This window comes from Littorina saxatilis, linkage group LG2 (genome assembly GCF_037325665.1).
Source record: "Littorina saxatilis isolate snail1 linkage group LG2, US_GU_Lsax_2.0, whole genome shotgun sequence".
Taxonomy (NCBI): domain Eukaryota; kingdom Metazoa; phylum Mollusca; class Gastropoda; order Littorinimorpha; family Littorinidae; genus Littorina; species Littorina saxatilis.
Genome location: NC_090246.1, coordinates 91,286,247 through 91,351,986, shown reverse-complemented (window position 1 = coordinate 91,351,986; position 65,740 = coordinate 91,286,247). Strand labels below are relative to the sequence as shown.

General features: G+C 42.4%; 3 protein-coding genes across 3 annotated transcripts in view; 1 reads left to right on the top strand and 2 right to left on the bottom strand.

The window, feature by feature from the left end:
- Positions 1-5,310: 5,310 nt before the first annotated feature.
- On the bottom strand, positions 5,311-14,506 carry LOC138960444 (sodium-coupled monocarboxylate transporter 1-like). The gene is made up of 10 exons (XM_070332355.1): positions 14,358-14,506; positions 13,481-13,643; positions 12,796-13,018; positions 11,822-11,887; positions 11,266-11,317; positions 10,901-10,968; positions 8,588-8,742; positions 7,823-7,963; positions 6,672-6,795; positions 5,311-5,319 (listed from the first exon to the last, which is right to left on the bottom strand). Exons 2-10 carry the CDS (start codon positions 13,627-13,629, stop codon positions 5,311-5,313), a joined length of 987 nt encoding a protein of 328 aa, XP_070188456.1. The 5' UTR covers positions 13,630-13,643; positions 14,358-14,506.
- A 2,044-nt stretch (positions 14,507-16,550) lies between these two features.
- Positions 16,551-36,453, bottom strand: LOC138956891 (complement C1q-like protein 4). The gene is made up of 3 exons (XM_070328112.1): positions 36,326-36,453; positions 25,224-25,406; positions 16,551-17,324 (listed from the first exon to the last, which is right to left on the bottom strand). Exons 2-3 carry the CDS (start codon positions 25,375-25,377, stop codon positions 16,885-16,887), a joined length of 594 nt encoding a protein of 197 aa, XP_070184213.1. The 5' UTR covers positions 25,378-25,406; positions 36,326-36,453; the 3' UTR covers positions 16,551-16,884.
- A 27,914-nt stretch (positions 36,454-64,367) lies between these two features.
- LOC138960443 (heparan sulfate glucosamine 3-O-sulfotransferase 6-like) overlaps positions 64,368-65,740 on the top strand; it is a 129,504-nt gene continuing 128,131 nt past the window's right edge. Inside the window, exon 1 of the mRNA XM_070332354.1 lies at positions 64,368-65,257. Coding sequence (XP_070188455.1) covers positions 64,368-65,257 — 890 coding nt within the window. The remainder of the gene's footprint in view (positions 65,258-65,740) is intronic.

Here is a 65,740-nt window from a genome sequence, read left to right as displayed (position 1 = left end):
TGTTGATTAGTCTTAAGTATTTGCTTATGTTTGCATCTTTGAACTTTGAATTTTTCCTACTATTTGTGATTTGGGGTTGTTGTTTTGTTTGTACTTGTATATGTGTTTGAAGATTCGTTTTGACTTCATTGACTGAATATTTGACTTTAATTAAAATTGTTGAATATTTTTGCGTGAGATTTACGCCAAAACGTGTTTGGATATGGTCTTGTATTGACTATTGGTTTTGGTGCCAGATTTTCTTGTGGTACTTGACAGTTTTCAAGTAGATTGCTTGAACTTGCATTATTTTTTGAAACTTTTTCAAATTTGTTGTTTCTCTAAACTTGGACATATTTTGGTGTGATTTTGAAAGTTCAAAACTTACACAATGGAGAGCGAAGATGATTATGATGCGTTGTTTGAAAAGTTTGTAAAGCAGGCAGAGACTTTGGGTCTGGCTGCAGAGAAACGTGAGAAATACGTGAAAGAAAGTTTTGATCGTTTGGAGAGAAAACGAGAAAAAGATGAAAGACTAAAAGCATTAGAACTGGAAGAGAGACAAAAAGAAAAAGAAAGGGAAGAAAGACAAAAAGCATTAGAACTGGAAGAAAGTCGAAGACAAAAAGAATTTGATCGACAAAAAGAAAGAGAGGATGCACAAATTGAAGAAAGTCGAAGACAAAAAGAATTGGAAAGGGAAGAGAGACAAACAGACAAAGATAGAGAACACCAGTTAAAGCAAAAAGAGCTAGAGATTAGGCAGGCTGAACTTAGTGCTGGGTCGCGTGCACCACAAAATGGTCGGGATTCTCACACTAATGTAGGTGCTCGCCCTGTTTACCCCAGGCTCCCTGCATTCAGGGAACAGCAAGATGATATAGACTCATACTTGTTCCGATTTGAAACTCATGCAAAATCTCTGGGATGGGAAGAGACAAGGTGGATCACGTACTTGTCTGCTCTTTTAGAGGGCAATGCATTAAACCTATACCATAGCCTTGCTGCTGCTGGTGAACTAACATACCAATGTTTGAAAGAAAACTTGCTGAAGAAATTTCAGTGCACGTCTGAAACATTTAGACAAAAGCTCCGAAATATCCGTCCAAGTGAAAAGGAACCGTTCCAAACTTTTGGGATTGAGTTACGACGATTGTTTGATCGTTGGGTTGCGCTATCTGACATAACCACAGATGTTGAAGGTCTAGTGAACTTGATCCTGGGAGAACAATTCCTTGAAAGCGTATCAGCTGACTTAGCAACTTTCATTCGAGAACGAGGTCTAGTTACTTTGGATGAAATGGTCAAAGCTGCCGAAAGCTATCGCTTAGCGAGACCTGGGAAAAACTTGTCACGAAAGTCGGGACCAACCATTTTTTCTGCAGGTTCGTGTAGTCACGAAGAGTACGCTGCAGCTGCTTTTTCACAAAGCAATAATCGTAGAAGTGGTCCGCAGTCGCGGAGGTTTGGTTCTACTTTTGCTGGTCGTGGACAAGGTAACTGGAGCTATGGCAGAGGTACGTCTGATGCTCAGGCACAGTCACAAGGTGATACATACTATCCTCGTGGAAGTAGACGCAATCGTACTGGTGGTCGTAGAGGTGGTTTGTCCCGGAGCGGAGATACTTGTCTGTTATGTCATGAGAAAGGACATTGGTCAGTTCAGTGTCCCTTACGGACACACCCTCAGAACCCTTGTCTGATTTGTGGGATTGACGGCCATGACAGGTGGTCTTGTCCGAAGTATCTGATTGAATCAGGTATATATGAGCGGGTCGAGTCAGGAAATGCTATTGTCGCAGACGTTGGTTATTCGGGAAATTCTGCTGTTGCGGAAGTCGTTTCACCAATTACTCAGGATGTTGGAAGTCTGAAGTTGGAACATGGTAGTGTTAACGGGAGTGAGTGTACAGTACTTCGAGACTCAGGTTCTACGATTTCTGGAGTGCGTAGAGGATTGGTGTCGAAAGACCAGTTGGTCAGTAGAAAGGTCACCTGTAAAACATTTGGTGGGGAGGTCCTTACTTATCCTCAGGCGAAAGTTAAAGTTGAAACACCTTATGTGTCGGGAGAGATGGTTTGCTGTGTACTGAATGATCCTGTGGCTGATTTGATCATAGGCAACATTCCGGGGATTTCAGGCGATGCAGACTGTTTTCCTGATGTTGAGGGGGTTGCGACTCGTGCTACTCGTGCGCAGGAAAAGAGAAGAAACCCTCCTGATAAACCTGTAATTCTGACTCCAGATCAGAAGGTTGCGTGTTTGAATCAGGACTTGGCAGTTGTTCGAGAAGAACTCAGTCAGTTGCGTGCTGAACTGAACAGATTAAAAGGTGGTTTTTCACTGGATACGAGTGGAAAGAGTAGGTCGATAGAGACTACTGATGCTGTAAGCCATGGTGGAAATCGCAGAAAGAAGTCAAGAAAATGGTTTGCTTGATTTTGACTACTTGCTTGTTTAGCATCATGAGTCGTAGTACTATGTTGGAAGAGTCGTGGACTCAAGATATGAAAATTGAAGATGCTAAAGAAAGACATTACATGTTTGGGCTAGAAAGCAACATGAATGGAACTTATGAGTTAATAGAAAAACTCAGTGAAATCTTCCAAGAGAAGGAAGAAGTGCTTTATCGGACATAAAGTAGTGTTGTTACACATTTGGAATCAGTGAATTAGAGAGTTTATGTCTTGCGTCAGTTACGACAATTTTGATATGCGATATAAAAAATTGCAGTTTAGTGAAGTAGTTACCCTCTTTTACCTGTTGGCCTAAAGAAAAAATAACCTCGGTCGGTCATTTTTTTTCTGGGAGGAGGGGGTAATGTGACAAACGGATTTGCACATAGATGTATATTGGAGTTATGTGACTCAGGTGTACAAAGTTTCATGGGCCACGAACTTTAAGTGGACACCGCACGGTGAGATATCACTGACGCAGTGCAGTATTGTCGGTGACCAATCAGAGAGGAGTATTGACTGAGGTGGCGTTGTAAAGATAATACAGCCTCAGAGCTTTGCAGACTATCGACAGGAGGAGAAGTGTCTCCTGATTGTAAAGTTTCTCACCGGGCGCTAGAGGTCGTTTGGGGACTCGTGTCGCGGTACTGAATCGGTAGATTCGACTGCTGTGTTTACAGGTATTTATTGAATTGATATTTTACTCGGAGATATTATTTTGCTCGGAAATATTGACTTGAGAAATGACCGGGAGAGTCATGTGTGAATTAGCTGAAAAACGTGCACGGATGTCAGCCATTGTTGAAAAAGGAATGTTTACATGTTTTTCGGAAATGAAGTCGCTTATGAGTTAGCGGGTGTATATACTGTAACCGCATAAGATAGTTGCCGGTAGTGATAAAGAATGTTATAAAAGTTTATTCAAGTATGGAGACTTATGGTAGTTTAAACTTGTGTATTTTAGCATCCCGGGCCGAGTGGGTCGCGGAAGTATCCCGGGCCGAGAGCGGTCGCGGAAGGGGAACGAGACGGGAGGTTCTACCCTCACGCTCCAGCCGTGAGCTGTGGGAATGCTGGAGGGGAAGACAGCGTGAAGCGCTGCGAAACGGGAACCCCGTCCCATTCCACCACACGAGACAGTTGTGTGGGTGGGGTGAAGCAGTGCGTGCCACTGTATATTGTGAGTACGACTGAGAGAATTTAACCAGCGTGATAGCTGTACAGAGATACGTTTCCTGAGTGAATAACCACGAGACGTCGAGCGTCGTGGGGTTTGTCATCTGTGTATAACAGAAGTGAATAGTAACAGAAGTATTGTTTGAGACAATGACTTCGTGTGTTTTGAGACAGACGGGCTTTCACGGAACAAAGCCTAAAGTGTTATACATGTGTGCACGTGAACTGTAGATTGCATGACATAATAACATGTATGTAATTTTGTGCAGTTAGATTTCTGTGTGTTACCAGAACTAGAACTTTCATGTTGAGCGAAAGTGATCTGTAGAATGGATGTAGAATAATATGTTTATGTTGTGATTGAACATTCGAATAGAGGTGCAGGGGCAAAGGGCTATACTGTGTTCTTGTCTTTGTGCCTGGTTGGAGTGTTGTGTGTGTGTGTGTGTGAAGGCTAGATAGTAAACAGAGAGTAGCACGCACAATTTCTGATAGGAGTAGATATACATACATACAGACATACACACCGAAATTCCAGCCGTAACACCAGGATCATCTGCCTTACAATAATAAAATGCCTCTCGCTCTCTCTCTCTCTCTCTCTCTCTCTCTCTCTCTCTCTCTCTCTCTCTCTCTCTCTCTCTCTCCATCACACCCACACACACACACAAACACACACACACACATGTACACACACACACACATGTACACACACACACACACCCACATACACACACGCACTCCGGGCGCACACGACACACACACACACACACACACACACACACACACACACACACTGGTTTTCACACACACACACACACACACACACACACACACACAAAAACATGTTTTGACACCGTTAAGTTGACTCTTTTCCCGTTAAAATGACTTTTTTGACGGAAAGAATGTTATCACACCATTGAAATGACATTCTTTCCGTCCTCTATAGGCGACGAAATAGGTCAAATTTTGTGCATTTTTTAGTGGAAAATGCTTCGATGCCGGAGCGGGTACTGGACCCAGTGCCGTTGTAGTGCAAGTGCACTACAATGGCACTGCACCCAGTGCCGTTGTTGTGACGTCAAAACAACGGGGTGCGTCAAAACAATGCGGCTCCATTTTCAGGCCAAAGTCAAAACGACGCGGTCTTAACAAACACAGACACACACAGACACACACACGCACATACACACACACACACACACACACACACACACACACACACACACACACACACACACACATAAACCATACTTGCCATTTTCATCGGAAGTGTGTCGTAACAATGAACTGCTAACATGTATACCAAACTCTAGGTTTCCTTGAGTGGCAAATGTGGAAGGATGGATGACGATACAATGTAGACGGATGCATATTTTTGATTAAAAGCCCCACAATGATGTGCTAGGCAAAAAAACAAAACAAAAAAAAAAACCATCTCTCTCACTTTCTCTCTCACTCTCTCTCTCTCTCCCCCCCCCCCTCTCTCTCTCTCACTCTCTCTTTCTCTCTCTCTCTCTCTCTCTCTGTCTCTGTCTCTCTCTCTCTCCATACATCTCTTTCTTTCTCTCTCCCTCTCTCTCCCTCTTTCTCTCTCTTTCTCTCTCTCTCTCCCTCTCTCTCCCTCTTTCTCTCTCTTTCTCTCTCTCTCTCTCTCTCTCTCTCTCTCTCTCTCTCTGCTAACATGTATATTAAACTCTAGGTTTCCTTGAGTGGCAAATGTGGAAGGATGGATGACGATACAATGTAGACGGATGCATATTTTTGATTAAAAGCCCCACAATGATGTGCTAGGCAAAAGAAACACCACAAAAAAACACTATCTCTCCCCCTTTCACGTTCTCTCTCTCTCTCTCACTCTCTCTCTCTCTCTCTCTCTCTCTCTCTCTCTCTCTCTCTCTCTCTCTCTCTCTCTCTCTCTCTCTCTCTCTCTCTCTCTCTCTTATCTAGAATTAAACACTTCCTGAACTGCCACACCAGAAAATTATTCTTCATTGCTCATATTCAATCTGTTATTGATTACGCATCCACTCTATGGGACTCAGCAAGTGAAAATTCCTTAAAACCACTTAGCAGATTACATAAAAGAGCACTAAAAGTAGTATTACTAAAGCACACTACCCTCACAGAGTTAGACTACATACATTTAGGGATCTTACCTCTAAAGTCAAGACTGCTTTTTAACAAAGGAATCTTTATGCATAAAATTATATCCGAAACTTTACCCCAAACCATTTGTTCAAAGTTCTCTTTGAAGAATTCACACCACCTTATGAAATTTAACACTCCTCTTCCTAGGATAGACTTATTTAAGTCTAGTCTAGTTTATTCAGGTGGCCGTCTCTGGAACGCTCTTCCGAATGCCTTACGGGAAGCTACCAGCACAGATTCTTTCAAAAACAAATATATATCCCATTTAATGAAAATAGTATATTCTTGATTGTTATGTCCTTTGAGACACAGTCACTCACTTTTGATTTATTGTTTTGTTTATGAAATTATGATGTTCTGCATAATATCCATTGTCTTGCAGAGTTGATGTACTATTGCATAGTATTCTTACTCCAATTGACTTGCAAATTTTGCTTTGCACCTTGTCATGAACATGTATAAACTACAATGTTTCATATAATGCACGTATGTACATAAACTTATACTGTTTTACTAATTATGTAAGTATAGTAGTAGTAGTAGTTTTTATAGTAGATTTAGTCCCTCTTTAGGGCGAGGGCCAGATGCAAAAAAGTATACCAATGCTTATTCTGTTACCCTCGTAAAATAAAGAATTGTCATTGTCATTGTCATTGTCTGTCTGTCTGTCTGTCTGTCTGTCTGTCTGTCTGTCTGTCTGTCTGTCTCTCTCTCTCTGTCTCTGTCTCTCTCTGTCTCTCTCCATACATCTCTCTCTGTCTCTTTCTTTCTCTCTCTCTCTATCCCTCTTTCTCTCTCTTTTTCTCTGTGTCTCTTTCTCCCTCCCCCCCTCTCTCTCTCTCTCTCTCTCTCTCTCTCTCTCTCTCTCTCTCTCTCTCTCTCTCTCTCTCTCTCTCTCTCTCTCTCACCTGGTCTGTCTTGGCGATGATCCCGATGGGATGACAGTCAGCATAAAAGGCGAACATAACCACTCCGATCATGAAGCTCAGACTGGCAATGATAACGATCCCGGGGAGATTCAACCACAAAGCCCTAAACAATACAACGATTAATGTCACATAAGCTTATGATAAACTTTTGAATGTACTCCAAACTATTTTGTTTCTTAGATAAACAAAACAGTACCAGCATAATTATACAGCTCAACACAGTACGTGTAACATGCCGCATTTTTAACAGAACATTTTTCGTTAAAAAAAATGCAAAGCATGAACAAAATATGAATGATGAAATGTTCAACCATCCACAATCTGATTACTGAATACAAACGATGCCATGCAGTATAAAGACTGCTTGTGTATGTCTTGACGAGTGTGTCTTGCATGGCAGGAAGCACCGCCTAGTACAAATAATTGTTCTTTTACATACTTGTTTTGATTATGCGACCACCAAGCCACCCCCACCTCCCCCCCCCCCTTCCTGTGTTATGTATTTGTCCAACGTGTGTACTTTTTTGTGACTTAGGTTTTCCCTTGTCTAAGTATCTACTCACTGCAGTGGTCATTCCTCTGGATATTGAGCTGGACATAATAATCTTCCTCTTTTTGAACTTGAAACAGTTTCTGGTGTGTGGTTTTTTTTTCAAGCCCAGGTGAGCCCCAGTTTTGGCAAAGAAGAGAAACAATTGAGGGCTTTTGTTTTAACTGATTTTGAACAGTTGAAAGGCTACAGTACAATTTGTTCCATTCATCAATCCTTGGATATTAAGCTGATCTTAAGAATTTTTTTCCTTTTTGAACTTGAAACAGTTTCTGGTGTGTGGGTGTGTTTTTTGTCAGGCCCAGATGAGCCCCAGTTTTGACAAAGAAGAAACAATTTTGAGAGCTTTTGTTTTAACTGATTTTGATCAGATGAAAAAGGCTTTGTTCCATTCATCAATCTTTGCCTTTACTTTTTCTGTTGAGAGCTGAGGAAAATCTCAGCATTTTTAAAAATTCTGTCTGATTTTTAACATAATTATGCACAAAGGAAGTGATCAGCAGTCATGTGACTTGTGACTGCTGAGAAGTAAAGGGATAAAATTCAATCATTTCTGATGATTACTACCATGCAGACATACAACTGTGCCTTCTTGACGGAGGAGCATGAGATGCAGCGCTGGACCTGCGCCTGATTGACCCCGTACAGGGACATCCAGAAGAACCCCATGCCCACCACCACTGACCAGAAGGAATGGCGGGTAGAAGGGTCAAAACTGAAACTGAAGAGCAATTAGTACGTATTAGCTGGTTGCTATTCCAAGATAATAATTATCTAGATATATACCACATCTCTGTGTTGACTATAACCTGCGAGGTCATATTTTCCCTGCCGACCTGCAGTTTCGTTTGACTTGAAAAAACCACTAGCCTAACTATAACTAACTAACAAACTAATTAACTAACTCACTCACTCACTCACTCTCTCCCACTCTCTCTCACTCACTCACTCACTCACTCACTCACTCCACTCATTCACTAAAATTGAAATATACATGATAAAATCCCGACCCAATGGTTTTATTATTGTATAGCGTGTTACCAACAACGAAGCCTTTTAATGAATAAGGGGGTGGGGGGGGGGGGGGGGTGGGGGGTCTCCAACTATATCTATCTAACTACGACTGTACATCAATCATTTAAGGAAGTTGGTGCACAACAGCTCTGGGAACAAAGTTTAATCCTGTAGTTAGCACTAAAGTCATGCAACATCAATGAGCTCAACAGGTGACGACCGGTAAAGCAGACGACCGGAACGCTTGTAGCTATGCATAGTTTTCTGGTGATCGTATTTGGTTACAAAATGTAAAACTTCGACGTTTTTAAAAAACAAAAGATCATCCTACTCATCAAATTTGATCCTGTCCCGTTCATCCGCTATTTTCCACGCATGTGCAAAGCCCCCTGTGACAATGGACCCCTGAATGAGGACGGCCAGAAGACCGGCAATAATGATGACTGACTGGAATGTGTCCGTCCACACTACAGCTTTCATTCCACCCTGTAACAAACGTAACGAGAAGACAGGACAGCTTAAATGAGAACGGCCAAAAGAACGAAAATAATGATGGCTGACTGAAATGTGTCTGTCAACACCACATATTTCATTCCACCCTGTGACACAGGTAACGGGGCGGGGATATAGCTCAGTTGGTAGCGCGCTGGATTTGTATTCAGTTGGCCGCTGTCAGCGTGAGTTCGATCCCAGGTTCGGCGGAAATTTATTTCACAGAGTCAACTTTGTGTGCAGACTCTCTTCGGTGTCCGAACCTCCCCCCGTGTACACTACATTGGGTGTGCACGTTAAAGATCCCACGATTGACAAAAGGGTCTTTCCTGGCAAAATTGCTAAGGCACAGTTAATAATTGTCTACCTATACCCGTGTGACTTGGAATAATAGGCCGTGAAAGGTAAATATGCGCCGAAATGGCTGCAATCTACTGGCCGTATAAAATTTCATCTCACACGGCATCACTGCAGAGCGCCTAGAACTGTACCCACGGAATATGCGCGATATAAGACTCATTGATTGATTGATTAACGAGAACACAGGTCAGCTTGATTGAGAACACAGGTAACGAGAAGACAGTTGAATGAGAAGACAGTTGAATGAGAAGACAGTTGATTGAGAAATAGAAGACAGCTTGATAAAAAAAAACCAGTTAACGACGGACAACAATAATGACGGCTGACTGAAATGTGTCTGTCCACACCACGGCTTTCATTCCGCCCTGCAGCACAGGTAACGAGAAGACAGCTTGCTGAATTGTTCTGAGAACGTCGAGAGAATAGCTATTATATGTAATTTTCTAGAAAACTGTAAACACCACTATAAGCATTATGCTTGTTGTTGTTTACTCAATATGCGTTTTTTTGTAAATAATGCACAAACGTTGAATAAAAACAGTTTAAACCAGAATAGCTATTTTACAAACAGAGCAATGCACTATTTCATGGAGAGAAAAATACATCTGAAAAAGGAAGAGTAGGCTGTTTCGACATTACTTGCTACCAATAGTTACGCGAAGGCAGATGCAGTGATTGCATGGGCATAGGTCATCTTCACTATTTTCATTGCCGTAGATGCAGCTAAAGGAAATGTCCAAAGCAAAGACAACGAAAGTATTCTGAATAGTTTGTGCTAATGTCCTTTTTGTCCAAGCCCAAAAAATTACACATTGTAAAATGTCAAATCCTTACTGCTTATTAGCACAGAAACGGCCCCTCCCCTTGTTGAGAGTTGGCAGAGGTATATAATGCCATAACCTTTTAGTCGTTGTTGTAGCGACATGCTTCAGAGAGATCTCAACTTCTCTAGGTGGCAGCTTTGTGAGGGCAATGCCCATCTCCTCTCCCTCGCTGCCTTAATCTTCCCCGGTGTAACACGAGAAAATAACCGTCCCACGAGATTTTTACTCCGGAGTAAAAATTTCGTTCGAAAAATTTACTCCCTTTACGAAAAAACTACTCCCCCATAACACGAGAAAATAACTTCCAACGAAAGGTGTGTTCCGAGTCAACATTTCGGTCGAAAATGTTACTCCCATAACGAATAAATAACAAATACATTATTCCACCCTAACACGAGCAATTTACTGCCCACGTCAGGTGTACGCAACTTTTACTCCCCTGTCCCCTGTTAGTCTTGGTGGTGGAAGGGGTGGAGGGAGGGTAGCGCGAAATTTTTTAGCGCGAGATCACATATTGGCATTATCCCTTCGCACGCATCCCATTTTCGCGTACGAAATTTTTACATGAAGTACAAAAATTGGGGAGTCAAAATTTCGTGGAGGCAGTATTTTTTTCGTACCTTTCGGAGTTCTTTTCTCGTACGAAAGGTGTACTCGGAGTAAGAATTTCGTACGAAATGTTTACTCCGGAGTAAATTTTTCGTGGAGTAAAAATTTCGTGTTACACCGGCCGTGGAATGAGGCAGGTGCTAATTTCCAGCCGAGTGCATATACAGCAGGAAGTAAACTCTGACCGCTTAGTTTGAGAAAGATCGCGTTTCGACATGCATTTTTTTGTTTGTTTGTTTGCTTAATATTATTACTACTTGGCCTGTGAGAAACGTTTTGCTGGCAAAGACATTCTCTTTCACGCCATAAAACACCAGCTATTTGGCAGCATAAAAAAAATGAAGACGGTTTCAACTCACCAGCGTGGTGTAGAAGGTGACCACTAGACCAATGCCAACAACTGACCCCCATAGGCTCACGCTGGTCACTGCACACACACAAAAAAGGAAATTTGAAGGCGGGCACGCTCCTTCGTGAAAAACAGAACGGATCACCGCCTCACGACTGGCGAGGCTTTTACATAAAACTCTATTTTCACACATATCAAAAATCAACATCTTGATTGCTTGATGTGGAGAGCTGGATTTTGTATGAATTAATTTCTTGAAAAGCCATCAGACAGAAAGACAGAGACACACAGAGACAGACAGAGACAGACAGACAGACAGACAGACAGACAGACAGACAAAAACCAAGTGAGAGCTTATTATTGCTATTACTGTACCTGAACTCAAAGCTAGTGACGGTGCGTACAAGATGAAAGAAAAATACACCAGCTGCAACATAATGATAAGTCTTTTCACACTTGAGCACTTACACTTTAAGGAACAAGAAGCACACACACACAGACACAGATTGACAGGCACACACACACAGAGGGACACACACACACACACACACACACAGACATATTGACAGGCAGACACACATGCATACACAGAGAGGAGGCACGCAGATACAGACTGACAGGCAGACACACACACAGAGGGACACACACACACACACACACACACACACACACACACACACACACACACATCACTACCACCAACACCAACACCACCACCGGGCCATGGCAATCGCCTTCCTTATCCCACCAATCCGCTTCTAACATAAGAATAACTGTACGTAGTACAAGAGGGATAATAAGTAACAGCAGCAAAATCTCAGATAAACACTATCTCCAATCTCTCGTCCCTACTGTCTCGAGATACAAGACAAAATAAAAATTGAAGCTAAACGAAACCAGTTACATAATAACCATAAATGGCATACGTTACCGTTTGCAGAATGATTATGATGCTCCCAAGAATCCTCACGGGGGTATTGAATCGCATCTGTAAGTACTGTAGAAAAGAAAAGCAAAACCCCGATCCAATTCAAAACTAATCCTTGAACTTAAAATCGAGATTTGAATGGGAAATGCATATACACTTATCCATCCACGCTGTTAATCTGAAATTTTCTTTTAAAATCCTCATATTTAACTTCTCAACATATCTGAAACAATTTTCCAACAATACCATCAATATTGACATCAAATATCCGATCATGTTCTTCGATCTTCTTTTCCAAATATCGTTTTAAAGAAAGACATACTCTCTTATGAACATACTATCTTATTATATAAATACTCCAATACTGACCTAATTCTTGGATCTTCTCTAATGCTCATTTACGGTTTTTAAAAAGAGTTATTATCAGCTATGTTTAACTCTAGTAGTGACCTCATGTTCTTAAATCTTCTCTAATGCCCATTGTCGGTTTAAAGAAAGACACAGCGAGTTATATTTTAACTCCAATACTGACCTCACGTTCTTGGATATTCTTGTATGCCCATTATTGGTTTAACACAAGACATACTGAGTTACATTTTAACAAAAATACTGACTTCATATTATTAGATGTTCTTAAATGCCCATTATCTGTTTAAAGAAACACATACTTAGTTATGTTTTAACACGAGTACTGACCTCACGTTCTTGGATTTTCTTAAATGCCCATTATCGTTTTACAGAAAGACATAATGAGTTACAGATGTTGTTAGATGTTCTTAAATGACCATTATCGGTTTAGAGAAAGACTTACTGAGTTATATTCTAACTCAAATACTGACCTCGCGTTCTTGGATCTTCTTTAATACTCAGTTATGTTTTAGCACCAGTACTGACCGCGTTTTTGGATCTTCTTTAATGCCCATTATCAGTTTGAAGAAACACATACTCAGATATGTTTTTATAACTCTAGTACTGACCTCAAACACAGTTGTAACTCTGAGACGAAAGAAAAAAGGGGCAAAAACATGGGCAGAGGCGGCCACAGCTATCAGCATACTCAGCGCCAGCCACCAGAACATCGTGTTGAAGTTGTACACCTCCACGGGGTTTCCGAGCAAGGTCAAGGCCGACATGAAGGTCACGGCCAAGGACATTGCAACGGGGATCACGTGCATAGATTTACCCGCCAGCATGAAGGCGCTGAAAGGAAGAAGGCATGGAAGTCCGTGTAGATATGTACACTCAAGGTCGATAGAAGGCATTGTAGACTTCAAGGTCAGAAGATGATGATAGTGATGACGGATTTGAACAGGAGGACGTGCATGAAGGGGGGAGGGTAGGGTGGGGGTTTGGATGTGTGGATGATGAGGCCGACGAGTATAGATGGAGGAGGAGGAAGAGGGGGTGGCTATATACAAAAAAAACAATAGCGACAATGATGACAACACTAAGAACATTGGAAATAGAATGAAGAAGATGGGAAAGAGGAGAAAACGATGGACATGGTTATCTTAACCGCCCGCCCCCTTGCTGTTTTATAGTACTCGTCTCCACCAACACCACCAACACCACAACCACCACAACAACAATAGCAAAGACGATACTACTACTACTACTACTACCGTACAAGGACTAACGCGCACTACTTTTTACTCAACCTACTTCGTGGTGACCTGCTTTCTGTCCTTGTAGGCGAAGTACATGCCGATGACGGCGCTGAGAAGCAGCACGAGAGAGAACATCACATAGTCCACCACACCGAACGTCCGGATCTTTCCCGTGTTGATGCTATAGTCTTCCGATCCGCCCATTTCGCCGACCTCTGCTGACATATATATAGGATATTAGACACCATTAACAGGGCTCCCCACAGACGCTCCACCTAGTTGATACTATAGTCTCCTGATCTTCATCTTTTGACAATACAAAAATATATCACATACTATTGTCGGCATCCGTCGGTCCCGTGGGGCCATGGATCTACGCCTGAGATGATTTTTCTCCAGGGCGCAGGCCAGGGCTGAGGTGATGTATGGAAGACAGGCTGTAGCCCACGCAGCGGATCCCCCCTCTCCACGTCACTGATGAATTCCAAGGGAAGGACAAGAGCCAATACAGCTTGGCACTAGTGCCGTCGCAGGAGTTGCCTGAAAGAGGTTGGCAAGCAACAACAGACCGCCTTAGGGACTCCAGCTCCAGCTCCGGATTATTCCTCAGGGTTTACTCCAGAAGCCGTTCCTGGTATGGCCGCAAGGCAGCGGAGGTTTGAAATCAGGGGTTTCCTTCCCTTCGCATATTATATTGCTGCTATATTGTCTATATTCCGCAGCTGCACAAATTCGAAAGCAAATTATGTAAAAGATATAAGACCGCTGGCATCTATCAATTCAATTGTTCAGTCGCTATTAGTCTCCGCTGCAGGATAACAAATATTTGACAACAGATTTCCTGCTCCTCCAGGAACAAATATAAGATCCCAAATTCAGGCACGTAATTGTCATGTCAGCTAGCCTATATTGTAAATCTTCTAGGATCCTACCTGGAGATCTTGAGACGGCAGTGAACAGTTCTTTCGAGCAAACACTCACACACTGAGTCACACCACGCGCGAGAGAAAAATGACACCAACTTGTCACCGTTCTTGTGAAAAATTCATAGTAGGCTCCTTATTGTAGCTAACGGGCCAAACCCGACTTTTGTTTCCGCATCACTTATAGAGTATGAAAAGTGTAATATATCTTAGTTTCATCCTATTGATATGTTAATCAAGTTCAGAAGAGCTATGGAAGCCATGTCTAAAACATAAAATACAGAATGTCAGTTTTTACTCCCCTTATCTTTATGACGTCAAGTGATTTGATATATGATCTATTATGTTCAAGCATACTTTTCCTCCTGTGGCCATGAAAAGAGAAGGAAAACTGCGTCACTGGCCTTTGTCGTTAATTATGAATTTGACGTCACTTTCGATTCAGGAACTCTGACCCAAATCGAGCGCTTGTTTACATTCTGTCAAGTTTTAGCGAGGGCGGGGGATGAGGTGTGTGTGAGTGTATGTATATAGGGGAAGGGCTCCTAATATGGACCGGCTCCTAATATGGACCACCTTCTGCCGGTTCTGACAAACTAACGGCGCTAGAGCGCTCAAAAAAGTTTTATTCGCTGTATTCACCCTCTCTGGATAACTTGCACATGTCAAAAGTTGCAGAAACAGAAATTTAAAAACCGTCAGGCTTTTTCTCTTTTTTTCACTTTTGGCAGCGTTCACTCTAAATTTACCGCCTAAAACGGACTCGTTTCTGTCCACAGCCAAAGCTTTTATCACACAAAAATGGCTATATATGACAGCTAAAACCGTATTTGTTACATTTTAGCAGTGTTGACCCCGAGTTTCTACTGCAAACAAAAAATAATAGCAAAATCTCAAAGTATGTGCGAGTCCCCTAATATGGACCACCTTCAACAAATCGAAGAAAATAAAAGCTAAAGGCTATTTTCATTAATTCATTAAGAAGCTTGCTGGAAATAACCTATAACTAGCCCTCCAGATTAAAAAATAAATGCAACAAAAAGTCTTCTTTTCGTGGAAGTTGATAATTTCACAAATTTTCACTCTGTTTTTGATAAGCTTCTTTAGTTTCCTGGTGTGCTTCAAACAATGCTCTCATCAAACCGAAACAGATAAATCTAGAGCATAATTATTTTAATTAGGCTGACTTGTACACTAAGTTGTATCGTGTTATTTTGTAATATAGGGGGCTTTTTACAGTGATTCGCCCAGGCTCCTAATATGGACCCTTTGTGATTTTTTCTGTATTTAATTTTTGCTGAATGTGTATCAAAGCTATTTCACTCTAATTAGGCATAACGGTTAACCCAAGAAAGAAAGACTACCAAACACAAAATGAAACTTCTTTGCAAGAAAACAAGCCTTCGGCTAGTTATCAGCATGAAACAAAAAGTGGTCCATATTAGGAGCCCTTCTCCTAGGTGTGTGTGTGTGTGTGTGTGTGTGTGTGTGTGTGTGTGTGTGTGTGTGTGTGTGTGCGTGTGTGTGTGTGAGGGTGTGTTTGTGTGTATGTGTGTGTGTGTGTGTGAGTATGTGTGTGTGTGTGTGTGTGTGTATGTGTGTGTGTGTGTGTGTGTGTGTGCTTGCGTACGTGCAAGCTTTTGTGTGTGTGTAGGGGAAGGTTGTCTAAAACGGACCACTTTTTGTTTCTTGCTGAACTAGCTTGTTTTCTTGAGAAGAAATTTCATTTTGTGTTTGGTAGGCACTCTCTCTTAGGTAAACCGTTAGGCCTAATTAGAGTGAATTAGCTTTGATAGACATTGAGCAGCAGGTTAACAGAAACTGTATTTGTCACAAAGAATGGTTTAAGTGATTATACCCAAAGGAAAACGGCCCTCAGATTGCTTCCAAAGTTATATCATTAGATTCTGTATAATTTAGGTCTGCGTAATTTGTTATGATACAAATCAAACAAAGAGAGAGAGAAAAAGAGTGAGAGAGAGAGAGAGAGAGTGTGTGTGTGTGTGTGTGTGTGTGTGTGTGTGTGTGTGTGTGTGTGTGTGTGTGTGTGTGTGTGTGTGTGTGCTCGGGTGTGAGTCTCTCTCTCTCTCTCTCTCTCTCTCTCTCTCTCTCTCTCTCTCTCTCTCTCTCTCTCTCTCTCTCTCTCTCTCTCTCATATCACGTACGCGAACATGCAGAAATAGAGAGTAAAAAGACAGTCAGTCAGCTTTGAACAGGAAGCCGGTTTGAGATAAAAGCTGACACCATTTGTAAATTTACGTTTAAGCTGTTTTAAGAGATGTCTTTACACAAAATTCTTCTCAAAATCGGAGTTATAGGTCATTTTTACACACTTGGTATTTAGGCTAAGGTATGTGAAGCAGGCAGTCTATGAACTTCCATACACGCGCAATCGAGAGAGAAAAAAATGTAGGCTATTCTTAACTTTGTCGTTACCATGAAGAACGGCGCAATCGTCAGCATTCTACACAAAAACAGGTCAGCTCACAAACCCTATTTCCCGACAGGGAGGCAACTTTATTTTGTTATCAGCGTGTTAGTCAGCTTTGATAAGAAAGCCAGAGAAAGTGGTGTACGGGGTTTGGAGATGACCAAAATAGACATGAGCTTTGTCATCGGGATTTTTCAGGTAGGCTTCCTGCCCGGCGTCCAGGTGCACAATCGCGTGCATTGATCCGTGGTCCAAGTACCCTGTCCTCAAGTCTGACAGAGTAATGGCCACCATGACGTCTTCCACGTAGATGGCGCCTCGGATTAAATCGTTGGCATTCCCCTTTCCATTTCCTTGGAAGCGCATGATGGAAGCCTGGAAGTCGTAGAGTCCTGACACGGGAGCGGTGAACATCCCGGTCAGCGTGTTGTAGGCGTTACCGATGTTGGTGGCGGCGTGGTTCAGGATGATGGGACTCTGGGCTGCCACGTTGAGCGGGTTCCGAGTGCTCCAGGCGTGAAAGGCCACCGTTATGTTGTTGGATGCTGCCGATAATAAAGCGAGTCAAGGTAAAAACGCTATCATCATCATCGTTATCATCGTCGTCGTCATCATCATCATCATCATCATCGTCGTCATCATCATCATCATTATCATTATCTAAATATTTTCACAAGAGAAGTCTGATGCCGGCGAGTCGAAGATGACAGCCGCATTGGGTTAGTTTGATCTGTGTGTGTGTGTGTGTGTGTGTGTGTGTGTGTGTGTTTGTTTGTGTGTGTGTGTGTGTGTGTGTGTGTGTGTGTGTGTGTGTGTGTGTGTGAGTGAGTGTGTATGTTTCAAATATAAACATATACCTTAACATGCGATTGAGCATACACATATACATACAAATAAACAGTAATACAGACACCTATATTATTAAAGGGTCTGTCTGTCTGTCTGCCCATCCGTCCATCCGCCTGTCCGTCACACTTTTGACCGCTTATAACTCTGGTGTTTTTATAGGCCTGAAATTTGGTATGACATATCTATGGTATATATGTGGGAAAAATTATTCAGCCAATCGCTAAGCAAACACCGGAGTCAATTCAAAACTTAAATAAATGAAAACAAGTCGCGTAAGGCAAAATTACACCATTCAGTCAATCTGTCAAACTCATAGAATGAAACTGAACGCACAGCATTTTTTCACCAAGACCTAAATCTCCGCGGCAAAGAAATCGCTCACTTTTCCCGTGCAACACGAAGTGAAATTGACAAGCCATTAATAGCGCAATAGTGTATTGCGGTAAGCAGGAAAGCGCGCTTTTATATATTCTTTTTAACTTTCTGAGCTTGTTTTGAATACAACATATTATATCTATATGTTTTTGGAATCAGAAAATAATAAAGAATGAGATGAAATCATTTATGGATCGATTTTTTAAATTTTAATCGTAGTACTATGTTAGGAAACGCTACCGTTGCTGAGCTTTGGTTCAGTTTTGTGTGTTGCATGTAGTTGACTTATTTGTACTTGGTGGGAAGGTACCGATATTATATTTTATAAACACAATATTTATGCTTGGACGAGAATGCAGGTGAACTTTCTAGTCCTGTCAAAACAAGTTGTTTACCATGCTGTTTTAGTGTGAGTTCGTGGCGTTCGATCGGATTAAGGGCGTCGGCACCTTTTGATGTACGTCACAGAGAACGTCACCATTCTAGTCCATGGGCGGTTCGCATATAATGTAGTTGTATCATGTTCGGTCTGGAATATTCTCGAGATTGAGTATTTACTATATATGCCAGCGCGATTTGAATGTTAAAAAAGCTTCTATTTGAGTTCTGCTACGTTGTGCAGTTGTATGTATTGAATGCTGAATAAATCCTCGAACTCAATTTGACGAGTTGTTTTCTGCTGCTGCGAAGACGGGCGACGTAGAATAAAAGAACACAACTATACGACGTTTGAGAACTTGTGGCAATCTCAAGTGTCGTGTAACAATTGGGGGCCAAGCCAAGGATCTACGTTTAACGCCAAGGGTTTTCCAGCAACAAGGACCAGTGTCAAGACAGTCACAGGAGGTAGCCATCAATCGGGTGTATCCTGAGGGATCAGTATTGAGACTACGGAACCGTGGATTCGGTGTGACTGGTGAAGAGTTTGGTAATCGCCGCAGCTCGGTACGGTGAGCGACGCCGGAGTGTATCGGGATTACAGAGGTTAGCTGCCGTTTGGACGAGACGGACTTCGTCGCGGAGCTAGTGCATTAATACTACGAAATACGACTGAGGTACGTCGTGTACGTATCGTGAGCAGAGTGCGCCGTCACGTTAGACGAGGAGGGTGGCAGCCTGCGTCTACGAAGGTGAACAGCGACGAGAGAAGCATCGGAGGTGCAGTAGAGACTGTGTTCTTTAGAAGACTACATTCGTCTACGTTCGGGGCTGTGAAAGAATACAGACGAACGCACCGGAAAAGACCAGAATGGCTGAGTTCTGGGCAAAAGGAATTGAACTGGGACTAAAAGGCAAGCAGTTGACGGAGTTCGTCGAGTCCCAGACACGACTGCTGGCGCAGCGTGAAGAAAGACAAGCGCAGCGTGAGCGAGAAGAAAAAGAAAGACAAGCGCAGCGTGAGCGAGAAGAAAAAGAAAGACAAGCGCATCGTGAAGAAAGACAAGCGCAGCGTGAGCGTGAAGAACGACAAGCGCAGCGTGAGCGTGAAGAAAGAGAAAGAGAAGCACAGCGTGAAGAAAGGAAAATGGAACTGAAACGCTTAGAGCTCCAAATAGAAATGGAGACGAAGCGTTTAGAGCTTCAGACAGAAATGGTGCGTGTTCAAAACGAGCACGAGGCACCACGCCAAAGAGATAACCAGCAGCAAATGTTACACAGGGCACCGAAACTTCCAGCATTCGCTGACGGGAAGGACCAGATCGACTGCTACCTTGCAAGATTCGAGAGGTTCGCTGAGAGTGCTAGATGGCAGCGCGACGACTGGGCGATTCAACTCAGCGCACATTTGACTGGGGCAGCACTTGAGGTCTACACTAGACTCTCAAACGATGACGCCAGAGACTATGATGTACTGAAGGAAGCTCTGTTGCGTTGCTACAACTTCACTGAAAGGGGCTACCGTCAACGCTTCCGCGAATGCCAGCCATTGTCTGGAGAGACACCGAGCCAGTTTGTGGAGCGCCTGTCGTCATACCTGCAGAAGTGGGTGGAGTTATCAGGTGAAGAGCAGTCATACGAGAGTCTGCGGGACTTGATCGTGAAGGAGCAGTTCCTTAATGCCTGCCCGAAGGACCTGGCGACCCGCTTGGAAGAGCAAAAACTGCGGGGTTTGAAGGACATTATTGATGCTGCTGAGCGTTATCTCATTGCTCATGGAAGGACCCTGGGGACGTCAAAGTCATCGAAACCTTTCCAGAAGAGCGGGAACCAGGGAAACCAACCTGCCAAGGGACAAACTGAGTCCGCACCATCATCCAATGAAGGGCAGAACATAACGTGTTTCCATTGCAATGCCAAGGGTCACCGAGTCGCCAACTGTCCCCAAAAGAAAAATAACGGAGATGTCAATGACAAAGCGCAAGAACATCGACGGAGATATTACGACAACAAGAGGCAAACGAGTGGCTCGAACCAACAAGTATGTGCGAGCAGCGTCATACTCCCAAGGGCTGCCGAGCAAGTGGATACACCATCGGACGTGGAAGAATGTCTATCTGATGGCCAGCTTCTACTCGCCAATGGCAAGTCAATCTCTGTCGTCGCCAGCGCAGCTGTGTCAGTGTCGAACATGCCCGTGTCGAAGGGATTTGTTGAGAAGCAGGAAGTGACTGTTCTCAGAGATTCGGGCTGCAATGGGGTCATCGTCAAAGAGGATCTGGTGCCAACAGAGAAGTTCACTGGTGACTTCAAGTGGACGCTCATGGCTGACAGCAAATGCGTGAAGGCACCAGTGGCAAAGATCCAGATAGATACTCCATACTTCACCGGAGAAGTTGAGGCCGTCTGCCTGAAGAAGCCCTTGTACGATCTATTAATTGGGAACATTGGGGGTGCGAGACGTCCTGATGACCCTGATGTCGAATGGAGAATGGGCGCAGCTCAGCCTGCTGCTGAGGAGGAAGACCCACTGCCATTCGCGAGTGAAGATATCAGCGAACTGTTACGAGATGACAGAGCAACTGTGCATCGCCGCGACCAGCCGCAGGTTGTAAGCGCTGTGACGACCAGAGCCCAGGCGAAGAAGGACAAAACAACTACGCCACTCAGGGTCACCAACAGTTCTGCAACTGCTGTCGTGGACAGGGATCGGCTGATTCAGCTACAGGAAGCTGATTTGACCTTGACAAAGTACAGGAGTCGTCCTGTCAAGGAGATGACTAAGGGCGAAGGCACTGTGCAGTTTGAAGTGAAGGCCAAGATTCTGTACAGAGTGTTCCAGCACGCGAGAGTCAACGGTGGGAAGCCATTACGTCAAGTTCTGGTGCCTCAACCACTTAGGCGCCAGGTGATGGAGGTGGCCCACGACTCTATAATGGGAGGTCACCTGGGGGTCAAGAAGACATCGGACAGAATCCAGGCTGCGTTTTACTGGCCAGGACTGCATGCAGATGTGACTCGATTCTGCCGATCGTGCGATATTTGCCAGAAAACCATACCTCGAGGAAGGGTCCCGAAAGTGCCGTTGCAGAAGATGCCTTTGATCGACCGACCTTTCAAGAGGGTGGCCATTGACCTCATCGGCGAGATCAAACCGCCAAGTGAAGCGGGTCATCGTTGGGTACTGACCCTGGTAGACTATGCAACCAGGTACCCAGAAGCCGTGCCTCTGAAGAAAATTGACACCGAGACTGTTGCCGAGGCACTTGTGGACATTTTCAGCAGAATTGGGGTTCCTGAAGAGATCCTCACAGACCTGGGGACACAGTTTGTCTCTGAATGCATGGAAGAGGTCAACAGGCTGCTGAGCATTCGTCACTTGACTACGACACCCTATCACCCGATGTGCAATGGGCTGGTCGAAAAATTCAATGCGACGTTGAAGTCCACGCTGAAGAAACTATGCAGTGAGCAGCCAAGGCAGTGGCATCGCTACATCAATGCCTTGCTGTTTGCATACAGGGAGGTGCCACAAGAGTCCACTGGATTCTCCCCGTTCGAGCTGATGTACGGGCGGACCGTGAGAGGTCCGATGCAAATACTAAAGGAATTGTGGACGAAAGATGTGGACACACCTGAAGTGAAGAACAGTTACCAGTACGTGTTCGAGTTGCGAGAGAAACTGGAGGAGACTCTCGAGATTGCGAGAGAAAACTTGAGAAAGTCTCAGGATAGCGGAAAGCACTACTACGACCGCAAAGCCGTAAACAGGAAGTTTACACCAGGTAACAAAGTGCTGATACTGCTTCCCACTGATCACAACAAACTACTGATGCAGTGGAAAGGCCCATACGAGGTTGAGGCCGTGGTAGGGATCAACGACTACAAGGTGAATGTCGGCAAGAAGTCCAAGATCTACCACGCTAACCTCCTGAAACTGTATGTGGAGAGACCTCCGGAAGCAGTACAGGTCGCAGCAAGTGTGGAAGAACCAGCCGAACTAGACGAGTTCGATGGTGAGGAACTACTGGAGTTGGGAGACCTCCACAAGAAAGAGGGAGTGGATGACGTCAAGCTAGGACCTGACCTGACAGAAGATCAGCAGAAGGAGCTGCATGATTTTATGGGCGACTTCACCCATAGGTTCTCTGATGTTCCAGGCTCTACGTCCTTGGTCGAACATGAAGTCCACCTCACATCTGACGTTCCTGTTCGGTCAAAACCATACCCTATCCCGTTTCAGGCTCGGGAATCCTTGAAGAAGGACATCGACAACATGTTGAAGATGGGGGTCATCCGTGAGTCATCATCCCCTTACTCATCTCCCGTTGTTGTGGTCAAGAAGAAAGACGGCACAAACAGGGTATGCATTGACTTCAGGAAAGTGAATAAGATCACCGTGTTTGACCCTGAACCAATGCCGACGGCGGCTGATCTGTTCCGACGGTTGACTGGCAGTAAGATCTTCTCAAAGATCGATCTCAGCAAGGGATATTGGCAGATTCCTGTGCGCGAAGAGGACATACCAAAGACCGCCTTTGCAACTCCAGACGGAACGTATGAGTGCCTGCGGATGCCTTTTGGCATGGTGAACAGTGGTGCTACCCTGAAGAGGGGAATGCGAAAAATGCTCAAAGGAATGAAGAATGTTGTGTACTACTGGGATGATCTGCTAGTCCACACGGAGACCTTTGCGGAGCATCTGGAGACTTTGAGGGAACTGTTTTCCCGCCTGACAAAAGCCAATCTGACCGTGAGACCCAGCAAGTGCATTTTGGGGACCGACAACGTTGACTTCATAGGTCATTCACTGAAGGAAGGTCAAAAGGGGCTTTTGTTGGAAAACGTCACCAAGATCCTCAATGCGCCACGTCCTGAAACCAAGAAGCAGGTGCGATCCTTCCTTGGATTGGCTGGGTACTACAGAGAGTTCATTCCAAACTTCGCCGCCATAACGGCGCCTTTGTCGGACATGACCCGAAAAGGATGCCCCAACCGAATACTCTGGGGACCAGCTCAGGAGAAGGCATACCAGACCGTGCGCGACCTGATGTCACGAGACCCGGTGCTACGCCTTCCTGATATTGCCAAGGAGTTCATTTTGCGTACAGACGCATCGGACGAAGGGATCGGCGCCATGCTGATGCAAGAGCATGGAGGTAAACCGTTTCCGGTCAGCTATGCCAGCAAGAAGCTGTCAGGAGCCGAGAAGAACTACTCGACCATGGAGAAAGAGTGTTTAGCCATCGTGTGGGGAATCAAGAAATTTGAACTCTACCTCCAAGGGGTGAAATTCGTGCTTCAGACTGATCACAAACCCCTCACCTACCTGAACTCTGCGAAGTTCGTGAATAATCGTATCATGAGGTGGGTGATGTACTTGCAGAACTTTGATATGCGAGTGGAATCGATCAAGGGTTCAGACAATGTTGGAGCAGATTTTCTCAGCCGAGTATGTGAGTAAAACGGTGTTCATTCTCCAACAGACTAATGTACATACCTGGATTTCAATCTGTTATGTATACATAATATGTGTACAGGTAGCGTTTCAATGATTGAAAGAAATTAGGTAAATTTCTTCTGGTGTTGGGGGTAATGTTAGGAAACGCTACCGTTGCTGAGCTTTGGTTCAGTTTTGTGTGTTGCATGTAGTTGACTTATTTGTACTTTGTGGGAAGGTACCGATATTATATTTTATAAACACAATATTTATGCTTGGACGAGAATGCAGGTGAACTTTCTAGTCCTGTCAAAACAAGTTGTTTACCATGCTGTTTTAGTGTGAGTTCGTGGCGTTCGATCGGATTAAGGGCGTCGGCACCTTTTGATGTACGTCACAGAGAACGTCACCATTCTAGTCCATGGGCGGTTCGCATATAATGTAGTTGTATCATGTTCGGTCTGGAATATTCTCGAGATTGAGTATTTACTATATATGCCAGCGCGATTTGAATGTTAAAAAAGCTTCTATTTGAGTTCTGCTACGTTGTGCAGTTGTATGTATTGAATGCTGAATAAATCCTCGAACTCAATTTGACGAGTTGTTTTCTGCTGCTGCGAAGACGGGCGACGTAGAATAAAAGAACACAACTATACGACGTTTGAGAACTTGTGGCAATCTCAAGTGTCGCGTAACATACTAATTAACCTATTTTTGTTAATTGTAATCACATTTTAAGATTAAATATATATATTTTCATATTTAGAATTTGATGAAGAATACGATGCCAACAATTTTAAATCTGTTTGCATAAAATTGATTTTAATAACAACTTCAATGAGCAAACGAATTAACTAATTTTTAAGCTTTCGAGCTGCAATGCAATCGCACAGTCCGAACTCCGTCAAAGATTGCATGACCAAAATGTCAACAAATTTGGTGGAAAAATAAGAGCGTGACAGTGCCGCCTCAACTTTCACAAAAAGCCGGATATGACGTCAAGAAAGACATGTATCGAAAAAAAGAAAAAATGGTGTTGAGATATCATACCCAGGAATTTTCATGTGAAGTTTAATGAAGATCGGTCCAGTAGTGTTCTCTGAAGCGCTCTACACACACACACACACACACACACACACACACACACACACACTTACACACACACACACACACACTCACATACACATATATATATATACGTACATACATACACACATACACCGCGACCCTCATGTCGATTTCCCGTCTATGTTAAAACATTTAGTCAAAATTTGACTGAATGTAAAAAAAAAGTGTTTGCAGAAAATCAAATGAACGTTCAATTGCCTCGACAAAGGTAACAAAGGTAGCCAATTAATTAAGAAGCGCAACGACAGAAAAAAGACATATCAGTGCAACTTACCCGTAAGTTGACTGGTCCTGGCTTTCAAGGCCTGAATCTCGGCATTCATGGTGGCAAACTGTTGAGACAACGTCATCCATGCGTCTTCATCCGCCATGACTCGTCCTTGAATAAGAAGCACACACACCAGGCTGGAGATAACCGCAGACTTCATCTTGACACACGTACTTGTCTCTGGTCACTCTGCAAAAGATAGTTCTTTCTCGATACATGTTTGAGAACCCAACAGAAATCGATCTTTCTTTCATGTACTTAGACGTTGCTTGTGGCTTGTCCTTCTCAAATCAGTCTATGAATTGTTTTCTCAGAAAATGTTGAAAAAGACTAACAGAAGTTGTTCTTTTTTGTTATACCTAGATTTTCCAGGTGTCTTATGGCTCTGAATTCAGATGATGATTTTTTCGACGATAATTTGCACACACAAAAACAACATCAGCTCTTTCTTGTTCCCGGATTTTGCGCTGGGGCTTGCAACCCTAAATTAAGGGCCGACCAGACTTGGACGCCGTTTTACGGTATATGCGCCGCAGGCCGTTTTGTGCGTCGCGCGGGATTTTGCCGAGTGGCCACACATCGACGACTTTTTTCACAACGCGTATCAGTGGAGCGGAAGCGTCAAGGTCACCTGACAGGAAGCTTCAGTTGCATCGACTGCCACGCCGCGAGCGGTTGACGTCATCGCTCTGGTTTGCTCTGATTGGTCAAATTTACGTCGTTCTATGTCTGTGTCAGAGAAATTAGAACACGTTCTATTCTTCTGCAGATAACGCTACGCGATCATAGCCCGCCGCGGCGTACCCAGCGGGACCGTTTTGAGCATAAGTCAAATGTGGACAGGGTCAGCCTGGAGTGTCTGGACAGGCCTTCCAGTAGTTTTCTCTGAATGGCTCTACACATACATACACACAGACCCACAGACCCACAAACAGACACACGTACTACGTAGGCCCTACACCACAACCCTAGTCACGATTCCACATCTAAGTTAAAACATTTAGTCAAAACTTGACAATATGTAAAAATAAAATAAAAATAAAAAATAAAAAAATATTTCGTGTGGTCGTTATAGACAAAGGGTTGGTGGTGGACAAGCTTTCATTGGACAGGTTTGATTGCACGATCGGACTAAAGATTCAAACATATACGACACCGATTGGCTTCAAGGGAGCCCGGGTAGCCCAGGTGGTGGACTTGTGATCCTAGGGTCGCGGGTTCGAATCTCGGCCGGGGCCCAGATATGTCATATACTACAACAACAAAAGTTCAGGGAAAGATAGAAACGCTTACTTGCGTTGCAACTTTCAAAACATTTAAGAGTATTTCGCAGTCGGCTGCAGGTCGGAAAATTACATATGAAAATCCGGACGAGGAAGTAAACTTTACCAAAACATTATTGCGAGAAATGTCGCGACAAAACTGCCGGTTGTTGTTCTGTTTCTACCTCAAATGCACTCGACATCTGCATGAGTAGGAATAGCATAGAACACAAAATACGCATGCTACCTTAACAAGACAACATGTTCTAGGTAGATAATGTTTGACTTTCTTCTCTCATGTAAAAGTTGCAAAGTTGCCTGTTTTGATTTTTCGTCGATTTTTCATGGGTCCCTTCCGGTTTTGTTGCTGTCGATTGTTGGGATACCCTTATTTGATGAGCGGTGGGGTGGGGGTGGTTATTCTTGGTATAATTATTGCAGTATGTCACACGCATTCCTTCTTTGCCACTACTAAAGCAAACGTGTGCAAGATTGTATGTTACACGCTTTGATGCCGAAATCAATTATTTTGATTATGCATTTATTTCTGAAAAATGTTACCTTCACATACATTCAGTCACTACCTTAAACACTTATGTTTTCAGTATTCATTTCAAGTGATCACGAACGTAGAAAAATGGGTATCAAAGTGTTGTTACATTTTGTTGTGCATTCTGAATAGTGTGCCAACAGGCCTTGGTCAGTCAACCACGTTTTATCTGTGTACTTTGTGTTTGACGGAAAAAGAATAACACCAACCCCGTTCTCCTGTATATAACTGAAAGCCACATTTTCTTCTTCATTCAATTTCTGTTTTCAAAAGCTTCGTCAACTTTCCACTTACACGACAAGCTCCCTTTACCAAGCTTCAATTAAGAACCCTGAATACGAAAGGTCAAAACAAAACAATAGGTACTACTTTCACTATCGTCGTCTGCAACGAAAACCGAAAATGGTGAAAAATATTCTTTCAAAACGGCACTGTAAAAACCATCAACATCACTGTGAGAAAATAAACAATACAAACACAACCAGTTCCCCTGTGGAACATTTCGGGTGGACTTTCCCACGACCTGACCTACAAAAATCCTCCGTGTTCGTTCGCGCTTTGCATTCAATCTGTGTTAGTGCGCGTGTGTGTTTGTGTGTTTAGCTTTCGTTGGTATGTGCTGTTTGGTTCAAAATAAGTTTATCTTTTTTCATTGAAAGATTCAGAAACGTTGGTTGATACTTTGTTGAATGCATTCAACCAGAAAAGACATGAAACGCATTGAATCTATCTTCTGCGCGCATGCGTGTGTAGGTTATGTGTAAAAGGGCAATTGTGTTTTTCAGTCTTGTTTTGTGCCTGTTATTTCATCCCCAAAAAATCATTTCTGTCTTTCTATGCCTATGCTGTGAGACATAATCGCTATTACGAGTTAGTCGTGTGACAGAGAGTTTTCTTGCACACTCGACTGCTGCTGTCTCACTTCGGCTACGCCGTCGTGAGACATCTACAGTCTCGTGTGCAAGAAAACTCTCTGTCACACGACTAACTCGTAATAGCGGGTAATGTTACTGATTATCAGTAAACCTCAAAATGAATTTATGACAGTGATGTCACCCATCTCCAGTTAGTTAATTACACTGGCGACGGGTGACAGCACAGTCCGTCATCTTTTGAACAATTTCTTAAAGCCATATGTACTCGATGACTATACACGCTAATTGCTTTACCAACAGCTGGAGACATGCTAAATTAAGTTCCCTGCAAAACATTGTGGTCTAGGACCCCTTCAATGTTGAGATATGTTAATTTTCATTTTGATCTGGATCGTCCTATTTATAGATTTGCCAACAGAGGTAGCGTTGACGCAAGGGAAATAACTCCGCGTCTTTGTTTACATCCAAAGTTTTTGAGACTCTAAAACAAGCTGTAATGCATGTATATGGTCCGCGCATGGCGACATATCGTCATTACATGGTCTTATGGTGCGTTTGACATCGATTATGGGCAAACTACACTTTGTAAACACGGGAGCGCGTACATATGCCTTTAAAATTACTTCTCAATGTTTCCCAAACAAACAAACAGTTGTGATGATAGATACTGGATAAATAATGTAGTTGAATGTGCATCTTGTACGTGATTGGGCTTTTGTTAATTTCTACATTTGTTTCCCCTGTTAATGCTGATACAACAGTTGGTGTTTAGTTTAAAGCGAACAAATGGTTTTGTCTTAACATGTTCATCATGCACATCACTTTGTAAATTTGTTTATTTGCAATTTTTTTACTTTTTTTTTGTGAGACGCCCAGAACCATGATAGGATTTGAGATATATACAAACCCTTGTTATTCTTCTTCTTCTTCTTCTTCTTCTTCTTCTTCTTCTTCTTATTATTATTATTATTATTATTTGTTTTTGTTTTATCAATATATTTTTTTTTATTTATGATTAATATTACCATTATCAGTATATAAGAAACTGCAATTTAAAAAAATACGTTAAAAAATCAAAAATAACATCGAACACATTTCACGCTTCGATTTAACTCCTGTTTCCATCTCGTCACAGACACAGCGAAGCAGAAACGCTTTTGGCGGCCTTATCGCTTCACACCTAAGCAGTCAAGTGTCATTAAGTGCGTCGCTGACCAATTCACACCTCTGGGTGAAAATTGACAATAAATTGGCCACGATAGACGCTGTCGGAGAACAGAAGTAGCTCGCTGACTGTCTGATTTTTTCCGAGCTTATAAAACCTCTCTGGGCAATAAGATGTAGACTATCTTGGGATCAAGGCAGAGTTTGTTTGTTACGTGTAAGGATTACCCAAATGACAAGCAGACAAGCAAACAATACATAATTCGTTTGATCTTAGTGAGGTTATCGTTCCGACTAGTTGCTGTATATACTGTAAATTGGAGTGTTCCACTTTTGAACACATTTTTAAGACACCTGTTGTGAACACTGTATGAATTACTCTTTTACAAAAGTAACACACATGAATAACACAAACTAAATAGTGTTTACCATTTGTGCTACTTATGGCCAGTAGAATTAAACACACTTCTCCAACTAATTATTGCGACAAATTACGAGTGGTCAACGTCTCTTCGCGTTGACGTCAAAGATTGCATGAGGCTTTTGGAGAGTACAAGAATCAATCTGAAGCCTCTTTAATTTGAAGGAGTCTCTCTCTCTCTCTCTCTCTCTCTCTCTCTCTCTCTCTCTCTCTCTCTCTCTCTCTCTCTCTCTCTCTCTCTCACTATGATCTCTCTTGCTTGTTTTGTCTTTAGCGTTTTACTAGTTAATAAAAATGTGTCTTCACTGTAAATAGCTACCTCCCCATCCCTCCCCTCTCACCCAACCCCCCCCCCCCCCCCATCTTGTCTAAAAATGTGAAGGGGAGAGGTGATGGAGGTTGAATAGGAGTTTCGGTGTGCTTTAATTGGTAGTCATTTGTTCAGCCGAGTTATCTACCTTCCTTGAACAGTTTATGATTTACCTGGTCGGACAGATTGTTTGATCAACTGACCAGGCAAAGTGATTACCAAAGCCATGCTAGCTGCTACCTTGGTTAAAGTTAACGTAACTCGAGAACGGCGGTCTTCTTTTGATTTCTCAGGAAGCAGCGCGAACGAGTACACTTCACACGTTCGAGTTGTGCTTGGTTTGACCATAAACATTATCTTGTCAAGGACGTCGTAAATTGCCCCTCGGTGAAAACAGCTGGTATTATGTGCAAGTCGGTTTAGTTCAATGATATTTTAGCAAACAGACACCGATGAAGATATAAATGCACGTTTGCTCAAGGGGACTTCCGAAGGATTTTAATAGAAATGCGCGCAGCAGAATGTATATGGCCTTTCTGATTCCCTATTGAAAACATTTAATAGATCCCTTGACTTTGGATATGACAAGAAAATATCCGGCGCATTTACGTGATTTGTAAATCACGGGGCGATTGTTTTACATTTTTACAAATCACGGGTTAACACGCTCGCATATTTTGTGTTCTGTGCTATTCCTTCTAATGCAGGTGTCGATCACACGTGCGGTCAAAAACGGGAGTTTTTGCGTTAATTACTAGGGGCATTATGCCAAAAAGTGCTGTATGTCAGCAAAGACTTGGTAGTTTGCTTTGAAACTTTCCAACTATTTTGACTACATACTACATGTACTACGGGTAGTATCATAGACAAATTGAACGAAATGACATGGTAATTGATACCTTAATTTGGGTGCGTAATTTGTCGCAAATTTTTTTGGGCGAAGTTTGTTTAATTCAACTGGTAAAAGTAGCACAAATGGTAAACACTATTTAGTGTGTGTTATTCATGTGTGTTATTTTTGTAAAAGAGTAATTCATTCAGTGTTCACAACAGGTGTTTTAAAATGTGTTTAAAAGTGGAACACTCCTGTTTACAGTATATACAGCAACTTATTCGGAACGATAACCTCGATCAGATCAAACGAATTATGTCTTGTTTGCTTGTCATGTGGGTAATCCTTAAAAGTAAAAAAAAAAAACCCTGCCTTGACCCCAAGGTAGTCCACATCCCACAGCCCAGATGTAATAAAAGCTCGGAAAAAAATCAGCAAGCTACTTCTGTTCTCCGACAGGGCCTATTTCTCCCACAGGAAAGCTAGCAGCAACAGAGTCGCGCTACTCCAAAGTCAAGGAATATATTAGATTTTTCCTCTCTCATTACTTTATTGTCCCATCACTAGGAAATTCGGGCGCTTCCTCTCAGAGGAAAGCTAGCAGCAACAAAGTCGCGATACCCCAAAATCTATTAGATTGTTTTGTCATTACTTTATTGTCCCATCGCTGGGAAATTCGGGTCGCTTTCTCACAGAGGAAAGCTAGCAGCAACAAAGTCGCGCTACCCCAAATTCAAGGGTTTTATTAGATTTGTTTAATTTCTTTTCATTACTTTATTGTCCCATCGCTTGAAAATTCGGGTTTGTTTTCTTTGTTATGCTAAAAATCGTAATATTTTATCTATCGGGTCCAAACCAACCCCCACCACCAGGCTCTAAACAATAAATACTATTAATATTAAAAGGCATGCATTACTTTGTGGAATGCGATATATTTACATTTTTACAAATCGCGGTTTTAGGTTCGACGTAAATGTGTACGTTTTTACATTTTTTACAAATCACAGGTTAACAGAGCTTGCTAAACAACACATGTTTTAGAGAAATCATTGATTTGAATTTCTCCTTGTATGTAAAAGTTGCAATTTTTGTTCATTTTTAAATGGTCCCTTCTGTTTTTGTCCGGTCGAATTTGAAGGTACCCCTATTGGAGCGGCGGTCACGTGATCCCAGAAAAAAATCTTCAATTCGAAAGGTGATTAAGAAAAAAAAGTCGATTGAACGGCCTATCTGGCCTATATTTTATCTGGCATAGAAAGATTGAATAAAATGGCGTGGGAATTAATGCTTTAATGTGGGGACGGGGTGGGGGGGGGGGGGGGGGGGGCTATTTGGTGGTATGATACTCTACTTTGATGGATTAATTGCACATGATATTGTTTGATGCTGCCCTACATGTCAACCGGCATAATGGGCAGTAAGTAATATTTTGCGTTGTGTTTAGGATCTATTAAAAATTAAGAACTCACTATTAATTATAAAGACAAAATATTGAAGGCGGGAGTAAAGGTGTACAAAGCACAACGGAGCGGGAGTAGAGGTAGAAGAGGAGGGAGGGGGCGAGGGTTGCAGCGAAAAAGGAAGCTTTCAGGTTCCTAAATGGGGACTTTCGTCCTAGCTGGGGACTGATTTTAGCTTCAGTCTTGTTTGCTGTAAGCTTACCATACTTTCTTCGGTTGTGTGAAGAGATCTAAGTGCGGACAAAGCAAACAAGTCGCGTAATAATAATAATAATAATAAATGAGCATTTATATAGCGCAACATCATAACTTTACAATTATGCTCTTTGCGCTTGACACATTTAAAATTAAAACACAGTTATACAAGCATTTACATCTACATTCATAGTCAACAACGCTTAAATTAAAAGCATACACCACCAAACATAGATTACAAAAGATTCTTCCACTTACTAAGTAATAAAAACATGAATAAAATAGGTAGTGAATGTAACACATGCAAAACCTAACTTGTTTTGAACATGTACATAAAGCTAGGTTAGTAGTTAAAGGGAAGAAACTGTTGTTTTTGGGTAATGTGAATATTGATTGTTACCTCCCTTTAATTAGTGTTTTCAACTTGGCTACTCAGTTTATATTTTTGGATTTAGATAACATTGTTCAAGCTGTTTCAAAAGTGTTTTTGATTAGGTATTAATTATAAACTTTAATAAGTCGTAAAGATATTTTATTTCATTTTAAGATATTTATTGTTAGAAAATCTTCCAGTTCGGATTTTAGAGTTTTAGCGTCATTTCCGACCTTTGCTTGAGAAGTCGCCAAGATGGTGCGAAACCTCTGGAGAACATTTTGGTTCTAAATCAGGTGAATACTGATTTGTATATTGTCATCTGCTTGAAGTATGATCAGTTATTAGTTTAGCAAGATGAATATTATAAATTGGAGTGGTTATTTTTGTAAATCTGTTCCGAAACTGAAATATTTGTAATTTGACCATGTGGTGGGTTTTTTGACAGAAGCACCTGTCACAGAAATGGTGCAGACTATTTGTATGTTTGGTTGTAGTTTCTGTATGAAGTGTCTAGACGGAACGATAAATGTGTCACTGATGTTTTGAAGTCAAATAGGGTTTAGGTTTTGTAAAAAAAAATTAGTTTTGGATTATAATTTGAAATTTGAAGTAAAAGAAAGTTTTGCGCATGCGCGGGAATAACCGAAAGCGCATTGCATATTTGGAAAGTTGGCTGCCGCTGTTTTATGGAAACAATTGTTTGTGACTAGTGTTTTATTTGAGATGTTTGAGGTGAGATTTCAATTCCAAGTGATTTAGACGTTGTGAGTTGAAGAAGCTTGTTCATAATGGTCAGTTTATCACTGCAGATAAATGTGATTATGTATGGGTACTTCTTGTAGCTAGTTTTGAGATTGTAACAATGGTGGAGTGGAACACATGTGATGTGTGGTATTGTTACAAAGAAGAACAAAGATGGTTAGTCACTGTCTTGTAGGATAACATATAGTCTTTCTGTTTCTGTCAATGAAGATGGAATTGATCACAGTAGGCAAAATGTTACTCCTGTGTTAGGAAGAAGATTTGCTATTTATAGTTGGTAAATAGTAAATGATGTCTAAATATCAGCTGTTTCTAGTTGATAATGTGGAATGATAGAATGATAGTGGTGTGTTGGAACACAGTAACTATGTGGTAATTATTAATCATAATTACTAGCCTCTAGAAACATTGGTTAAGTATGATTTGTGTTTTGTTGTGTGGTAATAAGAAAAACGTTGTGTTTAATTTCAGAGCCAACCAGTCTGGGTTTCACATTACAAGTCTGACTGAGTGGTTTGTGTTCTGAGATTTTGGTGAAGCACCTTACGAACACTGGGTTTTTAGGTTTGAGTTTTAACTGGGTTTAGTTTGTTAAGTTTAACACTGGTTTGTTAGTTTTTGTATTCCATTCTTGGAAGTTTGTATTTTGTTGTTGAAAAAGAAAAGACAAGAATAAAAGGAGTTTGAAACATATATTTCTGTATTTGTGTTATTCATTTAACACATAAAATCCCCTACCCCCTTTCTTAACATAATTGAATTTGTCTAAATATAACTTGAAAAGTCAAGAGTGTTACATGAAAAATCACTAAAACAACAAATACACTACATGTAGCCTACTGATGGACTGAGAAAACAAAATCAGGGGTTGTATTTCTTGAAGAGGTGCGTTTTAAGTGCTCGTTTGAATGCTTGGGGTGACTGAGAGTGGCGGATGTGAAAGGGGAGAGAATTCCATTGTGTGGGTGCGCAGAAAGTAAAAGTGCGTTGTCCGTATGTTTTGGTTTTGGTGTGTGGAATGGTAAGGATGCGACAGTCAGAAGAGGCACGGAGTTGTCTTGCTGGAGAATAGACGGTGAGGAGTTCAGAGAAGTAAGCAGGAGACGAGCCAGAAAAGAAGTTAAAGCAGAGGGTGGACAGTTTGTAGTCAATGCGGGCTTGAATAGGTAACCAGTGCAGTGTGTGAAGAAGTGGTGTTGCGTGATCTCGTTTTCGTGCTTTGAGAATGAGGCGTGCTGCCGAGTTTTGGACTTTTTGTAGTTTATGCAGGAGGTACAGAGGACAGCCAGAGAGAAGAGAGTTGCAGTAGTCAAGTTTAGAAAGAACAAAGGCACAGACAAGAGTGTTAGTTGTTTGAGAGGAGAGTGTGTGGCGAATGGTGCTGATCTTACGAAGCTCAAAATAAGCTGCTCTACAGACTAAAGATATATGTTTGTTAAGGGTCATGTCAGATGAAAGGGTGAATCCAAGGCTTTTAGCTGATGGTGAGAAAAGAATGTCGATGTTGCCTATTTGAACAGAAACAGGTTGGGGAGAGGGAAATGTAGTGTTCTTCTTTTTGCACAGTAAGACTTCAGTCTTATCATCATTCAGCTTAAGTTTGTTATCGACCATCCAAGATTTAACATCAGTGATGCATGTCTGAATGGTCTGGATGGCGGAATGTGTCTCTGCAGGGGGACTGGGTTTATACAGCTGGGTGTCATCAGCAAAAGACTGATTTAAAACAGAATGGTTTTGAATCAGTGTGGAGAGGGGCTTAGGGTGCATGATGAAAAGGATGGGACCGAGTACTGAACCTTGAAGAACGCCGAAAGAAAGTGGGGCTGGAGCAGACATCTGGCCATCGACAAGCACAGCCTGAGTCCTGCCAATGAGATAGGACTCAAGCCATGCTAGCGGTGGACCGGAGATGCCGTACAGAGTCTGAAGTCTATGGAGAAGCGTGACATGGTCAATCGTAAGGCGAAATTACTACATTTAGTCAAGCTGTGGAACTCACAGAATGAAACTGAACGCACTGCATTTTTTCACACTGACCGTATAGTAGTCCGCCGCTAGTGCAAAAGGCAGTAAAAGTGACAAGCCTGTTTAGCGCGGTAGCGGTTGCGCTGTGCTGCATAGTACACTTTACTGTACCTCTCTTCGTTTTAACTTTCTGAGCGTGTTTTTAATCCAAACATATCATATCTATATGTTTTTGGAATCAGGAACCGACAAGGAATAAGATGAAATTGTTTTTAAAACGATTTCGGACATTTTATTTTAATCATAATTTTTATATTTTTAATTTTCAGAGCTTGTTTTTAATCCGAATATAACATATTTATATGTTTCTGGAATCAGAACATGATGAAGAATAAAATAAAAGTAATTTTGGATCGTTTTATACAAAAATAATTTTAATTACAATTTTTAGATTTTTAATGACCAAAGTCAATAATTAATTTTTAAGTCTCCATGCTGAAATGCAATACCGAAGTCCGGCCTTCGTCGAAGATTGCTTGGCCAAAATTTTAATCAATTTTATTGAAAAATGAAGGTGTGACAGTGCCGCCTCAACTTTTACAAAAAGCCGGATATGACGTCATAAAAGACATTTATCGAAAAAATGAAAAAAACATCTGGGGATATTCATACCCAGAAACTCTCATGTAAAATGTCATAAAGATCGGTTCAGTAGTTTACTCTGAATCGCTCTACACACACACACGCACAGACACACGCACACACGCACGCACAGAGACACACACACACACACACACACACACACACACACACACACACACACACACTCATACACCACGACCCTCGTCTCGATATGTTAAAACATTTAGTCAAAACTTGACTAAATGTAAAAAGCGTCTATCGTGATTTATTTAAAGAATAAAGTTTCCGTACCTTGGAAGGTTGCTCTTGAGTTTTCTACACACGGGAAGGTGACTCGCTTTGGTTCCTCTGCTCGACTCTGCCGTGATGTTCGTTGGAAGGTGACTTATATACCATCGAGAATATCCAGCGTCTGTGGGCGAGTTACAGTGATGCACGAGTCTGTCAAAGAAAATGTATTGTTTGCTGAATACACGAATAATGAGCTGATGATGTTATCACGCCGTCGAAGTGAAATGAAAAATACAGATTGTCTTCCAGTCATTGTGTCCAACAAACGAGTTTTTTTGCACCCAACTCAAAATGATAGTGCTTCGACACTTTTCTGACATTCTTCGTGTTTTACGTGGAGTGATTCGCGCAGGCGAACGGGTTGACAAATATTCCTACGCACCTAACGAGGGACGTACAGTATCCGGGACTCTCCTCATATTAAGTCGTTTATTTACAGCTAGTTTCCTAACTTATAGCTGCTGTCGCTGGAGGCATGCCGTTTTCGAATTCAGCATGCTCTATTAAACGAAGATTGTTGATGCCGACAGTCTACTGTACTACCGTACGAGGGCTGTTCAATTATTATTTAGACTCTAGGTTCCTGGCGACATGGCGTTCAATACAATACAATATTATGCCGTCAAAATATTGACTGTCGAGAGGCTTGACATAAAAAATGAAGTTCCAGTGTGATGTCGTTTTCACAGAATTTACTCAGAAAAATCGCGATTTTCGAGCCAAGACTTACAATAACTACACACAAGTTGTGTGAAGCGATATAAAAAGATTTAGTCAAGCTGTCGGCATCAAAGCAAAAGATTAACACTAAAAAAAAAAGTCATCAACTGACAAACAGTACTAAAATGGTTTCTGAATCACCCAACGCCAACTGACAAATTGTACTAAAATGGTTTCTGAATCACCTAACGCCAACTGACAAACTGTACTATTATGGTTTCCCTATCACCAAACGCCACCTGAAAAACTGTACTAAAATGGTTTCCCATTCCCATTTCCTGCGATTTAAAACAGGAAAAAAAGGATGAAGGGAACATTGTAACACACGCAATTTAAGCGCTATTTTCTGTGCTCTCTCTCTCTCGCTCTCTCGCTCTCTCTTGCTCTCTCTCTCTCCCTCTCTCCCTCTCTCTCGCTCTCTCTCTCTCTCTCTTTCTCTCTCCCTCTCTCTCTCTCTTTTTCTCTCTCTTTGTTTCTCTTTGTTTCTCAATCTGTTTATCTGTTTGTGTCTCTCCCCCTCGGTCTCTCCCCCTCGGTCTCTCCCTCTTTCCGCTTTTCCTGCTCTCTCTTTCTCTCTCTCATCGAGCAGTATACGGTGTAGGGACACCGTTACAAAAAAAGACAAACAAAAACAATCTGTGTCTCTCTGTCAACATAGTATCAAGTCCGATGGCACTTAAACAAACACGCGACGCACGCGTTGGTGGCGAAAGCGGACAATAGAACACTGAAGTTGCATGGCGACTGTCTGGACCATTATGCAGACTATCTTGGGATAAAGTACAAGTTTGTTTGTTAATTAGTGGAAGGCTTATACATAACACAAACAGACAAGCACACAGTACATACTTCGTTTGATTATCATGGAGGTTATCGCTCCGGGTAAGTTGTTGCATGCACTATAAACTGGAGTGTTCCAATTTTAAACAACTATTTTGTAACCATTGTATGATATACTATTTAATTCTACTGGCAAAAGTATCACATTTGAATGGCACACACTAAATAGTGTTTACCATGTGTGCCACTTTTGCAAGTAAAATTACATAAACTTCGCCATAAAAATAAAATATTGCAACACATTACTCACCCAAATTAAAGCAATAATTCCCTTGTCATTCCATTCACTTTTTCTATGCTACTACTCGTAGTATGTCTAGTTCATGTGTGTAGGTGAAATTAGTCTGAAAGTTTCAAAGCAATCCACCAGGTCATTGCAGACATACAGCCTCGCTTTTCGACATAATACCCCTCATATCAATAAATACTGTATTCTGTATTCTGTATTCTGTATTCTGACCCAACAACTCCCGTTTTTGATCGGAAATGCAATGTAGTGACTTTTCCTCTGATCACAATACGCATTAACTTTGTGCGAGTGTCTTATGTGCACTTATTACAATTGAAATGAGATCCACTCTCCTCAAATATTGGCGCTCCAAGTCTTCTTCTTCTTCTTCTTTTTCCCTTAAGCTAGCTGCTAGTTACGGCCGGGCCGCGACGAGCTAGTTCGGCGAACGTTCGCCGACGTCATCAAATCAGGGGATTCCCCTATTATACAGAACTGGTTCGGTGGAATGTTCGCCGAGCGTCGACGAGCTGGGTCGGCGTGGTTCGGCTGTGGTTGGTGGCGGGCTTAACTCCTATTCCTGTTCTCTCGTGCCCTTTCCCCACCTCCTGTATCACCAACCCCTTCCCATTTTCTGCTTGTCTGTGTATCTGTTTTGTTTTTGTTTTGTTTCTTCGTTTCCTGAAATGAGTTAATGTATTTATTCCGCCATCATGCTAACCCTTGTTTTGTAATTACTATGATTGCTTAAAATAAGCATTATATGCTTGAGTATGTAATCATCCATGCATTGTTCTTGTCATGATTAAAATTGAATAAAGTTTTGTTTAAACCAATGCGATCGACACCTGCATCAGTAAGAATAGCATAGAACACACAATACGCAAGCAAGCTGAACAAAACAACGTGTTTTGGGTAGATAATTGAATTGGATTTCTTCTCGTATCTAAAAGTTGCAAAGTTTTGCCTATGGTAATTTTTCGTCGATATTTATGGAACCTTTCCTTTTTTGTTCGGAGTGGCTCGGGATCCGGCCAGCCGGACCCGGAGCCCCCAGGCTCAGGCGCCCGTGTAACACGAGAAAACTACTCCCACGAGATTTTTACTCCGGAGTAAACATTTCGTACGAAAAAGTTACTCCCTTTACAAAAAAAGCACTCCCCCATTACACGAGAAAATTACTCCCCAAGACAGGTGAGTTCTGAGTAAACATTTCGTACAAAAATGTTACTCCCCTGACGAATAAACAACCGTAATAAATTACTTCACCCCAACATAAGCACTTTAACTTCCCATGCCAGGTGTACGAAATGTTTACTCCCTTGTCCCCTGTTAGTCTTGGTGGTGGAAGGGGTGGAAGGAGAGTAGCGCGACATTCGTGTGCGCGAGATCACTTATTGGCATTATCCCTTCGCCCGCATCCCATTTTTGCGTACCAGATTTTTACTGGAAGTAAAAAAAATGGGGAGTAAAAATTTCGTGGAGGGAGTAATTTTTTCGTGCCTTGGGGAGTTCTTTTCTCGTACGAAAAGTGTACTCGGAGTAAGAATTTCGTACGAAATATTTACTCCGGAGTAAATTTTTCGTGGAGTAACAATTTTGTGTTACACCGGCAGTCACCAGTATCTCACAAATTAGACTTTCCTATTGTGCACCTATCGGTCAGCTTGCCTTCTTAGGTCAGTGAGTCAGTAGTGAAATGCGCTAGAGATCATGAGATCGCTGGTTCGAGCCTTGCCATTGTCGGTCAATTTTTTTTTCTGTAAATAAATAATCTTTTTTAACTAGTCCCCCCCACTCCCCTCTTAACTTTCCTTTGCTTTTGTTCTATAGTCCAAAGAATTTCGGGGATCGAACTGAAATCGCAACAACAAAGCAGCTTACGAGTCACTCCATTGCCCGGATCACTGAATTCGTCTGCGAATCAAGCAACGTACGTGTTTCATTGGTCCCGAGGCTAAATTGAAGCAGCATTAGTTAAAACAAAATGCAGAAAATAAATACTTAACTTGGAAACAAACAAAAAACAACAAACACGTTTTGTTAATGGCAAAAGATAAATCTACTTTGCATCGAGATACTTCGACAGAATCAGTCTCGCTGACACCTGCTAACGAGCCGCATCGACTCTCGCTACGATCAGTTGGTCATCAGTGACCGCACTGTTGCCGAAATACACGTCTTGGTGAATCCAACACCAATCATTATCAATCGTTCTCTGCAGTTCGTTGAATTGATCAGCGATTAGAGATTCCTACACAAACACGCATTAGGATTTACTGGGTGAGTACAGTTTTGGTTCGGTCGACTTTGTGGGTTCCCTTCATTGACTTTGAGCGGCGGTCACGTGATACCAGTAAAATAAATCTGTAATCCGAAAGGTGATCAAGAAAGTCAAGTGAACGGTCTTCGGCCCCACCGTCCTTCCCCATATGTGTACAGGCCGATGGCTTCACAGTAACGTTCTCTCTCTCTCTCTCTCTCTCTCTCTCTCTCTCTCTCTCTCTCTCTCTCTCTCTCTCTCTCTCTCTCTCTCTCTCTCTCTCTCTCTCTCTCTCTCTCTCTCAACTATGTGTTCACCGATTTCCCTTCCTCATTGTCAGGGGCCAATGGCCTTGCAACTTTAATTTTAATATTTTGTAAATATTTAACGTGTGTATACATATATATATAGTATACTAGAGGAATACCCGGCTTCGCCGGGTGGATCGCGAGACAGAGTATGCAGCGTGGCGGTTCGCCGCCTTAGAGCACGTGTTGAACATTTTCATCCACCAGTTTGTGCCCGGGGTCTACCTGAATATGCCCATCAAATTTGATGCAGAATATTTTCGATGGGAGGGGGTAGTATTAGTGGCAATATTTTGAAGATGGGAGGGATTTTGTACACGAATTGCAATATTTATGTAACCGAGTGCCGAAACACTACAATCATATTTGGAGGCGAAGTCCAATCAAACAGGATTGAGATTTTAGAGCTAATTTCTCAGCCCTATAAAAACTGTTACGGCTTCACAAAGGAAGGCAAGAACATACAGAGAGACAAAAGCCGCCAGACCCCATCACAAACAGAACTCTACAATCCACAGGTGTTGCCTTGCGAGCTAGCTATAAATAGCTCACAACTTCTAAGGCGAACAACTCTGCAGAGTCTGCTGTGAAGGGCGAGGGTAGTCTCCCTGTCACACTCGACCCCGTTTGAATGAACTTTGTCCCCAAAGTTCCGAACCATGGACCCGCCAAGCTTAGGTCCCTCCCAGGTTCGTGGAATGGGAACAGCACGAAAATGATTCAGTGGCCATAATGCCATTCCTGAACATATCATGTCGAGTCCCATCCCTGTCGACGACGCCAAAGGTAACCGAGTGCCGAAACACTACGATCACCTTTGGAGGCGAAGTCCACTCAAACAGGATTGAGAATTTTAGAGCTTATTTCTAAGCCCTTTTGAAACTGTTATGGCTTCTCAAAGGAAGGCCAGAACATACAGAGAGACAAAAGCCGCCAGACCCCATCACAAACAGAACTCTACAATCCACAGGTGTTGCCTACACACACACACACACACACACACACACGCACACACGCACGTGTGCACTCACGAACGCACGCACACACACACACACACACACACACACACACACACACACAAACACACACACACACACACACACACAGAAGCCGTATATATCTATATCTATAGCTATAAATATATAGAGATAGATGACAGTGGATTTTTCGCGTGGCTATAAAAATTGATTCGACCTTTGCACTTTTACAGTGAAGACATCTTACGCGTGCAAGAAAAGCGTTCTGGACAGTACAGTGACCTTCTAAAAATAGTAACGGGAATATCTGAAGCTGCTTGTCATACCGTATCATTCTGATCAGTTTAATATCGCTCAACGGCTATCGCCAGTTATCTCAGAGAATGAGCCGTACTCATTTTGACCTGAGTTGAGGATGATACCGTAGCTGTGATCGGAAGATCAAACGTTGTCATTCAGTATTCTTGCAAATACCGTACGTGACTGACGCCACACGAAGGAAGGGAGATAAACGCAAAACACTGGAGAAGATAAGGAAGAGTTACTGGGAATGGATCTACAGAAAAAACAAAATCGGTTCACCGCGCCGCGCTTAGAGCACGTGTTCAAAATTTTCATCGACCAGATTGTGTCCGGGGTCTACCTGAATATGCCCACCAAATTTGAAGCAGATCCATCGAGAACTTTGGCCGTGCATCGCGAACAGACAGACACACACACACACACACACACACACACACACACACACACACACACACACACTCATACACACACACACACACACACACAAGCCGTATATAATAGATATACATGTATATAATATTAGAGTAGTCCCGCTCTGGGCGAGGGCTGGTTGAAAAAAAGCTCGTTTGTATTGCTTATGCCACAATCCTTGTAAAATACAAATGCATGATTTGATTTGATTTGATGTGATCTCTCTCTATTTCTCTCTCTCTCTCTTTCTTTCTCTCTCTTTCTCTCTCTCTCTCTCTCTCTCTCTCTCTCTATATATCTCTCTCTCTCTCTCTCTCTCTCTCTCTCTCTCTCTCTCTCTCTTTCTCTCAGTCTTTCGGTCTCTGTCTGTCTCTCTTTCATCTCCTTCATTGTAGTCTAGCTGCCTAACTATTGCAGTGGAGCATTTGCTCTCTAAAAAAAAAAAAAATTGTATGAATACTTCTCATGTTTAATGATTTTGAAGTGAATACAACATATCCAGAAGTTGCTTCAGGACAAGCTGTTAGACAAAGCACGGTGCTTTGAACCTGTACCATGTTAACATAAAGTTTGTTCGTTTGTTTGTTCTTTACTTTCTTTTTTGTCTGCTCTCTCTCAGTTTACTCGCTTAAAGCTATGTTTTCATTTAGCGACGCGGCGGCGGCACGATGGCGATAAACTCGCGATGCCGTTAACGAATTTCGCCGTGAGTATGTCCGTTAAAAGCGGCGCGGCAGGCGGATTTTTGTTCTTTTTAGCTTGACTTCTTCTTTTATATCGATCAAAAACTCACACAACCATACCGTAATTAAGAGAAACTTTATTTGAAGCTACTTATGTTGGTAAGAAATTTGAAAAGACAAGAAATGTTAGAAAAACCGTCTTTTGTTTCAACAAAATCCTCAAAAAGCGGAACGAAAACGGTGCCTTTGACAACCTGGGAAGAATTTTTTGCTGGACTATGTTCAGCTCAGGGAATACATGTATCTGACGAAAAAAAAAGTCAAAATAGACTACAAACCTAGTTGTGGGGGGTCCTCGAATGTTTGGAAGGACTTAGACCTCGCCCACTTTGGACGCGAATATTTAGCTACAATGGTAAATTTACTGTTGCACAGAAGAATTTGTATGACCGTGCCTCCAAGGCCATGTTTGCTTTATTACGTAAAACTAGAAAACTGTTTTTGCCTCTTGATGTCCAAATTGACCTCTTTGAAAAAACTGTGGTCCCTATTTTACTTTACGGTTCTGAAGTATGGTGCCCTTACATGTCTGATCTAGCTAACAAATTACAGATACGATTTTTTAAGATGATTTTGAAAGTTGGCAAATCAACACCAACAAACATGGTTTTGGGTGAATTAGGTCAGTTCCCTGTAAGTATTCAAGCGAAATGTCGTATGTTGAATTTTTGGTACAAACTTGCATTTTCAAATGGTTCTGACAAACTTTCTTGTGTGACATATCGTTTTTTGTTTAAAATGTATGAATCTGGTGTATACAAGTCAAAATTTTTGCTTTCTGTCCATGGTGTTCTAAATGAGTTAGGCTTTAGTGATTTTTGGCACAATCAAACTATCGATAATGTAACGGATGGTGGTTATTTTAATACTTTCAAAGCACTGATGAAAAATAGGCTACAAGACCAATTTGTCCAAACCTGGCATTCAGAAATAAATAACAATGAGTTTTATTATAATTATAGAATGTATAAAGAGAATTTTGAGTTTGAAAAGTACTTGTCCATCCTGCCGGTTAATTTAGCAAACGCTGTTTTAAAATTTAGAACACTGAATCATAAATTGCCTATACAAAAAGGTAGGACTCTTAGTATTCCCAGACAAGACAGAATCTGTCACAAATGTTCATCAGGTGACCTTGGGGACGAGTTCCATTATATTTTTGTATGTCCTTTTTTTACCAATTATAGAAAACAGTTGTTACGGTGCTATTATTATGCCCGCCCCAATTCAGTTAAATTCAGAGAGCTTTTTTCCACTACAAAAAAGAGTTTATTGCTAAAACTCGCAAAGTTCATGACACTTGTCATGGACTGTTTGAGAAGCGAGTAAAATTTAATTCTCTTTTAGCTTTATACTCCGTTATCTGTTTTGTGTTGTTTGTAATAGTATCTTTGTCCTTATGTTAACTCACCCATCACCCCCCCCTCCCCCTTCCCCCCATTTCCCATAGTAAAGAAATGTATGTAATTACTTTGTGTGTTTTATTATTATTATTATTATTATTATTATTATTATTATTATTATTATTATTTATTATTATTATTATTGTTGAATTGTTTCTTGTATTGTTTTTGCTCTCCCTCACCCCTCAACTCCCTTTTCTGTACATAGTCTGATTTCTTTTTGTTTTAGTTCCTTTTATTTGGTGTTGAATGAAATGTGTTTTTATTGTGTTTTTTAATTTTCCATGTACCCTCACGGGGTTTTATCGGAATAATAAAACTTGACTTGACTGACTTGACTTGGCAATTTTTTTCGCTCCCTGCTTGGAGCGAACAAAATCTTGACGCCAAACCGTCGCGCGGTACGTCGCCGCCGCGCATCCGTCGCGTCGCACATATGAACACACGCGTTCTTTGATATTACTGTTGCGATCGGTTTTGACGCTGCCGCCACCTCGCCGCAACTATCGTTTCGGCGTCGCGTCGCGATATGGAAACACAGCTTAAGACTATGCATACGAAAAAATACTGCTGGTTTTCTCTTCATTGTTCTCACAATGTCGGTCTCTGTCTGTCTGTCCCTGTTTGTGTGTCTCTCTATCTCTGTCTCGCACTAATTCTTTCGGTCGGTCCGTCTCTCTGTCTGTCTCTCTGTATTTCTAGCTCTTTCTCTCTTTTTGTCTTTTTTACTAACTCTCTCAGTTTATTAAAAAAAAAAAAAAAAACACGGAAGAAAGACATATATGCTACAGAGCTGTTGTTCACTGTTGCTATTATCTTTAATCTTTTTTCGTTTTCTTTAGTTCTCTATCCCTGCCTGTCTGCCTGTTCTTCTCTCTCTTAGGTTACTTTCACGGATTATGCAAAAAAGAAATATGCAGGGCTGCTTCACACTTTTCTTGTTATCTCTCTATACCCAACCTTTGGTGTCTGTGTCTGTGTCTGTGTCTGTGTGTCTGTCTGTCTGTCTGTTTGTTTGTTTGTCTGTCTCTCTAAATCTCTCTCTCTCTCCCCCTCTCTCTCTCCCCATCTCTCTCTCTCTTTTCTCTCTTTCGCTCTCTTTCGCTCTCTTCATCTCTCTCTCTCTCTCTCTCTCTCTCTCTCTCTCTCTCTTACAGTCAGCATATTACAAATGACGGTTTATTACTGGCAAATTTCGACCAAAGGATTATCGAAGATGGTTATGCGAATAAGATGCAACAACGCAATTAAACAGAGACCTACTGTAACCCCAAGCCCGTGACAGACAGACAGACATATTGATAGACACATAGACTGAGACAGAGACAAACAGACTAGACAAGCCGGGAAAAAAAACATGAAAAGACATGTAGGTGACGATGCCGATCCCAATGCCGATGCCGATGACGATGATCATGATCATGATCATGATCATGATGATGATGATGATATATCTCTCTTTATTTCCCTCTCTTGGAGAGTTTGCTGCGTGATAGCCTCTAACCCTTATCATTGTATAACAACGTATCATCGTCATCGTCATCTCTCTCTCCCGTTCTCTCTCTCGCCCCCCCCCACTCTCTCTCTCTCTCTCTCTATCTGTGTGTCTCTCTCTCTCTCTCTCTCTCTCTCTCTCTTACACACTTTCTCTTTCCTATTCTCTCTCTGTTTTGTTATCTTTTCTCTGTCAGATTTGTTTTAAACAAACACGTAGGAAAGAAATCTGCAGAGCTGTTGCAATTGTGTCTTTTATCTCTATCTCTTTCTTTGTTTTTGTTTCGGTTCTTGACTGTGTGCTTATCTGTCTGTCTGTCTGTCTGTCTGTCTGTCTGTCTGTCTGTCTGTCTCTTTTTCTCTCTCGCAGGTTACTGTCCGTCCGTCTGTCCTGTCCGTCTCTTTCACTATGTCTCTGTCTTTCTCTCTTACTTATTTAATTACCCCAACTCTCACTCTCTCTCTCTCTCTCTCTCTCTCTCTCTCTCTCTCTCTCTCTCTCTCTCTCTCTCTCTCTCTCTCTCCCTCCGGCCGCACATATTTTTTCGCTCCAGCAATTTACTTGAAAAGGCGAAGAAAATGCCTGTCGTTGGACTACCAACTGCCGTGGAAGCTACCTTGACAGGCCTGCCAGCTGACCACTACGTCAAGTACTGGAAAGTCACCGGAAAAGGAGAAGGAGCCACAGTCACACTTCAACTGCTCAGCACAGATAACCAACAGGCCGCCATTTGGCGAGCCTAGCCAACGCAACGTAAACAGAACCCATTTGCAACGCAGGCGTGACAGACAACGATCCCAACAATTTTACAGCAAAGATGTAAGCTTATGTGTTTCTTCTGTACCCTCGGATACAGCTGATAACCTGCGAAATCATGCCAGCACAACGTCAGGTACAATTCGCACAGACACGTACGATAAAGACAACGACATTAGTAACAAAAATAAAATGAGAGTACACGCCGGCGAACGCATTGACAGTGAGTGGGGCAAGCTGTGTTGTGAACATTGTAGCACGTGAATCACGGAGCCACATTCCTTCTAAGGTGACGTAGCCTGCCTAGCAGCAATCTATTGACTACACGTGCGTGGCCCCTGACAGTGACAAGGACATATATTTTACATCAGAGAGTGATACAGAGGAACCTGTGGAAAAGCAGTTGACTAAAGCCGAAAAGGATGCTTTGGATAGAGAGTACTTGCTTTAGAAATTACTACGAACCCCAGAACACGAAAGAAAGTGAAAGGTGTGCAAGACAAAACAAAGAACAAGTCTTCATCCAAACAGCTGCTTGCAAAATCAGATGTCTTCATGTTCACCTACGATTGTACCAAAGCTGAAACACTGCAGTGGACGTTATTCAGGGACAAAGCAGACATGAGTTATGATGAATCAGAACGACTGGCATTTATTGAGGAGACTGCAGATGTGCGACGAACACTGTACCTTATTAAGATAAATCATATCGCCAAGGATTTGCATGCAATGGTTACACTTCTCAGAGCCTACCTTCAGACTTGAACTTTGATCGCTGTTGTATCACATTTACGTATCATTACATAATGCTTCTCTTGCAAAACTTGTAAAGCACTACTACTATATTTTGCAGCTGATACTGGTAAAACGTTAATACTCTATGATTGTATTAAAACATTATTGCACATAATGCACTGGGAACATTTTCAAACATAATGTGGTTAACTTCTATTTCACCTCAATGAGCAAGGGCGGGATGAAAAAAAGATTATTTTAGCATTTCTTATTATGTTACAGTGTTAAGATAAAGATCAATTCAATTCAATATAATTCAATTCAATTCAATACAATTCTCTCTCCCTCATTCTCATTCTCACAAATCAGACTCAAACCATCCGTTGTCAGGGTCGTGAATGCTACTGACTGGATTGGAGATACTCTTATGTCGCCTAGCGCCATGTAACTGATGAAACCATTCATAGCACAGCGCAGAGCTATAGCTCTGCGGTAGCTCTGCGGTTTTGGACGTCCTCATTTCACTGCTGTACAGCAAACATCGTCCCCAAATACCTGTGTCTGTGTGTCACCGACTTAGTTGCTCTGCAGAGTGTGTGTGTGTAATACTGCCTTGCTCTGCTGAGTTTGTGTGTTATACCGCTTTGCTCTGCTGAGTGTGTGTGTTTGTGTTAATTACGGTCTGTCTGTCTGTATATTCTTTTGTCTGTCCGTCTGTCACTCAAGGGTAAGGGGGTGTCCTTAACCTCTCCTTTGTTGTCTCGGTCTGTCTCTCTGTCTCTGTCTATCTGTCTCTGTCGCTCTTTCTGACTCTCTCCCTCTCAGCGGAGATCAAAGCCAGTGAAAAAAAAACATCTCTGAAGCAGTTTTAGCTTGTGCCTCCAAATGACTGCTGTACAACAACCAGACCCCATCTGACTGCTGTTTGGGAAACAGTCCCCAATTCACTGCTGTACACCATTTACGTATCATTACATGCTGTTTCTCTTGCGAAACTTGTAAAGCACTACTTCTATTTTGCAGCTGATACTGGTAAAATGTTAATACACTATGATTGTATTGAAACATTATTGTACATAATGCACTGGAAACATTTTCAAACATAATGTGGTTAACTTCTATTTCACCTCAATGGGCGAGGGCGGGATGAAAAAAAGAGCATTTTAGCATTTCTTATTCTGTTACAGTGTTAAGATAAAGATCAATTCAATTCAATTTAATTCAATTCAATTTAATACAATTCTCTCTCCCTCATTCTCATTCTCATAAATCAGACTCAAACCATCCGTTGTCAGGGTCGTGAATGCTACTGACTGGATTGGAGATACATACTCTTATGTCGCCTAGCGCCATGTAACTGATGAAACCATTCATAGCACAGCGCAGAGCTATCTATCTCTGCGGTTTTGGACGTCCCCATTTCACTGCTGTACAGCAAACATCGTCCCCAAATACCTGTGTCTGTGTGTCACCGACTTAGTTGCTCTGCAGAGTGTGTGTGTGTAATACTGCCTTGCTCTGCTGAGTTTGTGTGTTATACCGCTTTGCTATGCTAGTGTGTGTGTGTTTGTGTTAATTACGGTCTGTCTGTATATTCTTTTGTCTCTCCGTCCGTCACTCAAGGGTAAACCGGCACGGTTGGCATAGTGGTAAGGCATCCGCCCCGTGATCGGGAGGTCGTGGGTTCGAACCCCGGCCGGGTCATACCGAAGACTTTAAAATTGGCAATCGAGTGGCTGCTCCGCCTGGCGTCTGGCATTATGGGGTTAGTGCTAGGACTGGTTGGTCCGGTGTCAGAATAATGTGACTGGGTGAGACATGAAGCCTGTGCTGCGACTTCTGTCTTGTGTGTGGCGCACGTTAAATGTCAAAGCAGCACCGCCCTGATATGGCCCTTCGTGGTCGGCTGGGCGTTAAGCAAACAAACAAACAAACAAACTCAAGGGTAAGGGGGTGTCCTTAACCTCTCCTTTGTTGTCTCGGTCTGTCTCTCTGTCTCTGTCTATCTGTCTCTGTCGCTCTTTCTGACTCTCTCCCTCTCAGCGGAGATCAAAGCCAGTGAAAAAACACACATCTCTGAAGCAGTTTTAGCTTGTGCCTCCAAATGACTGCTGTACAACAACCAGACCCCATCTGACTGCTGTTTGGGAAACAGTCCCCAATTCACTGCTGTACACCATTTACGTATCATTACATGCTGTTTCTCTTGCGAAACTTGTAAAGCACTACTTCTATTTTGCAGCTGATACTGGTAAAATGTTAATACACTATGATTGTATTGAAACATTAGTGTACATAATGCACTGGGAACATTTTCAAACACAATGTGGTTAACTTCTATTTCACCTCAAAGGGCGAGGGCGGGATAAAAAAATAGCATTTTAGCATTTCTTATTCTGTTACAGTGTTAAGATAAAGATCAATTCAATTCAATTTAATTCAATTCAATTTAATAAATTCTCTCTCCCTCATTCTCATTCTCATAAATCAGACTCAAACCATCCGTTGTCAAGACCGTAAATGCTACTGACCGGATTGGAGATATACTCTTATGTCGCCTAGCGCCATGTATCTGATGAAACCATTCATAGCACAGCTCTGCGGTAGCTCTGCGGTTTTGGACGTCCCCATTTCACTGCTGTACAGCAAACATCGTCCCCAAATACCTGTTTTATTCTAAAAATCACGCTGGAGGTTGCATTTTATGTAATAACCTCATGAAATGAGTTTTCACATTTTTGAATGGCATTTAACGCTCATTGAAGTTTTAAGAAACTTTCTAACACGTAAAACAGAAGAGACCCCAAATGCCTGTGTTTTGAGCAAGATGGCATTTTGATACACAGCCGACCCCAAATGACGGGTACTGCAAATGACTGCAAAACCACCTATGTGTGTGTGTGTGTGTGTATGTGTGTGTGTGTGTCTTTGTGCGTGGGTGCGTGCTTGTGCGTGTCTGTATATATCTGTGTCTGCGTACACGTGTTTTGATCCGTCTGATTTTCGTGCGCAATCAGGCATTCGGGAATAGATGTGACAACTGATTTGTTGTTAATGAAACGCCGTTCATAAAAGTGTGCACTGCTGATATATGCTTTTACACGTGCAATCGAGATTACGGGGCGACCAGGTGTAATGTCTGTTATTGCTGATTTAATAATAGTTAACTTTGCGACGCGCGGTGACACAATCGCTCATTGGACTTTTCCCAAAAGCCGATGTTAGGGGAAGGAAGCCTATAATATGGACCACGTTTTGTTTCATGCTGATAACTAGCTTGTTTTCTTGCAAGAAATTTCATTTTGTGGTCCTCTCTTTAGTTAACCGTCAGGCCTAGGCAGCCTTCCCCTATTAAAAATAGAATCGGTATTTCTGGGAAATCGTTCACTCTTAGTATTCAATAATTATGCAACTCTTTGATTAATTTGATCTTCAATAAATCACTCAAAACCTGTGGGATGAAGAAGTAGAGGTTACATGCCGAGTCTCAGTGATTATTAAAAATAATGGTCGAAGTTGGCGGATCATGAAAAATGCGAGCTTCAGCGAGCTTTTTCATGACCGCGAACTGAGACCATTATTTTTAATAATCACTGAGACGAGGTGTGTAACCTCTTTATTCCTCCTTTCTTCAGTTATTCAAAGAAAACAGGAGTTTTTGTGCGAAAGTTTGATCGAATCCGAATCACTCAACCAGTCAACCTGCGCAGGCGATCGATTAATGCGCGGTTGTATAGTTCCGTGCAAATCATTCCATTCTGTTAACACTTCTTGTCAGTTTCCCTGTTTTAGACTAAAATCAAGTACACAGATATGCTGTTATTCTGCTGTGGCGGTAAAGGCAGATATTGTGTGTTCTGTTTATGTTTTAGTATCGTTTAGGATAATGGTCTTTCGTCAAATGGGACTAGCAGACGAACTTTTGCACCCGTGTTCCAACGTTAATTACTGTATGAAGTTCAGTTTTCTGGGGAAAATAGTGTATGAAACCGCTTTATGATGTTTAAATTGATGAGATGTGTGCATTTGGTTGCGTGTGATCTGTTTATAAAATGAAATATTGTTGAAAACTGACCGTCGGATTGCAGTCTGAGTCAGTGTTGTCGAAGAAACTGCGTTAAAAGAAGGGGAACTACTCTTGTCGGCAAGAGTATGAGTTACTTGCCTTGGGAATTTGCTTGTGATGAACGGTGTGTGCACGGCAGATCTAGATTCAGAAAACAACCTAAACTCATGGATTTTATATGGAGATTCATGTGTTCAGGCCTGTAGTTGTTAATTTAAATGCGGTATGTTTGTATTGTTTGCTCCAGAGATGTATATTTCGTACGTATAGAGCGTTCGGAACTTTTCAGTCGCAAAAGTAGTACCAAAACAGAACAGCTTCTCAACCCATTGCACTATCGAGGATTCAGGCTGTTGCTGGCTCGTTATTTGTTTGGTTGCTGGGTCATTATCGAAAAATAACTAGCTCTACAAGTTTACAGAGGTAAAGAAGCAGAGGGGGGAATAAAAAATAATAAGACACAAAAAGTTAGAGTTCAGAAAATGATGAAAAGGTTGAACTTTTTTTTCTCGGTTTGCAACGAGTTTTTGTCTGCTAAAAAAATTGAACCCGTGATCTGCCAATGTAACAAATTTCCGGTCGGGCGCTCTACCGACTAAGCTAACGCGGCTCACTGTGCGTGAGTACTCGAGCATGGAGAATAGATAATTATCGACGCGTCGGTTTCCGAGTCGCTCCGTTCGTATTTGTGTACTGTACGTTCTGTCGATCTCATTGTTTGAGGTAAGTTAAGTGGATAACTGCCCATATGGTCCCGTTCACTTCGCATCAGTTTGGAAAGCAAACTCGAGTCGAGTTAAATTCAAGTGTGACCGACATTCTGTTGGCATTCCAGCTCCAATGCATTGACCAATCGCCGACAGGCGCTGACGTTATTTCACGAAAGGATTTCCCCACCCCGAATTCCAAACGGTTTTAGACATTTTGAAGATTTCGTTCGGTTTTTTGGGGTGTTTTTTTAAGGAAAGCTAGCGGTAAAAAAACCGGGCGTGAACAGAGCCAATGAAGGTTAAAAGAAACTTGTAAGATGATATTGGGGAAGGGCCCCTAATATGGACCACTTTTTGTTTATTGCTGATAACTAGCTTGTTTTCTTGCGAAGAAGTTTCATTTTGTGGTTGGTAGTCCTTCTCTCTTAGTTTAACAGTTAGGCCTAATTAGAGTGAAATAGCTTTGATAGACCTTTAGCAAAAATTAAATACAGAAAAAAATCACAAATGGTCCATATTAGGAGCCTGGGCGCCCAATATGGACCAGTGAAGCGGCCTTCACGAATCACTGTAAAAAGCCCCCTATACTTCAAAATAACATGAAACAACTTAGTGTGCAAGTCAGACTAATTCAAATATGCTTTAGATTTAGCTGTTTCGGGTTGATGAGAGCATTATTTGAAGCACACCAGGAAACTGAAGAAGCTTATCAAAAACAGAGTGAAAATAAGTGAAATTATGAACTTAAAAAAAAAAGAGACTATTTGTAATATTTTTTGAAATCTCGAGGGCTAGTTATAGGTTATTTTCAGCAAGCTTCTTAATGAATTAATTAAAATAGCCTTTAGTTTTTATTTTCTTCGATTTGTTGAAGGTGGTCCATATTAGGGGACTCACACATACTTTGAGGTTTTGCTATTATTTTTTGTTTGCAGTAGAAACTCGGGGTACACACTGTTAAAATGTAACAAATACTGTCTTAGCTGTCATATATAGCCATTTTTGTGTTATGAAAGCTTTGGTTGTGGACAGAAACACATATTGGGGCGGGGATATAGCTCAGTTGGTAGCGCGCTGGATTTGTATTCAGTTGGCCAGGTTCGGCGGAAATTTATTTCACAGAGTCAACTTTGTGTGCAGACTCTCTTCGGTGTCCGAACCACCCCCCGTGTACACTACATTGGGTGTGCACGTTAAAGATCCCACGATTGACAAAAGGGTCTTTCCTGGCAAAATTGCTTAGGCACAGTTAATAATTGTCTACCTATACCCGTGTGACTTGGAATAATAGGCCGTGAAAGGTAAATATGCGCCGAAATGGCTGCAATCTACTGGCCGTATAAAATTTCATCTCACACGGCATCACTGCAGAGCGCCTAGAACTGTACCCACGGAATATGCGCGATATAAGACTCATTGATTGATTGATTGATTGATTGAGAAACGAGTCGGGTTTAGGCGGCAAATTTAGAGTGAACGCTGCCAAAAGGGAAAAAAAAGGGAAAAAGCCTAACGGTTTTGAGGTTTTTGTTTCTTCCACTGTTTTGACATGTGCAAGTTATCCAGAGAGGATGAATAAAGCGAATGAAATTGTTTTGAACGCTCTAGCGCCGTTAGTTTGCCAGAACAGGAGGTGGTCCATATTAGGAGCCGGTCCATATTAGGAGCCTTTCCCCTACCTGTGGCACTGCTGATGCATGTAAGCTAGTCTTCTTTTTCCTTTTTTTGTGTGTGCTTTGTTTGTTCACTTACCAAAGCAATTAGGGGTACTGCGCAGTGTTCGGTGCGGTTATAGTTTATTTATGATTTAGTGATAATAAACTTCCCGATCAAAATACGCTCAATATTGAGTTTGAAGGTAGACAGCTGTGCATGCGAAGAGGCGCAGGCGCTCGTGCACACACACACACACACACACACACACACACACACACACACACACACACACACACACACACACACACACACATACACAATTTCTTTCTCTCTCTCTCTCTCACACACACACACACACACATTCACACACACACATTCACACACACACACACACACACACACACACACGCGCGCGTGCGCACACACACGCACGCACGCACTCACGCACACACATAAAGACACACAAACACGCTCGCACGCTCGCACACGCACACACACAGACACACCCCACACACACACACACACACACACACACACACACACACACGCTGCGGAGATTAGAATTCCGATTCTATCCAAAAGATTCCCACCTTCTCTTCTTAGGATATCCCTCGTGTAACTTAATAACAGCTATTGTGTTTTCAGCGTGGCGAGAGGGTCCGATATTTAGATGAGACTGACAAGTATAATGCTGACGAGTCGAAGACGAGTCGCATTATACTTGTTCGAGTCTAAATATCGGACCCTATTGCTACGCTGAAAACACAATAGCGATTATATAGCTGTTCTGACCTTGATTTGTTGTTCCAAACTTACACAAGAGGCGAAGCCTTCAAGGCTCACGTAAGAAATCGACAAACAGTAACACAAACTCAATCACTTCGTCACACATACACACACACACACACACACACACACACACACACACACACACACACACACACACACACGCACACACACACGCACGCACGCACGCACGCACGCACGCACGCACGCGCACGCACGCACGTACGCACGCACACACGCACGCACGCACACACACACACAGGCACACACACAGGCACACACACACACACACACACACACACACACACAGGCACACACCCAGGCACACGCCCAGAGAAGCTAAGCCTCACACTTTTGAGCTAAAGACGTATCTGCCTCATACCAATAAAATGCTGCTATTTGAAAAGATGAGAATAGATATGATTAATATTGCTCACTTTACACGTTAAAAGAAAATAATAATCTCACAAAAGAAAGCAACAGCAAAGTCTCACACTCAGGAGAAACTAGAAGGCTCATCTGGTTTAAACAAGTTTTTATTCAATACATTTTGTTGGAACTATTGCCGCATACATGAAATTAGTAACATGGAGCACAACAAGCTAGGCTTATAAGGGTACTCTTAAAAGCTCATCTGCCTCATAACAGTACAATGTTGCTGGCTGGGTAGATGAAACAAGAGTTGTTTACTGTCTGGCACTTCTCGCTTGACAAGACAATCCCAAATTCACATGGTTGAGGATGAAAGTCGCTTGTTCATTTCAATGTTTGTTGTTCTCTCAGATGCCTTGAGATTGGTCTCGCATAACTCTGCCTTACTTTTGGTGCACATGTAGTATGCATTGGGAGCGCTTACGTCCCTTTGCTTTTCAGATCAACAATCTCACAAGAGTGAGAAACTGTGTGAAAGTAAATAAAGACTCTCAACCATCTCGTAATCCCCCCTTTCAAGTCGTGCTTTTTTTTCTTTCTTTTTTTTTTTAGACATACACACTTTTACTTCCTTATATATACTCGAACTTGTCTTTGAGTTATGAGTTATGCGATGTGTTGCAAACAGACAAAAGACAAATGTCCATGCCAGGAAAGACCCTTTTGTCAGAAGCTTGAGCTTGTTGATGATCCGTAACATGTATCATGTACAAATACATAATTATGAATTGTTGAATAAACACTGTTTAAACCAAATGTCCATGTACAATGAAAATTCTTATCTTATATCATCTTATATTTCTTCTTTTGCCTCATTCGCTGTCATCTGTTCTAGTAAACAGCAGTCGTCGTCTAAGAGACAGCGCGACACTCTGCGCTCATTCACTCAGCACTGAGACCATTAGAAATCCATCTCATTTGTGCTGCGAGACGCGACAAGGGCTGGCTTGACCATCCGCCCTCCGCCCATCCAGAAAGCCGATAGGTAATAAAGCCGCTTCTCCATTAGCTTTATTTAATCAGGGTCGTGGCCGCCCGGGCTGTCATTAAGAGTCCGATAATTAGACGGACGCGCTAAGCGTCGCGCGACCAAAGACAAGAAATGAGCTTCAGGAAATCTTCTGCCCTGCCGAGTCGTGAGACAGGAGACTGCGGTAATGGTGGTGGTGGTGGGAGGGGGGTGGAGGATAAGAAAGGTGTTGGTGTTGTTGCATTTATTGTTGTTGTTGTTGTTGTTGTTGTTGTTGTTGTTGGTGGTGGTGGTGGTGGTGGTGGTTGTGGTGATAGAAATTTGATTTCAAAACTCGCCTGAACCTGATAAGAGCCTTCAACATTCCAGAGACAGTACCTCCTTTGAGTGTGTGTGTGTGTGGGGGGGGGAATAGAAGAACGTGTGTGTGTGTGTGTGTGTGTGTCTGTGTGTGTGTGTGTGCGTGCATCACAAGGAGAGAGACAGAGAGAGAGAGAGAGAGAGAGAGGGGGGGTGAAAAAGACAGACAGACAGACAGTCAGACAGAGAATAACAGGCAGACAGACAAACAGCCAGCCAGTCATGCAGCCAGCCAGATAGACAGACATTGTATGCGGACGCACATAAGATCTTGCAAGGTAAAAGCAAGAGATATAGCAGGACACAATCCGGAGAAAAAAATAACAAACGACAAAACAGTGACAAGCAAGAAAATCAACTTTCAGAGACACAGTATTAGACACACAGCGAAAGACAGAAAGCCACAAAGCAAAGGGATGGATACGTCGGGTAGGGAGTAGAAGGAAAAGGGAGGGTGGAGTCGGGTGGACGGATGAGGGTGGTGCTTGTCAAAGTAATTTGGCTCGGTGTTGCTCCTTCTGCCAGGAGCAGAAGATGGATCGTATTTCACTTCTTAATTTGCTGCCTCTGTTTCTCCGCTGTCTTTCAACCTGCGATTGGCGGGGACAGTTTTCTTTGTTCGCCACGAGCGGACTCTTTGCAGCCAAGAAGTTTCATCACGGCCAAAAGCCTTCTCCATTTCAAAATGAAAACACAATTACACACTCGCCAGCTTGAAAATTACTGCTCAGTGCCTGAAGCGCCACTTTCTTCTTGTGTTAAAATATATTTTTTTGTTTAAATTTCAATTTACTTTCATACACCCATACTCTTTTTTGATCTCTATCGTTGTTTTTTCATCTCTGTCGCTGTCTGTATTATCTCTTGTATGAGTGAAATTTAAAACGCAAAGTTCAAATTTATTTTGTCTGTGTGTGTAGCCTATGTGTGTGTGTGTGTGTGTGTGTGTGTGTGTGTGTGTGTGTTGTATATGTGTGTGTGTGTGTTGTGTGTGTGTGTGTGTGTGTGTGTGTGTGTGTGTGCGTACGCGTACGTGCGAGTGTGTGCGTGGATGCGTGCGTACGTGTGTCTGTGTGTGTATGTGTGTGTGTGTGTGTGTGTGCGCGCTCGCGCGCGCGCGCGCGTATGTGTGTGTGTGTGTGTGTGTGTGTGTGTGTGTGCGCGCATGCGTTCGTGAGTAGGTAGGTGTGTGTGTGTGTGTGTGTGTGTGTGTGTGTGTGTGTGCGTGTATGTGCATGTGTGCGTGCATGTGTGCATGTGTGCGTGTGCATACGTGGGAATGTGAGAGTGGCACATGTGTTTACGTGCACAATGGCCAAGCATGTCGTATGCGACATCCGTGCACAGAAAAAGAATAACAGATGTAGCAAAGTAAGGATGTATGCATGTCAATGTGAAAGCAACAATAACAAAATCAATGCAAAACGAAAATAAGTGTGAAAGAAACTTCAATGTTCGCCTTTGTCCAATGAACTTGTGCCTTTTGAACAGGGTACTTTCCTATGAGTTTTCCTTTAAAAATAACAAACTAACAAAAACAAAAATCAGTCGACAGCAACTCGGAACAACTGCTACATGCGTTTGTCACAAAGTAAACAAAATATAATATCCCATCCCCGAATTCAATCTAGAAATAACAAAAAAAGAAACATAACCAGTCACAAAGTATAAAAGCATGAGCACTAAAAATAGCAAACTACAATCTTCCTGCAAGTTTAAATGGCAAAGCTTACACAGAGAAATACGACAGACACAAAAAGCCGTTTTTAGAAAAATGGAATTCGCTCAAGAAAAAAACACAGCAGACACCTAGTGCAAAACAAGCAGAAAAAACAAACAAACAGAACTGTGCAACTTATACAAGTTGAATTCCCTAAAAGAAAAGAAATAAATAGAACATCCGCGAATAAACACGCACTGCTGAAGTAAGTAGCGAGAAACTCTTCCAGAAAGTGGACCTGTTCACGAGGCAGTTACTTCCCTTGCTTCGATCACCTTTTAGTTCGACGCTGCATGAGAGAAATCTTTAGGGAGAAGAAACTCGCATCTTCTTTCTTTCCCCTGTTATTCATGTTTTTCCTTTCTTTGTTGTTGTCCTCATTTTGCATTTACTATTTAGATTTTCCGTCTTTTTCTTTTCTAAAAATGTCCAGCTTTTGTTTGTGAGAATAAATTGTTTTTGTTCAAAAGTTTGTTCCCTTGTTTCGTATTGCCCCTTCTTTTGAGGATTTGTCAGTATTTTCTGTCTCTTCCTCAGAGTTTTATCTTCTTTTCTTTTCTTTTGGGACACAGATGGACTGAACCTCTCGCGCTATCAAGGTAATTACTCTTCTGTCTAACGTACAGTGTATGGGGGGGGGGGGGGGGGAGCGGGAAAAACAAGCAAACAAGAAAAACAATTTCTTTTGGTCTTTTTTTCTTTTCGTTCTTTCTTTCTTTCAGTTATATTCCATGAAGACTCAATTTTCTCTCTTCGATTTCTTTTTCTGCCATGCTTATTTATTTTCCTGCTTATTTATTTTCCTATCAGTTTTCTTGCTTTCATATAGTCGATTATACACTTTTTTCTTTCTCTTTTTCTTATACATTGGTTTAAACAATGTTTTATTAAATCAAACATGCTACAATAATACAACGATAAACAATACGGACACGAACTCAAGCGAATGCTTATGATATTACGCGCTCTACGTAGTTGGAAAATAACACAAATATGATGTCGGACAAACATTACTTATAAACCGTGGAACTATCTAGATCAAAAGCATAGTTAAAGCAAACCAGAAAAAAGAATACGAAAAAGCTAGAGGGAGGAAGAGGGGGGGGGGGTGGACGGGGGATGAAAGAACGGTAGATACATATGAAAGATGAAGATGGTTAGCGCATACAAACAAGAATATTTCTTATACCTTGGTTGTGCATGCGCTCTTCTGCCTACATCGACCTGCATTATATTGTTATTGTAGTTGTTGTTGTTGTTGCTGCTGCTGCTACTACTGTTGTTGTGGATGTTAAGTCTTATGGCCATAGCCGCTATGTCTACACATTTTTGACATCCAAACTACAAGAACAGACAAATATTCATCTTTTCTCAACAAAAAGCAACAACACACAAACAAACAAACAAACAATCAAACAAATGTTCATCTCCACTCAGCCCATAAACTGAGTATAACGACCCGAGCCGGCGATCAGCAAGGGACAGCCTCCGCAACTCTCGTGAAAGCTGTCTTGACACCTCCGCCACACTTCTAACACACCCAGCTCAGTCCGATCAAATGACCGTTTCACACCGAAGCTACCAACGCTGACCATCTCACAGCCGGACCCAAGTGACCATTTCAAGTCAAAGGTACGAAAATTCACAAACTCTCGAGTACCCATTGCCACCTCATTCTTGTCTCCCTGTTGGAGCCATATCACTGAGAGATGCTCTTTTCCACTGCCCCTCGGCGATCGCTCGGCTTTTGTTCCGGTCTTGACCACAAAGACAAGCATGAAGGGTGGGCGGGAAGGATGGACAGAAGAGGAGGCAGCCAAATGTCAACTGCATGACTACTGTCCGAACGTCTCGTCAACGTTAGCCCCCGACCCCTCCCTTAAGGTTCAGTGACAGTGACGATGATGGGGTCGAGTTCGAACCTTACCATCCTCCACCCGTAATGGAAAACTCTGACATCTGCAAACCTCCCAAAGGCGATCCCTATAACATGCGTGCAAGCGACTAGGGTCGGTAAAGGGGGACACGACTAGTTGATTGTTGTCATTAAATCATCAGCCAGTTATTGATATGAATACGTGTATACTTATACAAACAGTGTCGTAATTTTTTTTCATGAATCATATTTAAGAGGAAAGGAGTGTCCCATGACACAAATAGTACCCCCTCCCCCCCCCCCCCCCCCGTCAGCACCACAACAAGAAAAAAAATGCTGCCCAACCAGTCATCGCTAAAGTAAGTATGACCCATGCAATACATATGATTGGGATGTGCGGGGTATTGCCAATTATTGAGTTTCCAACTGAGGGCTTGCTATCTACGGGTAGACTGAGTGGTCGAAGCTCCGAAAACGGAGTACGGATGCTTAGATGGCAGTGGAAAAAAAACCGGCCATGCAAATAAAAGTTGACTCTTGCAAACAAACGAGTGCACAAGGGAGTTACAACCCATAATCACAGAAGAGGAAGACGAAGACCCCTTCAGCTCAACTAACTCCCGTGTCCGAGCGTTTTGGCCGACCGTTGGTTCTCTCCCCTCAAGGCATACTGGACACTGACCGTGGTCAGTCCAGAAGACTAAGTGACCACAGGGGCTGAAAGTGACCAAGGGTCAAAGTGAGCAGCCAAGTTCTAATCGAGCGTGATTCCTTCGCTGCGAGCGTCTGTCGTTTTTGAAGGATGGCCGTTTTGTTGAATGTTATCCTCGACAAAGAGAGCCCCATTTGCTATTATTCTGTTTGCTGGGTTTGCAAAAGAGGAGGAGGAGAGCGGTGATGATTATCATAATGATGAGCACCGTGTGAGATGATGTTCACCAACTGAAAAATTGCAATGGTTCGGCTATAAAAGCGGGAACATACAGAAAACAAACAAATACGACAGCAAAAAATGAACAAGTCGCGTAAGGCGAAATTAATACATTTAGTCAAGCTGTGGAACTCACAAAATGAAACTGAACGCACTGCATTTTTTCACAATGACCGTAGTCCGCCGCAAGTGCAAAAGGCAGTGAAAGTGACGAGCCTGTTCAGCGCTGTAGCGGTTGCGCTGCGCTGCATAGCACGCTTTACTGTACCTTTCTTCGTTTTAACTTTCTGAGCGTGTTTTTAATCCAAACATATCATATCTATATGTTTTTTGGAATCAGGAACCGACAAGGAATAAGATGAAATTGTTTTTAAAACGATTTCGGAAATTTAATTTTAATCATAATTTTTATATTTTTAATTTTCAGAGCTTGTTTTTAATCCGAATATAACATATCTATATGTTTTTGGAAATCAGAACATGATAAAGAATAAAATAAAAGTAATTTTGGATCGTTTTATAAAAAATAATTTTAATTACAATTTTCAGATTTTTAATGACCAAAGTCATAATTAATTTTTAAGCCTTCATGCTGAAGTGCAATACCAAAGTCCGGCCTTCGTCGAAGATTGCTTGGCCAAAATTTCAATCAATTTGATTGAAAAATGAAGGTGTGACAGTGCCGCCTCAACTTTTACAAAAAGCCGGATATGACGTCATAAAAGCCATTTATCGAAAAAAAGAAAAAACCGTCAGGGGATATCATACCCAGGAACTCTCATGTAAAATGTCATAAAGATCGGTCCAGTAGTTTACTCTGAATCGCTCTACACACACACACGCACAGACAGACAGACAGACAGACACACACATACACACACACACACACATACACACACACACACACACACACACACACCACGACCCTCGTCTCGATTCCCCCTCTATGTTAAAACATTTAGTCAAAACTTGACTAAATGTAAAAACGACCCAACAAATGTAGAAAACATTGACAATGAACACACATACACACACGCACGCACGCACACACGCACGCACGCACGCACGCACGCGAGCATACATACACGCACGTTCGCACGCACGCACGCACACACACTCACACACACATACACACACACACACACACACACACACGCGCGCGCGCGCGCGCGCGCGCAACCAACCAACCACCGCCAGTCAACCGCAAAACGAAAACAATAAATTAAAGAGTACTAGTGAAGGGGTGGGGCGGGGTGGTGGGGGTTTGGAGACGAGATGTCAAGCTTTAAAGACGACGATGATAGTATGTCTTCCAGTAACATTTTTAGTCGCCATATTCGCATACAAAGAAACTAACAAACATAAACAACAAGAAGAGCAAACGCTCGATCGAGTCACTTTCGCAGTTCTGAATATTATATGAGGCATCAGATGGACAGGAAGAAATTGCTATTCACAACACAATGAGTCACGTTCACATAAAATTTGAGCCCGGTCACTTTTATAGTTTCCGAGAAAAGCCCAACGTTAAGTTGTGTGTTGCCGAACAGAAAAGGCTAGTTATCTCCCTTGTTTTTCTGATAACGTTCGTAAAAGGCTACAGATGTAAATACTTTGATGTAAAGAATAATCCTACAAAGTTTCAATCACATCCGATGAACTTTGTCAAAGATATAAAATGTCTAATTTTTCCTTTGACGCTGACCTGTGACCTTGAAAAAGGTCAAAGGTCAACGAAACCATCGTTAAAGTGTAGAGGTCATTGGAGGTCACGACTAAACAAAATATGAGCCCGATCGCTTTGATAGTTTCCGAGAAAAGTCCAACGTTAAGGTGGTGTCTACGGACGGCCGGCCGGCCGGACGGCCGGCCGGACAGACTAACACTGACCGATTACATAGAGTCACTTTTTCTCAAGTGACTCAAAAACCTTCTGAAAAAAGTAATTTAAAGGTAAAGGTCTTATAATTAATAATTATGTCCACTGACTATAAACATACCAGACACAGAAAAAAACGTTAAACCAGAAGAGAGAAGAAAAAAGTACAAAAACAAAACAAAACACACGCACACACACACACAAACAACAACACAGCAACTAGCACCCAAACATTAGTCAGGTAACCCAACGCCGTAGTAAACAATACGAGAAAACTCAACCCACTCTACACTACCGCTGACTGTTTCCTCAGATCAGCAAGAACCCGACTTCTGTTCCGCTTTCAACGCCAATTTACCATCGCGCGTCCGAGACTAAAGCCATGAAATGAGTTTCTGAGCGCAACTTATCTTACCTGTATCGTTGCCTGCATGCCCATCTGTCACTCAAATCTCGATAATCCCGCCCCCTTTAGCTTTTCTTACCCTCCCCCCTCTCAGTGCCGAAATCACTGGCAGAAGAAATGAAGCGTAGCCGAGCTCTAGCAATTGTCGTCTGCTACTCTCAGCGGCGCGCGCGGCTCTCATTCACACGGAACAACCCTCAACTCTCGCTTCGAACCAATCCACGCCGTCCCTGGCAGTCACATGGCCGCGCGGTGTTTTCAATGTTGGCGTATGCCCTTTACTCCGCTTTAGTTTACAGGCTGGCGACAAGATGCGAGTTTGATGTGTGCGGCTGCGAGGGAATGTCTTGTGTTTACACTGAGCGCGTGTGATCAGTGCACGCTGTCGGGCCGCCACCAAAGCATACCTGGAAGGAAGAAGCTCCAGTTGTGCAAGAGTTGACGCAACTCGCAGTGGCATGGATAGTTCTGTAGTAGTGTGTGTTTACCTACCTGCCTGCACGTGAAGAGTCTTGTGTTTTTTTGGAGGATTCCAGTTTCTCGTGTCCTGGAGATTGTGTGCGTATACCTGTACACCTTCCTGTTGTGATTTTCCATCACTGGAACATCTACAGCCGTCGTGTTTTCGTGATTTTCTGTGGATATTATCTTGGAAGTGTTATCTTTGCAAATGATCAAGTCGGTGTGACGGATTATTTTACCTGTGAAACTTCAGAAGCCTGTTCTACTTCAGTTGTGTTACTCAAAATCAAAAAAGTACCAGAGTCGATATTATTGTGTCAAAATGAAAAACCAAGAACCCACAATGATGTTTTGAAGAAAATTAGTTTCAAGCAACAGGAGTCCTGAAAATTATTGTCGGCGTTTGTTTGTACGCGAAGAAGAAAAACTCAAAAAGCTACCTATTTATACGGATTTTCATCCAGACTACACGGTTGACAGCTGAAAATTCTTTCAGCGTTGTCAGTAAAAACTTTACAACTTGACAACGACAACGACGACAACTCCATCGCGGACAGAATGATGCAGGAGTCGTGGCGACGGGTCTCGTCGTCGGCCGTAGGGTGATGCCAGGGTGCCGACGACGACTGGGATGCCGACGACGAGAGGTGGCAGCCATGACGACGTTGAGCTGCCTTTTGGTGTTGACCGTCTACACCTTAGCCCTCACCTGGTGCATCGCCATCCCTCAGGGGGTACTCCAGGGGGGAGGGGTGGAGGTGGGGGTGGGAGCAGAAGCAGCAGAAGGAGAGAGGGTAGGAGTCCAAGACCTCTCACCCTTCATCGCTGCTAGAAAGCTGCAGTTCGATCCAGCTCCGCGAAGCCTGTCATCGTCCAATGACAACAAAAAGAAGGCATCTTCATCGACATTATTATCACCATCATCATCGTTGTTATCGTTTCCGTCAAAACAGAGGAAGGATGTTGGAGGAGGTGGAGGTGGGAGTCTCGTTCAAAGACACCACAGGACGCTTCAGTTGTACCGTTATAACGGCAAAGATTCCTCTGGGTACTATGGGATGGATAATACGGGTATCGCCTCGGACAAAGGAGGATTAGATGGAGGAATAGGAGGAGGAGGAATAAACCACAATGGTGTCAGAACTATGCACCAACAGCAAAAAATCCACCCGGATTCTTCTTCATCCAAACAAAATGCCAACGCCCCATCCGCTATCTACCTGGATGAGGATAGTGAGGAGGGGGGTGACGGAGGAGGGAGGGGGTCAGACCCGGGCCAGGATTACCGTGACGGCCCGCGGTTCCACGACGACAACAACGACAACACTTCATCGTCAGGAACGCGACGACTACCCGGGGCTATCATTATCGGGGTCAAGAAGGCGGGTACCCGAGCCCTCTTGGAGTTTCTCAGAATCCACCCCGATGTACAGGCTCCCGGCCCCGAACCTCACTTTTTCGACCGCAATTACAAACGCGGTCTGGATTGGTACAGGTGAGTTGTTTGCTGTCAGTGTGTTTGTCAGTGTGTATACAGACGTCTGCTAAAATCAAAGTGTCAAGCCGACAGTGAGGCATACAATAGCGACATACACACGTTTTACAGAGCGTGTATACTATCCTTCATTCTATAAACCTCAAGGAGTAGGAAGTTAGGAACCACAGTTCACTGAAACGAAGAAACATGCAGAAAGCCTGTGTAGCATGATTTAAATTTTAACACAGAACTTAATGGTTAGTGAATGGCGACTTTATGTGCTCTGCGATCTGCGGAGGATAGCAAAACATACAATTGCGACAAATTATACCGATACGTATCAGAAAATGCTGCGGGTCATGATTAGTCATTACTGGCAAGAACACACACAAGTCGAACGTGTTCTCTAGCCGTCTCCGTGCATGCTAAGTATTATGTTCTTTGGAATCAGTGATATTTTTACAGCCAGTCCGACAAACAGATATAATTGCAATATTTTTG

Bases quoted from the DNA above. Each gene is read 5' to 3' on its own strand.
- LOC138960444 (XM_070332355.1), bottom strand. From the start codon at position 13,629: ATGGGCGGATCGGAAGACTATAGCATCAACACGGGAAAGATCCGGACG. The intron at 11,888-12,795 runs GTCAGTACTAGA...TCTTTTCTACAG, and splicing joins GAGTTACAACTGTGTTTGAG to TACTTACAGATGCGATTCAA. The intron at 11,318-11,821 runs GTAACGTATGCC...ATTATGTTGCAG, and splicing joins TCATAATCATTCTGCAAACG to CTGGTGTATTTTTCTTTCAT.
- LOC138956891 (XM_070328112.1), bottom strand. From the start codon at position 25,377: ATGAAGTCTGCGGTTATCTCCAGCCTGGTGTGTGTGCTTCTTATTCAA. The intron at 17,325-25,223 runs GTAAGTTGCACT...TATTATCGGCAG, and splicing joins CAGGACCAGTCAACTTACGG to CATCCAACAACATAACGGTG.